Consider the following 71,491-nt stretch of genomic DNA (forward strand, 5'->3'; position numbering starts at 1 on the left):
CATTATCATATCATGACTAGGATGACCTATCCTGTTGTGATAAAGCCAATATGTGTCTAAATCCAAGAGATCTTCTCTCATAGCTTCATTGGATTTAATATCTCAAATAGTGACATAGAGTCCACTAGAGAAACACATAAACTTCTCTAAGATGCGCCTTTATTCGCAATCATTAGAGGTATTGCAAAGGAACTCATTTCCGCTGTCTACATGCGTTTTCACATGGAATTCGTTGGTTATTCATAGTTGCGATTTGCCCTAGGAGCGTAGAGAGTTTCTGTGACAGTTATCAAGGTGCCATTTTGGCAAAGAGAACTTGGGCTATTCCACGTCCTTGAATTAATACTGATGGCCCAGCCATCGTAGTCACAAAGTCATATGCTCAGAATCAAAATGGAGTCATAATGAAAAGAACTCAAAATTTTATTCATAAGCCAACGGAGTTACATCATTGTCTCTTAACCATTAGGACAATCTAACCCAAATGCTAGCTAATGCAAAATGGCATTTATGACAAAGTATATGGCAATTGCCTATTACATCTCTTGGAAAAATAAAGACTTAAACAGAATTGGCGATCTATTGATCCCAGCCAGATTTGTAGTCTTCAACCCTTCACTCTAGATCATCTCCTTGATCTTCTTGTTCCACATAGTGAGCTTCTCTTGCTTCACAATATGCTTTGTAGGCGGTGACAATTTCTTCACGAGCTCTACAAATGTGTGCCCAATGATCAGACACTCCACATCGAGAACATACATCTCTTTGCTCAAACTCCATTGATTGAGGCGCTTTGAAAGCGTCATTTAGATGGCCCTTAGTGTTGGTGGCGCCACCAACATGGCCAGAGGCGTTGCCTCCCTCTCTCTTTCCACGTTGACCTCTTCGGTTCCGTGTTTGCCTATTTTGGCGGTTACCTTCCCAAGTAGAGCGATTATATAGACCAGAACGTCTAGAAGTATCCCTAAGATTAGGGTTTCTCTCTTGGCGCCATCTCGTAGGGGCGTGACTATAATTGGATTCTGGAATATGCTCTATTTCCACAGATCTCGAATTATAGTTCTTCACAAGGATGTTGTCATGCTTTTCAGCGACATTCATAGCTCCAATGAGCTCATGAAACCTTGTGATCCGTCCTGCAGTAATATCAATTCAATAGTTCTTAGCAACCATCAATGCAGAGACGGGGAAGGTAGAGAGAGTCTTCTCAATCAACATCGCATTTGTGATCTCTTTATCACAGAATTCCATTAAGGATTTAATAAGTGCTTCCGAGTTGTAATCAAGAACTGACTTGAAATCACAGAAGCGGAGGCTATGCCATCTCACTTCTAGGTCAGGAAGCAGGGAGTCATGGACGTTGCCAAATCTTTCTTCGAGTGAGACCCACAGCCTTCTGGGGTCTTCTTCATTCATACACTCGTACTGGAGCGAATCATCCATATGATGAGTCATTAGGATGGTGGCTTTCGCCTTATTTGCCTCTAAGGCTACTCTATTTGCTTCCAAAGCTTGAGCTTGCTCAACAGTTAGCACATCCTGGCTAGGCTCGAGAATCATATCCAGGATTCCATCAGCCTTGAGATGTTGGCGGACATCACGAACCCACCTATGATATCTAGAGCCAGTTGTTCCCAATGGAGCAAAGTCCAATTTGTTCAGGTTACTCATCCTGAAAGAGAACAAGAAAAAGGGTTAGTTTCGGAGCGGAAAAAGCTACCACGAAAACATATAAAATTTCTGAGCATAGTCGCTTCTAAGAAATTTGGAATTTCTGAGCGTAATCGCTTCCAAGAAATTCAATTCCAAGAGCTATTGGATTGGATCGAAACAATGACATAAGTGGTCAATCATAAATTCTCTATAAACTCTAAGTTTGGAGATCTCAACAAGTTCCAAGCTTGGAGTGAGCACGAACCCACACAGTTCGGCTTAATTAGGTCTCCCCTACCTTTTAGGATTGCAGACGAGCTTCAGTCCTAGGCGAGCATTCTAGGGAGATGGCGGTCGCGGGGTCGCGGGGTCACAGTAGTCGTGCGGTCGAGGGCGAGTCGCAGGAATGAGGAGTCGCGGGGGTAGCGGGACTGCTGAGTCGCAAGAGTGTGGAGTCGCGGAGGTCGATAGGGACACAGAGTCGCGGGCGTACGATATTGCGGTGTCATGGTCTCGAGGTCGCGGGGTCGCAAGTTCGCGAAGTCACGAGGCCTTGGGTTCCCGGAGTCGAGGTGCTGTGAGGATGCCGCGAGGCCGCGAGGATGGTGTGGATATGCCGCGAGGCTGCGGGGATGCCTGATGCTGCGAGGACGCTGTGGGGATGCAGCGATGCTGTGAGGACACTGCAGGGATGCCGCGATGACTGTTGCGGGGCCGCTGCGAGGTCGCCGCGGGGCAGCAGATGCAAGGCGTGCTTGCGGGGTCTATTTGTCACGGGGTCGCGTGGTCAAAGTGTCACGGGGTCCTGAACGTGTGAGCAGGCGAGACTTCGCGGGCACTGCAGGGGCAGTGAGGCTAACCAGGTAGCGTTAGCGTTGAGTTGCGACACGGGGTTTTGAAAGCTACGATTTTTAAGGTTTCAGGGTTAGGGCTTCGTGCTGATAACGTGTTTTAGGGAAACGGTAATTGAGAGAGAATTGTTGTGTATATCCTTTCATTGATAATAGGGGCCTCTTTATATAGAGGATTACAATGCATAGAATCCGAATCATACAAAGAAAGTACATTGAATAGAAATCTAGCTGCTTCTAATGTAACCCTATTACCACTAGGTTAAGTAACCTAGAGTTTGGGTCAAACACAAATTAGGGTTTACTTGAACAGGTTTCTTGTTTTTTGTTTTTTTTGTTTTCTTGTAACAGAAACACTACATCGTTTTGGTTTTCCATTCTAACCCACTTTCAGTTTCTTCCGGGCTTCAGGCTCTTCTTCCTATTCTCTGTTTCTCTTCCAAAGCTTGAAAATTTGAGGAGCCCCCCCCATCACTGTTGTCTTTCGCAACCACGGTACACTCACTACTTCATTTCATCCTTCCTTTTCACAAAACAAATGCTTGTGCTTCTTGATCTCCTTCGCGCTTTACTGCTTTCTTTCACCCAAATCGATTTCTACGCTTCTTTCATTCTCGTTCAATCTATCGAATTGCTACCTTCTACATTCTTTGTTCTTGATTTCTACGAGTAGAAATATTGGTGTTGCTGCAGGCACAAATGTGTGTATCTTCTATTATGTCAACTTTGAGGTGAACATTTGTTGATGTATTCGATTGCCAATGTACATTTTAGATGAGTCTTGCCGAGTCTCCACTACACTCTTCTAGCAGTGATGACTTCCGGGTTGCTTGAGAGAGAACTAGACTCCGGTTCTTCCGAGCCATCACCAGAGGAAGAAGATGAAGAAGATAAAGAAGCTGATGATGTTGAAAGTGAGAGCAGGTGTGTGGACATTTTCTTTGTTTCATGTTTTTAATGCAGTATGAGTTTTCTATTAGATACTACAGTTTTTGTAGAACTATAAGTCAAAGTTCTATTTGAAGCGATTTAGATACGATTTGTGACTTGCATTGCAGGATAAAAAGGCGTAGGGGAGATGATTTGGAAAGCGTAGAGGAAACTAATGGGTCGACCTTACAAGTACTTTCAGAACAAAACTCAGTAACATTTTGATATCTTTTGGATTCTGTTGGGTTTTGTTTTTATAACCCCAAACAGTGGAAGAGGACTTCTTGATACTGTACAAAGTGTTCTAAACTGTCTTAGATGACGCATACTTGTTTGCTACATACAACCTAACACCAACTTAGTTACTCAGGGAGCTTTTGTTCAAAGGCTTACTACAGTGCTCTTATTCTCTCATTTTTGTTATGTTTATCTACCTATTGGTCTGTTTTCATGTCTATTAAAAATTGGTGAAAGCTAAAAAGTTAAGTGCAGTTGTTGTGGGCTATATATATACCGATGTATAACAGATGTTCTAATATGAATCAAATTTATTGCTTGATGAACTGCTTTGCTGTTGGCCTTGTTTGTTTTGATGAAAAACGTTGTTTGGTGGATTTTTAAATTTACACTTTAGAACTTTTTTTTTTTCACTATGCTTCAGTTATGGTGATGAAAAAGTTTTATGGTATTTCATAACAAAGCCAGAAAAAACAAAGGAAATGCTCATTTTCTTGCAAAACTTTTCTGAAGGAAACGTCTTTCCTGTTTAAGAAGACATAAAAAAGTTTTTTCAATTGGGAAACCTTTCCACTAGTAATTTTTTTTTTTTCTCCCTAAGAGACAAGCAGATTATTTGGGAAAAACATGGCTTGAAACCATCCAACAGTGAATGTACCGTGTATTCAAGTTTTAGTGTGGAATTCAACCCCCACAAAAATGAGTGTGTTTGCTTGTGTGTGTGTGTGTGCGCGCGCTTGAGAAAGCTATATACATATCTAATAACCATCAAGTTTTGATTGCTTTGGACACAGGATAGTATAAGTAATAAACATCCAAATTTTAATTGCTTTGATCACAGGATATTATTTCAAATATGATTTTTTTTCTCTATCTCAAAGAATATAGTTACTCTTGTCCTATTTTTGAACTTTTCTTGCAATTATGTGCAGAAGCATCTGCAACGGAGGATATGTGTGCACATCCTGGGTCATTTGGAGAACTGTGTTTTCTTTGTGGCCAGAGGTTGATTGAGCAGTCTGGTGTGACATTTGGGTACATACTCAAGAGAGGGAAGATTATCAGGCAGAAATTTGTGCACGACTACAAGACTCTGGTGACGTAAGATCCATCATATGATGCTATTATGACATCTGTTGTTTTCCCAATTCAACTGGTTTGGGCTTCAAAGTGGAATGAAAGAGCTTTTATTAGTCGTAAGAAAGCTAAACCAGACCATGAGAACATATGCATGGCTGTAAATTCAAGAAATCATCTGTGCTGATTATGCCTTTGTTATTCACACAAAAAATTCCCTATGTCAGGGAATACTGCAGAAATTTACAGAGAGGTATGATTTGTCTCTGAGTTTGAAATCTCTCCCCCACCACCCCATCAAATGTGATCATCATTCTTTCTCTATAAAATACAGATAGTTAAGGGCTTGGGAGAGACTTTGGTGGGTGCATATCCTGGACGAGCCATGAGCTTCATAACCCAGAAAGCCAATCTAAACTCTCCTATCGTAAGGAAACTTTTAATATATCAAATGACAATATTTGCTTCATTCACAAATCGACATCTCAAGCATGATTATGGCTTTCAGGTTAATTGTTATCCAAGCAAGCCAATATGGCTGTATAGCAAGCAGTCTGTCACATTCAGAGCAGACTCGAATGCTGAGGTTCTGGAAGGATATGCAGGTGCAGGGCTTCATGACAGGTTTGTCCTAAACTTAAATTTTAAATATGAATTAAGTAAAGTGCTAAATCACCTAATTAACCATCTCTGTCCAGATTCATTGTATTTTGTAATTGCTTGATCTTAGCTTCCTCTTCATTATGTAATTGCCTAGATTAAAGATCTAATTAGCTAACTCATTGTAATTGCTTAGACTAAGGATCTAGATAGCTTAGACAGAGGATCTAGATAGCTGTAATTTAGTAATCCTTTGTGTATATAATGCTTTCCTCACAATGAGAAGAATACACAACAAATACTATAAATCCTTTTATGGCATCAGAGCCAAGATCCTCCTCTTCTCCTTTTTTCTTGCAATCATCATACTGCTGATTGTTCAACCTCTTTCTCTTCCTCAATCCCCACAAATTCTTAGTCTTAGCTCAGTGCTTTCTCTTCCCAAAGAATGAAGAACTGTCATCTTTTCACTCCTGGACTGGAGGAGTCAGCTTCAGAAAGTTTATGTACTTTTTAGATACATTTGGACGGTTTGTAAGGCAAGAAAAACCTAGGATATCTCACAATTAATTGGCATGATGCTGCGGCCAAACGTTAAAACCATCCAGTCATTGAAATAGCCAGTCAGTCATTGGTTAACATTTCTTTGCCATCGATCAGAGTTAGTGAAGTTCAAGTAGATTTATTTTGTTTGGCCTCGACAGTCAACTCTCCACAATCACTTGGTATAGGTGCAAAGAGGCAATTGACCATTTCAGTTTCTGCATTCTTAGTAAAAGGGCATTTATTGGAAATGGAAGAATGCATGCGTTCAAAGTATTCTTTTGTCTTGCCTTTTTTAATGGTTGTCATAATTTCGCAGTGTAATTATGGATAAAGAGGAGAAGATTGTGTGGGATTACTCAAGCGATCGGATGATCTTTGATAGGGGCTTCCAAGTCTCACTCTTCTCAAGAATTGCAGACGTGGGGAAGATATTAGAAGGACTTTATGGTTGTCCTCAGGACATTGAAGGTGTGGTAAAAGATGGATTGATATACGTAGTTCAGTCAAGGCCACAAATCTAGCCTTCAGCGACCGCAGGTTACTATTTATGCTGAAACTAATTGATTTTCAAGGTAAGCGTATGAATGTTCAGTTACTTTTGTTTAAGCATATGCCTAATAAATATTTGCATGAATTAATATAGGTACAGCATATTCCTTCAGAACTTTTTTCCTTTATATTCTTATTTTTTTGGAATGGTAAGTTTGAATTTTAAATCTCTTCCAACATTTTGAACAGCATATATTACTCTACTAGCTTGTTTCTTCAACAATTAACATTTAGTAACCAGCTTGTGGTTGCCTGGTGATATATCTGGGTCGCTTACAGTTGCACCATCATATGGGCAAACATTAGTGTTGATAATATGAATTCCATGTTGGAAAATAGAGACCTATTTTAAGGGATTCCAAGGTAAGGATTAACTTCGTCCATTGTCAATTAGTTTTGGTTATGAAGCCAACATCTATTTCGAATTTTCACTACTTTATAATTTGTCTTTTGCATTATTGGTTCCCAAGAATCAACCTTCCTGGAATTGAGTCAACTTGCTCGGTTGTTGGGTCAAGTTGCTTTGAGTCAACCTTCCTGGAATTGTGAACATGACCATAATCAAACTAGGTGAAGATTCATTTTGTTGGCCTCTCGACACAGTAAACACTACAGTCACATGGTATAACTGTATAGGTGCAAAGAGTCAATTTGACCATTTGAGTTTCTGCATTCATAGTGAAAAGGCATTTATTTGAAATGTAAGAATAAATGCAAAGCAGTGTTTTGTCTTGCCCTGTTTCCCAAAGAGAGCAATTTAATGTGTATTTTAACTTTGCAGTGTAATCGTGGATAAAGAGGAGAATATTGTGTTGGACTACTTGAGTGATCGGATGATCATTGATGGAGCCTTCCAAGTCTCACTCTTGTCAAGAATTGCACAAGGCATTTGCGGTTGTTCTAAGGACATTGAATGTGTGGTAAAAGATGAACTGATATATGCAGTTCAGTCGAGGCCACAAATCTAGCCTTAGCAACCACATCCTGTGTTGTATTTGTTATGTGCATGTTCTTGTCAGAATGATAGGTATGAAAAGAAAAATAGAGATTTTTTTTTTTGTCACAGAATCAATTTAGGCTAAAGGTTTGTTGTAACAAAAGAAAAAGGCTGGTTAAAAAAAAAAGGCGGGTCAACTGAAGTCCTACATGAGTTTATTCATGGGAATTACCTGGAAAAGAAAAGATTCCACCTCACTCTCTAGATGATGGAGTGAGCATTGGATTTTATTCATTTCTTATTAGCAATTACTTAAGGTAGAACGGGTTCTTGAGCTTCAGAGGGAGAAGCAAATCAGAAATGGCTTCATCCTCCTCCTTCACAGAAAGGTACGACGTGTTCTTGAGCTTCAGAGGCGAAGACACACAACTACTTCACGAGCCACTTCTGCAGTAAATTAGTTGCGTGTGGAATCCATACCTTCATCGACAACAAACTAAGGAGAGGGAAAGATATATCACTGTCATTGATCAGGGCAATCAAAGGGTCTAGGATCTCTCTCATAGTCTTCTCAGCGAACTATGCAAGTTCAAGATGGTGTCTTGATGAGCTGGTGAAGATCATATATGGAGTGTAGAAAAACATTGGGGCAGGCTGTTTTTCCAATATTCTATCATGTTGATCCAACAGATGTCAGACATCAGACTTGTAGTTTTGCGGAGGCATTTGTAATTTATAAAGCTGCAAATGGATATCAGAGAATGTATCCAGGTGGATGGCTGCAAATTTGTCTGGCTTCCATCTTCGTACTACTGCTAATAGGTAATCACTTGCCCTTTTTTTACAGCTAGCTGTTAAATTTAATTTCCTTTTTCTTTTTGGTCCATTTTGTTAGCATCTGTACAGCTTCACCCTTTATTTAAATTTTATTTCCTCTGGCAATCTGTAGTCACTATCAATAAGATATTAACTCAATTCAGCATTGTCGTTGCGCACTGAGTCTTATAATTAGTTCTATTTCTGGAATTAATCGACTGGAATGAGGGAAAGTTTCTCCATGACATTTTTGACCTGATTAGTAGACAGCTGAGACCCACACATACTTACATGTGGCCAACGACCCAGTTGGAAATAGATTTTGGCATTGAAGAGATTAGTAAATCATTATGTGTTGGAGTAGATGATGATGTTCACATGGTTGGAATTTGGGGTATGGGTTGAATGGGCAAAACATCTGTTGCCAAAGCCATCTGCAACAAATTTTATCGTAGTTTTGAAGGTACAAGTTTTCTTTGCAAGAAAGACTTCTTTCTAATATCTTAAGATCAACCAAAATAGAAGTAGGTGATGCTGCCTGGAGGGATCATTGTGATACAAGAAAGACTTGGAAAGAAAAATGACCAGTTCCTTGTTGATGATGTAGATGATGTGGAGCAATTAAATGAATTAGCCATAAGGCGTGATTCATTTGGTCCATGAAGTAGAATTATAATAACTACAAGAGATCAACATTTGCTGGAGGAATGAATAAAGAAGAAGCTCTTGAGCGCTTTAGTCGGCATGCATTTCAAAATAATTGTCCTGAGGCAGAATTTTTGGAACTCTCAAGAAGTGTGGTTACCTACTTTGGAGGTTTACCACTGGCTCTTGAAATTTTAGGGTCTTTTCCCTTTGGAAGGAAGGACATAAGAGATTTGAAAAACACATGGAAGAAATTGCAAAAAATATTCAGAAAAAGCTCAGAATAAGTTCTGATGCAATTGGTGAGAACCAGAAGAACTTATTCCTCTATGTATCTTGTTTCTTCATTGGAATGGACAAAAACTATGTCATAAAAATACTCGAGGGCTGTGGTCTTTCTGCAATAATAGATATCAGTGTCCTCATTCAGTGTTGCCTTGTAGTTGTTAGTGAAAAAAACAAACTCACAATGCACAATTTGCTTCGCGACATGGGCGTCAGGAAGTATACCCCAAACACCCTGAAAAATGTGGTAAGAGTGTGGCGTCAGGAAGATGTACTAGATGTCAATATATCTGTAAGTACTTCCCACCCAAGACAAGCATATGCATCCCATATCCAATACTAAAGATAAGTTGCAAATTTCATTTATGCAAAAGCATATAGCGCTCCATCGCATTTCAATGCTCCACATCATTATAATTGTACAGAATCCAGTCGGCATTCATGACTCTTCGACATGAGCATAAATCAGTTTTCACATGCAAACAAGATTTTCTTACTTATTGCCTTCTGTTAACAGGGAACTAAAAAGATTAAAGCGCTTGCTCTAAATCTGCAAAGATCTCTGAAAAAGAGTTTCAGAACAAAACCATTTACAAAGATGAAACTGAAATTTCTCCAACTCAACTATGTAGAGCTGATTGGAGACTATGACCATCTTTCTAAACATTTGTGATGGCTCTGCTGGCATGGATTCTCTCTAAAGTTCATAGGAATTGATTTTCTTCCTCAAGGAAACCTGGTTTCTATGGACCTGCAGTACAGCAATCTCGTACAAGTTTGGGAGCATCCCAGGGTAGATTAAGCTGAACCGAACTTTTGAACTGTTTCTTTCTTATCTTTTTGAATTTTGATTTTCGTTTTCTATTGGTCTTGTTTAACAGGTGCTCGAGAAGTTGAAGATTCTTGATCTCAGTCATTCATATTACCCGACACAATCACCAGACTTTTTAAAACTCCCAAATCTTGAGTTTTTGATCATGAAAGGCTGCAAGAGTTTGTCAGATATGCACCAGTATTGCCGATGGTAAAAGACTTGCTTTGGTAAAACCTTAAAGACTGCAAAATGCTCAAGGACCTTCCAAAGGATTTCTATGAGTTGAGAGATATTGAAACTCTCGTTCCTTCCGGCTGTTCAAGATTTGAGAATTTTGTCAAGGACAGAAGGGAGATGACATCACTGAAAACTATTGTTGTAAGTGGCACAGCCAAAAGTCGAGTACCACCCTATATGGGAAGATTGAAAAACCTGAACTACTCATTGGAAAGCAGTAATGTTCATTACCTTCCAGAACCCGGTGGCCTTTCCCACCTTGAACGTCCATGTTTCTGTAATTGCACAAACCTTCCTGCAAGTGGAGATTTACCAACTAGGTCGAAGGACTTGGAATCAGATCACTGCACTGCACTTGCAATAATTCCAAATTCAAACTCTCTCTCTCTCTCTCTCTTCTCTCTGACTTGGAATCAGATCACTGCACTGCACTTGCAATAATTCCAAATTCAAACTCTCTCCCCCCCTCCCCTCTCCCTCCCTCCCTCCTGCAACAGGAGACGGTGGGAAATGATTTTCCAAAGCAGTTCACGTATTGATATTGTATCTGCTTAATATGATATAAGGATTGACTGCAACGGGAGATGGTGGCATTTGTTTGCGGGGAAATTATTTTCCAAAGGAAGTTCACATATGTCAGAGAAAGTGACCAAGTGTTTTTCCAAGTGCCTCAAACTAATTTACAAGCCTTTACAAGCTTTCACTGTCTGCGTAGTTTTTTCTTCTTGTTTTGACGAGGGCCTGTCTCCAAGTGGTATATCCATTTTTGTTACAAGTTATACCAAGCTCATTAGCTTTGTTGTCAAGCCAACTCATCTCACTGAAATAACTTCACATGAAGTTATTTGGCGAGTAAATTTGTTGAATGATGAGTTCAATTTGGAAGGTGATGACTTTGTGGTGGTTGAAGTTGCAATTGGATCTGGTTTCAGAGTGAAGAAAACTGGGTTCAGTCTTGTATGGGATCCCAAACTTATTAGTGAAAATACCATTGAGTGTGAGCCTATCCCATACGAATATTTTCCAAGTGATGCTGGTAATCAGGCAGGACCAAGACATGAGTCATCTGATCAGCACTTTTGAGTAATATCACATACAGCAGCAAGCTTTTCGCCGCATAGTTTGTTCTCATCTTTGTTTGTTGTGTTTATAATTCTTCCCCCAATAGTTTAATTCCAGTATCGAAATGAGTACAGATAAGAGAAAAAGCAGCTGAAAGTTAAGGTAGAAATTCAAGCAATAATTGAGTTAAATCTCAAAATCAGAGAAGCTGCAGGGAAACTGGTGATCAAGTACTGCAAAGTATTTATATTCCAGTCAGATCCGGAAAATATCTATATTCCGGATGGATATAGGTACTGTTTGTTGACTATTTTACTTGTGCAATTTCTGTGTGTTTGCTAGGAAAACGGAATTGAGAAGAGAAGCAAACGCAGAGTTTGGAATTTTGTATTTTGATGTGTATGGTCTGTAGAAAAGTAGAAAACAAAATGGGAATGTATAACTAATTTCAAGGTCAATCCATGGCTTGTCTGCGTTGGAACTTCGATGAATGATCTTTGTTATGTGGATGCAGCTCCTCTAAAGTGAGGAGTCTGTGAATTTACTTCAATTTCATAAAATTTTAACTCTCCACATGATCTAAGTGGGAAAAAATCCTAAGAGGAATTGTAGTTGGAGAGGGGTTCTAACAGGGAAAATTTATTATATGATCCTGGATTAGGGTGGTTTTATTCATACATTCTAAATTAGTATCTATTTTTTAACTTTAATTTTCAATTTCATTTTTGTCCCTTAAAAAAACTGAGAATAAATTATTCTTTGAAAAGAAAAAAGTTCCGGCTTCTCCTCCACCATAGATGGTGATGGTGTAGTCCTTTTATGAACAGTTGGATATCTAAGTTGTTTATCATATATGATTTTTTATTAATCAAACTAGATTGGTGATGCTTCCACGGGATGTATTATATGAATTCTATCTTTGGATCAAATTTCATGATGTTCTGTTTTCATATATGATTTGTTAGGCTGAAGGTTGAAACTTTTTTTTTTTTTTTTGTCAGAACGCAAGGTTGAAGCTTGAAATGACTATTATATTATGTAATTGGCTGAAGCTTGATCCGACTTGCTAAGAATCTACATATATGGGTAAGAGAACGGATGAAGCCTCTTTCTTTCTTTCTTTTTTGTTTTTTTTTTTTGTTTTTTTTTGGGACAATGAGAATAAGCCATATGGATTTGAAAATGCTCCTTCTTTCTTTTTTGTAAAAGGGCAAAATTGGACTTCAAAAAAAACAAAAAACTTTCCAAAAGCCGAGGTTCACATGATAAACGTGGTGGTTCAGGTTGATATCATTGGTTTATATGACATGCACTTAATCTTAATTGGTTCAGTTTTTTTTTTTTTTTTTTTCTTGTATCACCTCTTGCAATGGTTTCCATTAAATTCGAGTAATATTATTGGTCCAGACCACCGTATGACACTGTCACGTTGTCCGGGACTGTTGTATGCTCACTAATTCATTAATAGTGATATGTAATCTAGGAAGATTTGAGGTTTTGAATAACGAACAAAGTCAAGTTAAGCTATCATTAAAACTACTGAAAATAACAAACAAAGTCAAGTTAAGCTACGTAAATGATAAAATTTTGATATTTTGGTATGAAATTGAAAACACCCCATAATTAGGAAACTAAAATGTAATTAATCATTTTTCTACTTTTTCTAGAGCTAAAGGCATCTCCCTTCCTCTTGATAATAGGATACTTGGAATTTAACTGCATAAAAGGCTGGGGTAGCTGTTAAATTTAATCCCTCCTTTCCTACGAGTCACTTCTTGGAAATGACCAAGGAAAATTGCCAAGAATAATAGTCCTTGGTTCCGGTGTCCATCTCTACGCATTACGAGAAAAGAAAAGGTCGGTTCGTGGAAACCAACCTGGGGCCATGAACAAGAACTGGAGAAAAAAGGTCGCTGTCACTGTTGTCTGTTTTTGTTGACTTTCGGTGAAAGAAACGCGTTGATGATGCCTCTGAACAAGAAATCAAACCGTTTACTTGACCTGACCTGAGCTTGCTGTTAGAATTTGTGGTTTCAGAGCCACAAATTCTAACAAGAGCTATCAATTATCAGAAACTCCTCTGTTCTAACTACTCAACCATCTCCTCTGTTTTAACTACTCAACCATCTCCTCTTTCTACCAGACTCTTGCTCCTAAAACTGAAGTCCTAAACCCATTGTCCTAGCCCACTACTTCTAAAGCTTCCACACCAAATTACAAAAGTGGTATCAAAGCGACAAATTCTAACACTTGCTCTTCTTACCGATTGTCCATCTTCATTTCTCAAATCTAAACCACTGCATCCTAATGAACAAGACATTGTATAAAGCTGAATGTAGATATATGTATAACTGGTTTTTGAGTTCAAGCATTAAAATAAGTACAGAGACTATATTAAATCATATTTGGTCCTACTTATAATCTGTTAGAATTATGAAATTCAAATAAATGCAGTTATGAGGTATTATCTGATATTCAGTTTGAAAATACAGTTAACATATGATGACAGTTTCTTGATGGAAGAAACTGACGTGAATGGCATATGATATATATGTCAGATTTGGTCCCTGCTGATACACAATGTTGTTTTCTCATTCTGAAATAGTCCCATCAACTGAAAGAGAAAAATAAAGGTGGAATCAGGAGGAGAAGAACCAAATGGACAACCCGAGTGGTTCAAGTAAGATTGTTATTTACTTTCCTAGAATGTATTACACAGATAGTTTAAATTCATGTATTCAATTTGAGATAGTTTACAATATTCACTGCGGGGAATTCATTGCGATGTTTTGTTTGCGATTAAAATTTGCTGTAGTGACTTGTTCACATTTGTGTTTTCACTGCGATGATTTGTTCATGACTATGATTTAAGATTTCTAACAATTGGTATCAGAGCATGCTATACTCAAATTGATTTACATGTTCTGTGAAATTATATAGAATTCTGGGATCAAGATATTATTGTAATCGGCGCGCATTTAGTTTTATTTTCATTAATCAAGTTAATATTTATATATGTATCTCCATATATATGTCTGCATAATTTACACTTGACATAATGAATGTTTCCCTTGCTAAAATCTGTCATCCATTTTGAAATTCATTATGTTACTTGATCTTCTGTATGATTTTCTGATCTTATATGCTGCCAAAGTGGCTATAAACATGAAATTCCTTAAGAATCAGATAGATCATGATAACACTGTAAACTAGACAAATTAAGTTTCACATACTTCATGCTGTCAAAATGGCTTAGTATACAAGAAACTATCTGTTTTGTCTATTTTACACCAATAACATCATGAAACTTAAAATTAAATTGATATTTATTTCCAAAGAAATCCATAGCAAACATTTGGTTCATGATTGTGCATATGCAGAACACTGAGCATTTAGATATCATTAAAGATCAGTACGCCACAAAGGCTGTCAGAATCTTGAATATGATTGAGTTTCTTTTTTCTGTTCATATGACTTTAGTTTAAATGAATGTTCAAATTATGAATTTTCATTTATTTTGGGACTTGAAAACAATTCTGGTATTCAGATAAACTAGAATGTTTTACTGAATTTACTTCATATGCAGCCATGCACTTTCCTATGAGCATTAGTCAGATTGAATTTTTGAATGGCTCAAACTTCAAGAAGTGGAAAGGTGACATTGAGTTGAATTTGGGAGTTTTGGATTATGATCATGTGTTGAAGGAGGATCCACCTGAGGAATTGACACCAACTGCAAGCAGGGAAAGCAAGGAAAAATATGAAAAGTGGTATAAGCATAATAAGATGGCACTGATCATGATGAAGAAGAGTATAAGTGAGAGTGTGAGAGGAGGCATTCCAGACTCAGAATATGCAAAAGTGTTCTTCAACTCTGTTGCTGAGAAATACAAGGTCTTAGACAAGGCAGAAATAGGGAATCTCATGAAGTCTCTTACCAGAATGCAATACAATGGCAAAGGGAGTGTCAGAGAATATATAATGAGGGCTTCTGATACTGCGGGGAAACTCAGGGCACTGAACATGTCTGTTGAGGATCCATTCCTGGTTTACATGATACTGTATTCACTGCCAGAGGAATATGATCATTTGAAGACACTTTACAAAACTCAGAAAGAAAGGTGGAGTGTGAATGAACTAATCTCATTTTGTGTGGAGGTTGAGGAAGAAATTCTGAAAAAGGGAAAGGATGTATCAGTTAACCTGATTAATAAGCCACAACACAAGAAGAAGTTTGGGAACAAGAATCACAAAGGGAGCACCTCCAAACTTGCTGTTAAGACTGACAACAACAAGGGTAAGTCCTCAAAACCTGTTGGTGTGATAAAATGTTTCTTCTGTAAGAAACCAGGTCACTTTAAGAAAGATTGTGAGGGTTTCAAGGCTTGGTTGACTAAGAAAGGTACTTTTTTGTCAAAATCAGTTTTTAATTTGGAGTCAAATGCTTTTATGCTTGACAATTCATGGTGGTTTGACACTGGCTCACCAATACATATTGTCAATTCACTGCAGGGATTATCAAGTATAACAATCCCACATAAGAATGAGACAAAGGTGTGCACTGCAAGTACTCAAAAGGTGGCTGTAAAAGCTGTAGGAATTGTCAAGCTTGTATTTAGGAATAACTTTGTATTAGAACTAGATAATGTCTATTGTATTCCTAGTATTAGTAGGAACTTGATTTCTGGTTCTCAGTTTGTATCAAACAATGGTTTCAAATTCTCTAGTGATAATAAAGTTATGTTATTCTATTATAATTCAAAGTGTTTTGGAGAAGCAAAAATAATAGATGGTTATTGGTTTGTTAACTGTGTTAGTGCAGAATCTGTGTCTAGTCAAAATAAAGAAATTTTTGTGTTATCTAAGAATCCTACTGCTAAAAGGAAGTTTAATCATGATTGTTCATCCTTCTTGTGGCATAAAAGACTTGGCCACATCTCGAAAGAAAGATTGAAGGATCTGGTTAAGCAAGAAATTCTGCCACCCTTAGATTTTGAAGATTTTGCGAGCTACATTGACTGTTTAAAAGGAAAAATGACTAACTCTAGGAAAATTGGTTCCAAAAGGAGTGATCATTTACTTGACTTAGTGCATACTGACATTTGTGGTCCTTTTCCAGTCAACACAATTTGTGGTAATTGTTACTTTATCACATTTATAGATGATTTTTCACGATACTGTTGTCTTTATTTAATTTCTGAAAAATCACAAGCCTTGGATACCTTCAAGATCTTTAAAAATGAGGTTGAGAGACAAACTGGAAGACTCATTAAGGTTGTCAGGTCTGACAGAGGAGGTGAATATTTTGGAAAATACTCAGAAAAGGGACAGCACAAGGGTCCATTTGCACTGTATCTGCAAGAATGTGGTATTGTGGCACAGTACACAACTCCATACAATCCTCAGCAAAATGGAGTTTCAGAGAGAAGGAATAGAACCTTGATAAATATGGTTAGAAGCATGATTCTGAGGTCTGGTTTACCAAAATTTCTGTGGGGAGAAGCATTGAAGACTGCGAATTACATTTGTAACAGAACTCCAAGCAAAGCAGTTTCAAAGACTCCATTCGAGTTATGGTGTGGCTATAAACCAAGCTTGAACCATTTTCATGTGTGGGGATGCAAAGCAGAAGCTAGAGTGCATAATGTAGAAGCTGGTAAACTTGACTCTAAAACACTGAGTTCCTACTTCATTGGTTATTCTGAAAAATCAAAAGGGTTCAAGTTTTATTGTCCAGGTAGAAGGACTAGAATTGTGGAATGTCATAGGGCCACATTTTTTGATGAAATGCTTGATCAGCAAGAAAGTGTGGATGATGACATGGATGCAAACTCATCAGATAACAGTTTTGAAGACTGGTTTGTTTATCCTGGTTATTGCGATGAAACTGGTTATTGCAGTGAAACTGAAAATAATAGTGTTGTTGCTGAAATGGAATTATTCCCATTGCATGAACAAAATGGACATGAATCACAACATGATCACAATGATCAAGTTATAGATATTGCAGGACAAGAAGCACAAAATGGTGAAGTAAGTGGTGCAGTTCAAGCTGAAAATGCAGAAGTTGTAGAAGCTGCTGCGGTGGTTGTAGAACCTGAAATTGCACAACCTATATATAGCTTTGAGAAAGTCTGGGAGAACAAGAAGGTCAGCAATCCCTGATGATTATCACATATATCAGATAAATGCAAAACCTAATTTAGAAGAAGAAAGTGATCCTATCTCAGTTAAACAAGCAATGCAATCTGTGAATAGTGCCAAATGGAAGCAGGAAGATGAGTTGCAAAGCATGGCAAAGAATGAGGTATGGTTTTTGGTGGATAGAACTGATACTTGCAATCCTATAGGCTGTAAATGGGTTTTCAAGACCAAAAGGGATGCAGATGGGAATGTTGAAAGATATAAGGCAAGGCTAGTTGCAAAAGGTTATAGTCAGAAAGAGGGAGTTGATTATAATGAGACATTTTCACCAGTTTCAACAAAGGATGCCTTCAGGGTACTCATGGCCCTAGTGGCACATTTTGACTTAGAGCTGCATCAGATGGATGTCAAGACAACATTCTTAAATGGGGATTTAAATGAAGAAATCTACATGTTACAGCCTGAAGGGTTTGTGGAAGATGAAAACAAAGTATGCAAACTCAGAAAGTCTATATATGGACTTAAACAAGCCTCTAGACAGTGGTATCTGAAGTTTGACAAGGTAATCACTGATTTTGGTTTCTTGGAGAACAAGTTGGATGAATGCATTTATCTGAAAACAAGTGGAAGTGATTTTATCTTTTTCATACTTTATGTTGATGACATTCTACTAGTTAGCAGTAATATGTGTTTGCTGAAAGAAACAAAGATTTTTCTTTCAAATCAGTTTGATATGAAAGATATGGGAGAGGCTCACTATGTGCTTGGCATAGAAATTACAAGGGACAGAAGAAACTATGTTTTGGGATTGTCTCAGAAAAATTATATTGATAAAGTGCTTTACAGATTTGGTATGCAAGGCTGTAAACAAGGAGAGGCACCTGTGTCTAAGGGAGACAAACTGCATAAAGGTCAATGTCCAAGTAATGCATTGCAAAAGAAGAATATGGAAAATGTGCCCTATGCAAGATTGGTAGGGAGCTTAATGTATGCTCAGGTATGCACAAGACCTGACATATCATTTGCTGTAAATATATTGTCAAGGTATCAAGCAAATCCAGGGCATGAACACTGGGTTGCGGGGAAAAAGTGTTGAGATATTTGAAGAGGACCAGAGATTATATGCTGGTTTACAAGAAGATTGAAGGTCAAGAATTTGAGATAAAAGCATATGCAGATGCATCATATAAATCTGATATGGATGACTTGAAATCCACTTCAGGTTACATTTTTAGTTTAGGTGGAGGAGCAGTCTCATGGAAAACAACAAAGCAAAGTTTGACAGCAACTGCAACATTCCAAGCAGAATATATAGCAATCTTTGAGGCAACTGGACATGCATTATGGTTGAAGAATTTTGTGTCTCAATTGAAATTGGTTGAATCTGTTGAAAGACCTATGACTATTTACTGCGATAATGCATCTGCAGTGTTCTTTTCAAAGAACAACAAAAGGTCATCAGGATCCAAGAATATTGATGTGAAGTATTTTGCTGTTAGAGAAAGTGTCAGAGATGGTGAAATAGAAGTAGTTAAGATTGGTACAAAGGATCAATTGGCAGATCCTTTAACAAAAGCTTTGCCAGTGTCCAACTTTGTTGAACATGTTAAAAATATGGGAGTTTTGAAAAGTCTAGATGCTGAAGTGAACTAACAGCATTTGTACTTAAAAATTAATGTACTGTGATTTTATTCTTTCAGAATGAATAAAGCAGTGTAGTTCATTCATGTTCATATATTTCATTTATTGTTTGCTGCATAATCAAGTTGTACAAACTACAGTGTGCTGTTAATGACACAGCAAATTTGCAGACAGATGATATTGAGTACAAAATAGATTTCAGTCTTCAATATTATATTGAAATTTTGGTAGGACTGTATATATGCCTATATGAAGATGATTACTTAAGTTTAGGCGTATATTACTACTATGTTTTGAGAGAATTCATGTGGTTTGATTTATTGCAATGTGATCTTGGAATGCTGGTGATTTGCTAATTCACCAAGACATCCTTAGGTCCATTGTTATTAAATATAACTGACAGAATTTTGAAACAGATTGTTAATGTGAATTGAACTCAAGGTGCACACTTCAGTAAACTGTGTTATATAGATATCTAGATTCTAAACAATGTCAAGTTCAGTGGGAGATTGTTAGATATCCTAATGAACAAGACATTGTATAAAGCTGAATGTAGATATATGTATAACTGGTTTTTGAGTTCAAGCATTAAAATAAGTATAGAGACTATATTAAATCATATTTGGTCCTACTTATAATCTGTTAGAATTATGAAATTCAAATAAATGCAGTTATGAGGTATTATCTGATATTCAGTTTGAAAATACAGTTAACATATGATGACAGTTTCTTGATGGAAGAAACTGACGTGAATGGCTTATGATATATATGTCAGATTTGGTCCCTGCTGATACACAAAGTTGTTTTCTCATTCTGAAATAGTCCCATCAACTGAAAGAGAAAAATAAAGGTGGAATCAGGAGAAGAACCAAATGGACAACCCGAGTGGTTCAAGTAAGATTGTTATTTACTTTCCTAGAATGTATTACACAGATAGTTTAAATTCATGTATTCAATTTGAGATAGTTTACAATATTCACTGCGGGAAATTTATTGCGATGTTTTGTTTGCGATTAAAATTTGCTGTAGTGACTTGTTCACATTTGTGTTTTCACTGCGATGATTTATTCATGACTATGATTTAAGATTTCTAACATGTCGCGTCAAGAAGATGTAATTGAAGTTTTGAGAACTGAATCTGTAAGTACTCCCAGCCCAATCAAGACAAGCATAGGCATCCTATTCCTATCTCTAATACTAATAGTGAAGAAGTAGTGCTCAATTACGCAAAGCCATCCTATCTCTAATTCTAATAGTACTGCTTCATTAATTTCATATTCTATTGTCCGTAATCCAGTCATATCATTGTGGAAGTAAGGAAGTTAAAATGCACTCATGACTCTTCCGCACGCATGTGGATAAATCATATTCTCACATGCGAATAATCCTTTTTCTTTTTTTTTAATTTAGTGCCTTCTGTTAACAGGGAACTGAAGAGACTGAAGGACTCGCTCTAAATTTGCAAGGATATAACAACCGGAATTTCAGTACAGAAGCATTTAGAAACATGAGGGGACTGAAATTGCTCCAACTCAAGTATGTACGACTCACTGGAGACTGCAACAAGCTTCCCAAAAAGTTAAGATGGCTCTGCTTGCGAGGATCCTCTCTGGGCCCGTGGTACGCCAGTCATGCTTCTCTGTTCACTGATGATGAGTTTCTGGATACAATTGACCTGCTTTCTATGGACCTGCGGTACAGCTGTCCCGTACGAGTTCGGGAGCATTTCAGGGTACATTAAGAAACTTTCAAACATCTTCCCTCTGGTTTAATACGTTACATCACGCTCTGCTTTTCTTCTTTGTGGATTTTTGATTTTTTTTTCTTTTTCTTCTTTTGTTGTTGTCTAACAGCGGCTTGGGAAATTGGAGTTACTTAATCTCAGTCATTCACTCCTCCTAAAACAATCACCAGACTTTTCACAACTCCCAAATCTACAGTATTTGATCCTTAAAGACTGTGTGAATTTGCCAGAGATTGACAGGTCCATTGGACTTCTTTCTCAACTTGCCTTGCTAAATCTTAAAGGCTGCACTAAGCTCAAGGACCTTCCGGAGGATTTTTATATGTTGCGTTCTGTTAGGACTCTTGTTCTTTCTGGCTGTTCGGGATTTGAGAAATTGAGCAAGCATATAGGAAAAATGGATTCTTTGAGAACTCTTGTTATAAGTGGCACAGCCATAAGTGAAGTACCATCCTCGATAGATGAATTGCAATACCTGGACTTTTCATCTCGACGAGGCCTGAGTGGACTAAAACGATTTACCCAGGATGAGACATCAGGACCTAGCCAGGATGAGACATCACAACCTAGGCAGCGTTTGGTAAAGGTTAAAACACTTGCTTTTCTATTAAGCAGAACTGCAGAAGCCAATGAAGAGCAATAATGTTCTAAAAAACGGCCTAGGTGGCCGCCTAACCGCTCGGATTTTGGCCCAGAACGTACGTGCTGGGCTACTAGGCGGCAGCCTAGGCAGGCTAGGCGGTGCTGCTAGGCGGAGACTAAGGCTATGTTTGGGGGGGGCTTTTTAGCTCCCCTGCTTATAAGCACAAGAGGACTATGCGTTTGGTTAGCTGACTTATGCTCAGCTTATTCGAAAAGCCACTGCAGCTTCTCGCGAAAAGGAGAAGCTGCCTGACCCTAGCTTTCAGAAGCTAGAAGCCAGCAGCTTACTGTAGCGGTACTTACTGTAGCTAAATGAATGTTTCAAAATGACAGATTCTATCCTCCCTTGGGAGAGGCAATCACGGATTGCCATCAAGCCTTCGAGATGAGATCAGAGGCCGCACAGCATTTTCATCTCTATCCCATCTCCACTCTCCCTCTGGCGCCGCCTCAGCCTCTCATCACGAAAACCCAAGCACAGAGCAATCGAGCCAAACACCATCACATCATGACCTGAACCCACATCCTTCCCCAATTTCAGATCGGGAAGCCAGCTTTTCTTCATCCTCTCTTCACTACAGAACGCATCCTAGTGAGAAAAAGCTAGTTTGTCTCTCTTGATTTTCGATCTCCCAAGTCAATTTTTCTTTGAGCTTGGTTGAATAAAATTTCAAAAACCTGTTTGGGTTCTAGTATTCATTTCAATTTCAAGATTATGTGTGTGATTTACAAACTTGGGTTTGATTTCTGGGCAACAAAACGTATGATTTGGTTGAATTTGTTTTTCAGACTTCATGTGCTTGTGATTTTGTTTGATGGGTTTAATTCCTCTTCTATGGTTTTGGTATTCAAGCTCTTGTATTTAGTATTCAAGCTTTTGGTATGCAAGTTGATGTGGTTTTCGTGTATGATACATTATAATCTTGCACCTCGGGTTTGATTGCTTCTGATAGGGTTTGCATTTTATTGATGCTTTTGAGTGTAAGAATTTGAAATGAATGTGAACAATTGAAATTGAAATATGTACAAAAAGGAATTGAAATTGAAATATGAACAATTTCTGTTTGAACAAAAAGGTCAAGAAATTGAAATATGAACAATTTGTGTTTGTTATAGTGTAACTGCTAAAAAGTAGTGCAGGGCTAGCTATCCTCATAGCTTAGAAGGATATATATATACACTTTTAAGCTACCCATACTTATAGCTTAGAAGTACATGGAGAGAGAGAGAGAGAGAGAGAGAGAGAGAGAGAGTTTAATGCTTTAGCCAATTAATAGGCATCTCTGGTTACAAGAGGCAGCAGACGTTATGTATCTGCATGATGAAAAAATTGCAACAGTACACTACAGCGTACATTCCACAGTACCATGTATGAAAATTATATATTATCATCTAGCTTCTTTGAATCTTTTGGAATGGTTTCAGTGGAGCAATCATGTTATGTTCATGGTTCACAAAAAAAAAATGAAAAATAAAAATGTTGATCGATCATGGCTAACAGACCCAGCTAGCTCCTATTGATCTTATCAGCTTGTCTAGTTTAATTAGGAGAATGCATGGAATTAAGGCAATACCGTCTATGTCTATATGTTACTTTTGTTAATGAACTCAAGGTTGTTTATGATCTTTCAACTGCATATATTTATTTTATTTTTATTTTTAAATAGCTGGGTCAGCCTAACCGTAAGCATATTTCTCGTAGGTGCTCAAATTGTGATGAAGAAGAAGACAAGGAAGTTGGTTGGAGATACCTTCATGGTGATGTTTTCAGACAACCTTCAAACATACCACTGTTTTGTGCCATCTTGTTCAAGATCCAAAGACACCGATCTGGAAAACCTCAGAAAGGATGTTATTCATCATTCTTGAATTATTGATATGGATTTTGAAATACCAAAGTTTTGTACAGATACTTGATTAGATTCAAGCAGATCCTATTGTTTCATTAGTCCATTTGATCAAAGAGAACTAATTTGCATTTTTTGATATGGTTGTTTGGTTGTTCTCTGGTGACTTCTCTTTGCACTTGATTTGGTTGGATGACAAAATTTTTGAAGTTGGTTTGTTTGCTAATTTGTTTAGGCTCTTTATATTTGTAACATATTTGCTTACTTAATGCGAACCAAAAACTAATTGTTATTAATGTTACTAATATATTTGTATAAGTTATTTTTAAAATTGTCCAATATTAATCATATATGGTCACCATGATTTATAAAAATTGAAAGTTAACAAAAAGTAATAAGGACATAATAAAGATTAAAAATAATAACAAGAGCATTTGAAGAACTTTGTATTACCAAACAATCAAAGCAAAATAATCTCTCATGTCCAATTTGGTCATTCCACAAACAAAAAGCACAAGCCAGTTTGATTTACCAAACACTTTGCCACTGCTGCTGCCACTGACAGCTCTTATAAAAAGCCAGTTTATTAAACACTCAGCAGCTTTGCTTTTCAGCCACTTATTCTCAGAAATAAGCAGAAGCCAGCTTTTCTGAAAAGTCCAGCCATACCAAACATAGCCTAAGGGGGCTAGGCGGTTCTAGGAGGAGCCTAGGCGATACTAGGCGGTCGTAAATCCTAATTTATTCTATATTTTGACTATTTTTATATTTATAATTAATTTTTAGACTTTAAATATTGTTATTTATATTATTATATGTCATAAAAATAATTTAAATTTTTTTTTAAAAAAAACTGCCTAGTCTCTGTCTAGGCCCCTACGCGTTAGTTCTCGGGTCACCGCCCGACTGGCGCTTAGCGTTTTTTAGAAGCTTGATGAGGAGTAACTTATGGGAAGCGGCTTATCCAGTTATCCTACTGTAGCGGAACAAAGTAAATGAAACTCTCAAAATGCCAGCTCAGCGTCTCTTTGAAAAATTACACTCTCATCCATTTCTCTTTGTGATATCTCAAATTTCAGTCTGCTCAAACGGTGACTAATAATCACCACGCCATTCATGGGGGTAGTTCATCAATCATGGTTCTCCTGGTACATTTTGTTTTTGAGATTTCAATTTTAATTTCTTTTTGCCGATTAATTAGGTTTTCATTGTGTGCTTTTGATTTGGGAATATCAACAATAGATTGTTTCATTTGTGGGTTTGATTTTTCATCTTATAAATAGGTGAGTGGCTTCTTCCATGTAACAGAGTTTTTCAATTTCCAGCAAATTTTGTAACTTTTTCTAGTGTTCAAGTGTACATTTGATTCGAATTTTAGATTTGGGAATTCTGTGAATTTATTCAGCGAAATTTGTTGCACCGAGAGGAAATTGATTCCAGGCAGATCCAATACAAGTCATTTTCTTCTTGTTATTCTTCCTGTTTTGTTCGAGCAAGTTATAGGTATGAGGGATTGGGTAGAATGCATGCCAAGTTTTTCCCAAAACCCAATGATCTCCTACTCTTCAGCTCTTTCCTATTAGTAACTTCCATGATCATTTTCAATTAAACTCTTATTTTTTGATCTTATGTGTTGTTTAGCCTAGTAGGAGCATCACGTTTTTCAAGTTTTTGGAAGAGTATTTCTTTTGAAGCCCTGAACTTTAAAATAGCCTTCCTACAATTTGAACCAGTTATTAGTTGAGAATTAGCCTCTGCTTATATCACCTCCCTATCAAAACCATTGTTATACCTATATAAGAACAACCTGTATTGTATACTTATATATAACTATAAGTGTGTTTTTGATGCAGCTTCAATTATGAAATAGAAATTCAGGCATAGATCTGGGGAGTATTAGTTCTGGAATAAGCGTGTCTTATAAAGCATTAGTTTTGTAATAATTAGATAATAACAGGCTGTATGTTGAGACATTAAGATTTGATTTGAGATCTGTACTCTGTTTAAATTTAATTGTGTCCTAAAATAAATGCAACATAAATCATAAAATAAATGCTAGGCTTCTTGATTTCCTTCGCGCTTTACTGCTTTCTTTCACCCAAATCGATTTCTACGCTTCTTTCATTCTCGTAGTATTAATTGAATTGCTAGCTTCTTATCACTTGTTAGGTCTTTGTCTGGTACCAATTGGTTGTTCATGATCTAGTTGCACTTTGAGCATTGTGCAATAATGCATTGATCAGCTGTGAAAGCATATAAGTTGCTACCTTTCTACATTCTTTATTGTTCCTATTTTCTACGAGTAGAAATATTGGTATTTTTGCAGCCGTAAGTGTTGAGAAGTTATGTCCTCCTGTTTTGAGGGGTTAAATATAGTAGAAATCTTGATCCTTTTTCTGTGGGGTGTTTTTTTGAGGTACTTTATGTGTATCTTCTATTTACGTTGACTTTGAGGTGAACATTTGTTAAAGTATTCGATTCCCTGTACAATTTAGATGAGTCTGGCCGAGTCTCCAGTACACTCTTCTAGCATTGATGACTTTGCTGGGTTGCTTGAGAGAGAACTACAGTCCGGTTCTTTGGAGTCATCAACAGGGGATGAAGATGAAGAAGATAAAGAAGCTGATGGTGATGATGATGGCAGTGATGTTGAAACTGAGAGCAGGTGTGGAGATTTTCTTTGTCTCGTGTTTAATGCAGTAGGAGAGTCTATTAGATACTACAATTTGTGTAAAACTAAAAGTCAAAGTTGTATTTGAAGCGGTTTAGATATGATTTGTGACTTGCATTACAGGATAAAAAGGCGCAAAGGAGATAATTTGGAAAGCGTAGAGGAAACTAATGGGTCGATTTCACAAGGACGTCCAGAACAAAAGTCAGGTAACATATTGATATCTTTTGGATTCTGTTGTGTTTTTGTTTTATAACCCCAAACACTGGAAGAGGACTTCTTGATACTGTACAAAGTGTTCTGAACTGTCTCAGATGACGCATACATAAGACCAACTTAGTTGGTGAGGGCGCTTTTGTTCAAAGGCTTACTACAGTGCTCCTATTCTCTCATTTTTGTTATGTTTATCTACCTATTGGTCTATTTTCCTGTATATTAAAAATTGGTGAAAGCTGAAAAGTTGAGTGCAGTTATTGTTGGCTATATATATATAGATGTATAACAGATGTTCAAATATGAATCAAGTTTATTGGTTGTTTGTCTAAAGACTTGATGAACTGCTTTGCTGTTGACCTTGTTTGTTTTGATGAAAAACGTTGTTTGGTAGATTTTTCAAATTTACACTGTAGAACATTTTTATGCTTCAGTTATGATGATGAAAAAGTTTTATGGTATTTCATAACAATGTCAGAAGAAGAAGAAGAAGAAGAAGAAAAACTAAGGAAATGCTTATTTTCTGGCAAAAGTGTTCCGGAGGAAATGTCTTTCCTGTTTAAGAAAACATAAAAGTTTTTTCCATTGGGAAACTTTTCCACTAGTATTTTTTTTCTCTCTAAGAGACAAGCAGATTATTTGGGAAAAGTGAATGTACCATGTATTCAGGTATTACTATGCGATTCAACCCCCACAAAAATGAGTGTGTTTGCTTGTGTGTGTGTAGCTGAGAAGGCTAGAGAGTAGAGAGTACATGTCTAATAACCATCAAGTTTTCATTGCTTTGAACACTGGATATTATAACTAATAAACATCCGAGTGTTAAATTGCTTCAAATATGATTTTTTCTCAACCTCAAAGAATATAGCTACTCTTGTCCTATTTTTGAACTCTTCTTGCAATTATGTGCAGAAGCATCTGCAACGGAGGATATGTGTGCACATCCTGGGTCATTTGGAGATATGTGTTTTCTTTGTGGCTAGAGGTTGATTGAGCAGTCCGGTGTGACATTTGGGTACATACACAGGGTATTGCCTGGATGACCAGTTGAAATTCGAAATGTTTGAGTGGTTTGGTTTACTAGAAGTATACATGCATATGGTTTTCCATAATTTAGTTTGTACGGCACTATTCTTTCACATTAGCTGTCTCCTGTGATTCATGATTTACTGAAGCCCTCATGCAAAAAATAAATTTACTGTTTGGAAACAATCATAACCATTGCATGCATTCATTATTTGTCCTAGTCAGGTCTGACTTGTTAAGTTGTTATTCGTTTACTAATCGCCTGATGCAATTATAAATTTACTATAGAAAATATACCTATCCAGCATGTATCCATTTCCATATATTGTAGCTTTATTTTGCATTATTAGATATTGGAAGTGATACAGTGTGCTACATTTTCTTGTGCAGGGATTGAGACTTAATAATGATGAAATCGACCGGTTATGCAACACAGACATTAAGAAATCGCTAAATAATAAGAAACTTTATTTGGTACTGGATCTTGATCATACACTGCTAAATTCCACCCAGCTGAATCATATGACGGCAGAAGAAGAATATTTGATGAGGCCACCAGATTCGCTGCCAGGTATTTTATGTAGTCTTTTGAAGTTTTTCTTCTTGTGTACCATCTTTAGTGCTTCATTTTTACACATTTCTTGGTTGCTTGGGTGCATGCTTGTAAATTTACCCTAAGGATTATTGACTAGAATCTTTTGATTTTGCTTGCAATATGATACTTTCAGATGAGTTGAAAGGCAGCCTTTTCAGACTGGACTTTATGTATGTGACGACCAAGTTAAGGCCCTTCGTTAGGACATTTTTGAAGGAAGCCAGTGAAATGTTTGAAATGTATGTATACACTATGGGTGATTGAGCCTATGCATTGGAAATGGCCAAGTTGCTTGATCCCAAAAAAGAGTACTTTGGTGATAGGGTGATATCACATGATAATGGTACCCAAAAACATCCAAAGGGTCTAGATATTGTGGTTGGGCAAGAAAGTGCTGTTTTGATACTGGATGATACAGAAAATGCAAGTTTTTACTTGTTAATACTGGAAATTTTAAAGTGCATTCATATCCAGTTAACCTTGTTAAAGGGGAGCCAATTTTTGTGGTTTAAACAGAATTTCCCTTGAAGAACTTTGTTTGAAATTGTCATAATAGCATCTTCCACCCATGGGTTGCCCAGCTAGTTATATTACCTCTCATTGAACTAGCTTAACTGCTTAATGTTATAACAATATATATTTTTTAAAAAGAAAAGTTCAGAAAATGAACTTTTTATTATAGATTTTATGTTTTGATAGAGTCACAAATTAATGATCTCTGCATGTTTTATATTAAACAATTCTTTCTCGAGCAGTATGATAGAATATGTTAAAACAAATTTAATACAAGTAAATTATGTTTTGGATACACTAGCTATCATTTTAATGATGTGTGAATTTGTTAATCTTCTGATAGGTTCTCGATGTTGCTATCTGTTATTGTAGGCATGGATAAGGCACAAGGACAATCTAATTTTGACGGAAAGATATCATTTCTTTAGATCTAGTTGTGCCCAATTTGGGTTCACTGGTGAGTCTCTTTCAGAGTTGAAGAGTGATGAGAGTGAGCCTGAAGGAGCTCTTGCAAATGTTCTTGACCTTCTTAAGCGAATCCACAAGTTTTTCTTCTATGTAAGTACATCTTGCTGTCTCTATTGATTAAAGTATGTGGTGTTGTTGGGTACTAATCCATTGTTGGTGAACTATCTTGTAGGAATTGGGAGGCAATCTTATAGATAGAGACGTAAGGCAGGTGAATATTGCGTTGACTAAAACTTCACCTCTTTCCTTTCTTTCTTATGTTTGATATATATATTATTGGAGAGCTTTGCCTCTACTACTTTCAGTTCTGACAATGATATTAATAGGATATCGGTATTCTTGTATGTTCTGAAAACTGTTAGGAAGGAAGTCTTGAAGGGGTGCAAAGTTGTTTTCAGCCGTATAATTCCTTCAAAAGTCCAGGCTGATACTTATCATCACCTGTGGAAGATGGCGGAGCAGCTGGGAGCCATATGTTCAACCGAAGTGGATTCATCAGTGACCCATGTAGTTGCATTATGTGGCGAAAGCAACCTGAAGACGAAGTTTCCTGTCACTGAAATGAAATCGAACACACCCAAAGCCAGTGATTTGCTATTTTTTGGATATGACTAACCCCTGTCCTTGTTGTGGATAAGTTGAAGTAGAAACTTGGGCGGTAGATCTTTTCTCACAAATGTGAGTTTTGATGCTGATTCAAAACTAGAGCACCAGAGAGCAGCTGCTTTTACTCTGAATTTGTAATATAGATACACAAGACCCGATTTGTCTGACAAGAAGAGCAGATATGTTAAGGCAGTAGGAGGATATGGTGGTATGCACATTTTTAACTACTTTTTTTCTCCGCAGCTGCTGATCTGTCATCATTACAGCTCTTGTAGTTCTAACAGTTCACCGACTCATGTCTATTGATTGTACAAGAATCACTGAATCAGTAGCAACACCTTTTTGCTATCATAATATTGATTAGAATAATATTTTCTTCAATTTAATGGCTGGTTTGTAAACGTGTTTATTGAACAGATAAATCATCAAATATGGCCGATGTGTTTTTTCTTTGAAGGGTTTATATTATGGATGGACTTCTTCATCCTCCATCCAGTTAAAGTTTGTTATTATCAGTCATTCGCATGACCTAAAACAATCACCAGACTTTTCAAAACTCCCAAATCTTCAGTACGTACGTATCTGATCCTGAAAGACTCTTTGTGTGAAATTCACCAGTTCATTGGAGATCTTAAAAACCTTGCCTTGGTAAATCTCAAATACTGCATAAGGCTGAAGGATCTTCCAAGGAGTTTCTATGAGTTGAGAGCTATTGAAAGGCTTGTTCTTTCTGGCTGTTTGAAATTTGAGAGATTGGATACCGGCATTGGGAAGACGGTTGACAACTCTTCTTTTAAATGAAATAGCCATAACAGCATTGCCAGCCTCCATAGGAAGATTGAAGAACCTGAAACTTTTCTCTACTTAGCCTTGAAAATAGTTGCAAATATTCTCCTCTGGCTTCCTTGAGAGCATTACTGTTTCCTGGCTGCAATTTAACTCATGATGCAATTCCTAAGGATCTTGAAAGTCTGTGATCTCAAGTAAAATGTTACATCTCCAACGCTTTTAAGGCCTTTCCAAACCTCACCTGTTGAATAATTGCAAGAATTCATGCAGCCGGAGATTGATTACCAAGTAGTTTGAAGATTGAAGCGGATCACTGCAATATGCATTGGAAAGATTTATGCCAAACTTAACAGAAATGTCTAATATGAGATCATTGCCTGTAATCCGCTAAGAATGATGACCTTTATAATGCACCAAGGTGTTTCTTCTTCGATGCTGATATTTTTGTGTTTCTTCATTTAGTGGGGAAAAAGTACGTCTTCTAGTTTAGGGTGTGCTTCTCTCCCTATATTTCAACTTCTGCAAAAAGCCTTCTACAGGACTTTAGATTTCATTTTGTTTTCAATTTCATTTCGATTGGAGTGTCTCTATCTCTGGCTCTTTGGTATCATGTTGCTTTCATAGTCGACTTGATATTTTATCTTAAGAGGTTAGGGGCTGGGTTAAAGGGTATTCTGTGATTTCTGTCTACACTCCTCAATTGGTTTAATCCAATTTGTTTACAACAATCTAATCCAAAAGCTGTAAAAATCTAACCTCAGCTTAACAAGGGAAGGTTCATAACAGTCTTTGTAATAACAATTTTTTTTTTTTTTAAATCAATGGTAGTTTTTTCATAATCACAATTTCAACCGGCTCAATTATTTCAGAACATTTTTCTCCTTCAAATGTGATTATTTCTGTCCCAAGTTACCTACCCTGTAATTTTTGCCTAAATCATTGACCAAGTAAATCTAAGGTTGCTTGTGGATATATTACGCTTCGAATTTTCAGCAGCTCAAGAATATACCAATACAAAACAAACGAAAAGCTACAAGAGATGGGAAGAAAAAGCACTTCTATCTGGGATGGGCATCAACGAATATTCCAATTGCATTTTATATGTGGCGTCCCCTTCCTGCTGCTGGTCATATCTCTTTTTCTTTTCTTTCTTTTGAACACTGCCTTGTATAATATAATATATAAGTTACCCATTTTCCTCAAATCTTCCGCTTGCTTTTATTTTATTTTATTTAATTAATTTATTTTTTTTTTTGAAAAGATTTTTTTATTTATTAATCAACTCTTTACACATCTATTGCCACGACTTATTTAAACCCTAGGTGTGGTGTCAACGGCAGAAGGTTTAGCATCGTGACAGATTTAAAGCTATGGTTTTTTTTTTTCATATTTCTTTAAATGAAACTAAAAGTGAAACACACCGTATGAATGTGGATAGGGTATGAGAGAAAACTATGTAAGACCTCGGAAATTTGTTATTAATTCCTAAATGTTTCCTGGGATTAATAAAGTGTTCGTTTGTACGATTTTCTGGTTCGAGGGTGGAGTGGAATTATTTTCGGACGAATAATTATTCGAAGTGCACGTTTTAGGGGGTTACGAAGTTTGACTTTTTATACGTTTAGACTCTGTGAGAACTTCCTTCACGAAAGTTGTAGAGCGTGTCGATACGAGTTCGTGGACATGTGGAACGCGGAAATCGGAGTTCGTATGAGGAAGTTATGAGCGATTGAAATTTGGGGAAAATTCTATAAATATAAGAAAATTCTGGATTTTTTCATAAATCCCAAGAGTTCTGAAAATCTCATTTTCTCCCCCAGAATTCTCTCTCCTCCTCGCAACCCGACCCGAGACGAAACCCGGTTCCCGACCCAACTCGTTCTTTCTCCTCCGGCCACCTCCGACGACGGGACAAATCAAGGAACATTCAGACCAGCATCGTGAGCCACATTGTGGTGGTGGTTTGCGCCGTGGTTCGCCTGAAACAGCTGATCGGAGCGCCCAAAGTTTATGCTTTCGGGACCCGACCGGTTTCCGATCTCCAGCTACTTCCCGGCCGATTTCTTCATGGTTCTTAGATCGTCTCTTCCCCCTGATCATCCTCATACCTACCTTGTAGGACGATTTTGCATGAGGAGTGATTGATCAAGGTTTGAAGCTTTTGACGGTTCTGGTTGGATATGGAATCTTGATCAGACGGTAGAGATTAATCCAACTTCCAGGCTTGATCTAGGACGATCTAAGCCGATCCAGACTTAGCTTCAGGTATGAAAGTGGCTCATCTCTTCATTTTGAATATGTTTGTAGTTGACGACTTTTGCATCGGAGGTGGTTGACTCGGCGTTGACCACCGCCGTTGACCGCCTGCTGATCCGTCGCTTGTGGCGGCGCATGGCAGCGCGTCAGACCATATTTTTGTGTTCTGTTTTCAGTTTATGCATCTACGCATCGATACGGTCGTTTGACATATTATAAGGTTATTTTGGAGAAAGTTGATGCATGTTAGGGTTTTAGGGTTTTCGATTCGTTTCGGTTTTCGATCCGTGAGGATTTGGCCGTCCGATCGACATGTAGTTTTGATTTGTTGATCGTAGAAGTATTCCGAAGACGTTGGATGGTCTCGGATGAGGATCCGACTGTTGGATCGTCGTATAATTGTGTTTTGTGAATTGTGTGCTTTGTGTTGTATTGAGTGTGGCCTTGATTTGATTACGTAATTGACGGAATTGTGTGAGCGGAGTATGGATGATTTTGTGCTTGTCTTGGTTTGTGTGAAGACGCAGCAGGATTTGGAGGTGAGTAAATCTCACGTGGTTTATTTACGATAGGATTTATTTATTACTCGGAATTACTTGTTTAATTGTTAAATCATTTTCGAAACAAATTATTTGTTTTAAAATATATGAACTTGATCGACAACGGTTCATGGGTAAGTTAAAACAATGTTTTGATATAAAATGATTTTCGAGAGGAATAATTTATAAAACTATAGTTGGTATTAGTGGTCATTCCTGCGTGAATGATTACGTGTGTGTGTGTATATATATATATATATATTTATGTGGAATATATATATTGGATGGTGTGACATTGGTAAAGTAATGATGGTGATTTGATTGAATTATTATTGCGAGCATTACTCTTTTCGGGATTACAATTCATCATGTGAGTGATTGATGTAATTGTATGAGTGTAGCGGCATACAATTCATCATGTGAGTGATTGGTGTAATTGTATGTGTGTAGCAGCATACAATTCATCATGTGAGTTATTTGTGTAATTGTATGAGTGTAGCGGCATCATGTGAGTGATTGATGTAATTGTATGAGTGTAGCGGCATACAATTCATCATGTGAGTGATTGATGGAATTGTATTAAAAGAGTATTTGGAGTTGATGGGTGATCATCTACTTTAGTCAAAGTCGATTGGTGAACATTGACTATCGACTTTAGTTTGGAGTTGATGGGTGATCATTGACTTTAGTGTGAGTTGTTTGACTTATTCATTTATTTTCCTTTTCCTTCTAATTGTTGAATTTTATGTAATCTCCTGAACTAAGTTATATGCAGGGATTACTGTCTTTTGAATTGTTTGTTTTAATGTAATCTCCTGAACTAAGTTATATACAGGGATTACCGCTTTTTGTATTGTTTGTTTTAATGTAAATTTCTGAACTAAACTTTATGCTGGGATTTATATGATTTGTTTTGTTTGTTTTCATGTGATCTCCTGAACTAAGTTTCTATGCAGGGATTACTGATTTTGCTTAATTCTTATTGTGGGTACAGTTCTGGGTTGTGATCTGTAGTGATTGGGAAATGAGTTGTGAGGTCATCATTTTGACAAATGTTTTATGTTGAAGGGAAGTGAGTGTGATTTGTCGTTGTGATGATATGATATGATATGAACTTGATGTTTGGTTGTGTTGTGGAATTAAATATTGTTGCTTTAATTCATCTCACGAATTGAGAAATTATAAGCATGCGTGACGTGAGTCACTTTAATTGAGTTTACTCATACGGGCTGAAAAGCTTACCGGGTTTGGTTTGTTCAATCCTGATGCACTATTCTATGGTGTAGGGGTTTTTGTGCAGGTTAGAATATCGATTAATGGTCGTCGAAGCTGAGGTGCACGTTGGGTAGCGTGGATGTCGAGTGGTACTCTTAGTTTTAAGTCTTCTGCTGTGTAGTGAGTTGTGGTGGGTGCGTTTACTTATTGAATTATTATTCGGTTTAATTTGTAAACACTTGGTAATGTGATATTTGACTCTAGAGAACAAGTCGGTATTGACATTATGAGCTCAGTTTGTTTAGTTGCTTAATTTAAATGAAAAATTTTCTAAGTGTCTTCTTGTGATTGTTTGTTCTCGCGTTTCGGATTTGAAAATCTTTATTCAAAATTCGGGGCGTGACAAACTACGTGGGCAGCTATTTTGTAGAACGTGGTGGAAAAAATTGTTCCACTTTTTTTTTTTTTTAATGATTTTGTGGGTGACTTTTCAGTGAAGAATTTCCTTAACAATGTATTTTTTTTTTTTTTTAACATGGCCTTGTATAATATGTAGTTACTCTTTTTCCTCTAATCTTCTCCTTTTTTTTAATAGAAATTGAATTCATTAGATCAACAACCAAAAGGCTAGAGTTTGCCATGACTTACATAAGCAAAAGTCGGCAAGAAAATCCGAACTAAACTATCTAAGCCAGAGCAGATCATTAAAATCTCTAGGACGCTCACATTTAAGCAAGCTTATAAAAGAATGAAAAAAGCTCGCCTCCTACGGAAAAAAAAAATCATTCAACTAGCCCCCACTTGCCAATTATGCAATTGTGGTACAAGCAAGCACTAGAAACGTCATAGAATACTCATAGAAGTTAATCTAACCTTCCACAAGCTCATACCCTAATACATTAGGGCCCCGACTGCCTTAACCTGAGCCTAAGCTGATACGCTCGAGCCCAAATCAATGCTTGCTTAGCCGGCCAGTTCCCCTGCCTCATCAGCCCAAGATTGAGCCCAGGCCCAACCCCAAGCAAGAAGGGCAGCAACCCTAACCCGCATTGACCAGCTTGCTTCTGCCGCCATCTGCCGAGTCTGCCCCTCCGGCTGCTGGCCGGTCCACCGCAACATCAAATCCGACTGACAAACTGAGTAGAGATCGCCGACGACAACCCGGTCGAAAGTCTGCCCACCACTGAAACCGGCGAAGCAAGCCTCGTTCAAGTCTGCATAATCAAATTGCTCTGCCTCGACTTGCCTCCATCTTGTTACCCCCGCCGAGCTTTACCACAATCTGGCAAGCCAAGGTTTGCTAGATCCAATCCGGATCACACAAACCCCACGCAAACACCCATCTGCACTCTGCACCTCCCATTCTGACGCTGCCCACCGCTTCAGAAAGAGAACCAAACAAAAGAAACACCACACCTGGCCCAAGACTGACGCTAGACACGGTCAGACACTGCGCCGCCATCTGCTAGAACCCTAGGTCTAGGTTCGCTCTACTTTGTTTTTTAACCTTTTTTTTTTCTTTAATCTTCCCCTTGCTTTTATTATAATTTTTTGGACTAAATTCTGCTTACTATCCTGTACTTTCAAGGGTTCATCAGTTCAGTCCCTGCACTTCTAATTTAATCAGAAAAGTCCTTGCACTCTCCAATTTCATCAAATCGATCCAATCCGTCACCATTTCGTCAATTTTCAGGGAAAATTTTCAAACTACCCATCTGCATTCACAACACTGACGCGTCGGCAGGCTGCCTAACGATGGGTAGTTTGGAAATTTTCCCTGTGAGAAGGTCATGTTTGGCTCTAGTTTTGTTGTAGCTGGTCAACAGTCTCTTTTCTGCGTGGGCATGCCAACACCGTTTGCGTGCGGTCTTCGGGAATGTCCCTTGACTTGACTTCTTTGGAGCGATTGTGGACGAGGAGAGCACCAACCTCGTCACGGGATTCTTTGTGCCTCATGGTGAGGACTTTTGCTGAGCTTCTTCAAATATTGACGAGAATCCTATCTCCTTGTTCCCTGCGAAGCCTCATTGACTTTTTCCTTCAAGGAAGATCTGAGTAAGGAGAAATCTTCTCAAGAGAGATCTGAGTGAGGAGAAATCTTCTCAAGATCACACAATCGATACTCGACGTTGTAGATCGAGCAGAGCAAAAATCACTGGGAAGTGGGGAGAACTTGCTAAAGCGTGACTTTATCTTGGCTGGTTTGCGACGGCGTTACCCTTGCTTGGTTGGTTCCGTAACAGTTGTGGTCGCGGTACTACAGTCGGCTCCCTAGGAGACTAGGACCGAAGCATGTTGACAAAGGGTTTGGTGGCACTGATAGTTGGCTCCTGAGGAGACTGGGACTGGAGTGTGGTCACCGGTAAGAGGATGAGAGGGGTTGCTCCGGAGAGGCTTGGATAATCGTAGAGATTAATTGATGAATTTGTGTCTTGTTACTTCGTCGTAGCCTCTATATATAGGCTACCAGGCCATAGTGGTTGGCCTTAAACAAATCATGATGGGTTTTCCAATTAAGCACTAATGGAATCATGATGGGTTTTCCCTGTTGACCACCATGAAATGTAGTTGAATGATTCCCCACGTGCATGCCATATTCCTTAATTGAATGGAGTATGAATATTCGCATGGGCGTGCTTTTTCTTGCAGCTTGCATAATCTTCCATAATTCTGCAGGTAGGCTTTATTTAGCCTCTAAATAATATATTTCGAACTCGTCGACAATATATAGCTTGAACCACTAACATTGGCTCAATTTCTCCAAAACATGCCTTGTCAGGCCAAAATGCTCATTTTGGGTTCAAACAAGTCTCACGTCAACATTTTAACAGCGAAAATTGACGGAATAGTGACGAATTGGATCAATTTGATGAAATTGGAGAGTGCAAGGACTTTTCTGATTAAATTAGAAGTGCAGGGATTGAACTGATGAACCCTTAAAAGTACAAGTTAGTAAGTACAATTTAATCCTAATTTTTTTATTTATTAATCAACTCCTTGCACGTCTTTAAACATTTATTGCCATTGCATATCCAAATCCTACTATGATGAATGTGGTACACTGAGGTGGCAAATAGAAATAGGTTGTGGTGTCAGAGGCGAAAGGTTTTGCAGTAGCACTATGGCAGATTTACAACTATAGTTTTTTTTTTTTTTTAAGAAATGAGAAAGGGGATAAGGCGCATATGAGAGAAACTCTCTCTCACCTTCTACCCCAGCCACAATGGCTAGATTTCAAGTTCCCAATATTTTCTTCCCAAATCTATCTTCTTCCTTTCCCTCTCATTCTCTCTTATTGTTTCTTCACTCCTCGATTTCCTTTCATCTTCATTTCCAATTTGATTTCTTCCCAACCAGGTTTTCTTAGCTTAGCGGTTTTCTTTCACCTGTCTCTGTTTCCTGTTAATTCAAATTGCAATGGCGGCAATTAATGATATGGAAGCCTGTATAATGGTGGCTTTGGCTATCTTGGGTGATTCGGCTTCAATGTGGAAAAGGACGAGGGGACTGATGTGTTGCTTCTTGCATGGTTGCTCATTGGATCCGATGGTTCTTGACCCAAAACGTTTCATGTTACCCATTTCCAATATCTGGCCCATTTCTCATAAGGTGGCGATAAGGAAATGTCCTAATATAAGGTTTCATTGTCAATTCATTGATTCAATTGATAAGCAGAAGGTTCTAGTCAAGGATCCATGGTTCTACAAGTCGGTGATGGTGGTGTTAGGTGACTATGATGGTATCGACGATATTCAGGTGGTCCCACTCAACCGACTACCGGTTTGGGTAGAGGTTCGGGCCATGTAGTCAGCCATCATGTAGACTCGTTAGGCTCAATGCATCAAAACCTCATTGAGCATTTTTCTTCATGTAGATAGCAGTGGTCAGACTATGAGTAGGTGATGCGAGTACTGGTGGTGATAGACCTTAACTAACCATTGCGACGCCACGATAGGTACCAATTTTTGCCCTCCGACTCTAAGAATATGGATTTTGTATTCTTGCATGGATGTAGTTTGTGTGGGGTATGTGGGCGGCTTGGGTAATGTGTCGCTGGCTGTTAAAGTCTTTCTTCGCCGGCGATAGCGACTGGTTCAATCAGTTGATCCACTAAGCGAGGCAGTAGGTTCCGGCATCATCGGGCCTTCGCCTCACCACTTGTAGTCATATTGTTGGGGTCCCTCCACAGACCCCAATATTGTCTCACATGTACCTATGGATGGAAATCCACCACTACACCTACCAGCACTGGCTATCTTGGCAGCCACTATTAGGCAGTTTCGGCTGGCGAAGCCTATAGCCTTCTCAGTGCCTTTTGCCCAAGTCTTTTGTAATCGTCCAGTCTCACACCTCTTGATTTACCCTCAGAAAAGTCTAGGGATTGCATATTAAGGAATTTAGGTTGTGTAAACAAAGTTTCTCCCAAATTTGGATTCCAATACCAAGTAATTGAACAAATCAAATACAAAATTAGAGATTAATATTCAGTTTGGTCATTGTATCATATCAGAATGAAAGGTTTTCTTATTGAATGGATCAAAACTAATCTGTATCTGATAGGTTAACGAGTTTAGACTCGATTTCAAGAACTACATGATCATCCCTTCAAAACTCCATAACATCAACAATAAGAATAACCAACAAAAGCATTCCATGAATCTAAAGAAGAAAACATCGATTAATTGTGTCTTATGCTTGTCTAAGGTTTTACTAAAATTCTTTGGAGAAAAAGCTGTAAATGGCATGGGCATACTTAGCCTTTTTTTTCTTTCTTATTTTCTTTTTGTAGAAATGGACCTTTTTTCTTATCGAAATGTAATAACTTTATCATAGCTAATGCATGCATATAAGAATGTGTGGGATCTAAGATTAATGATCATCGAGATAATGTACAAATGGTAGCTACTAAAGAAAAATCATTTAGGGCTATATTGATGCTATACCACATTTCATTATGAATGTCGACAAAGTATACTATTGGCCAAATTGGAAAGAGGCAATTCCAATGAAATTGAATATTTGAAACATGATGAAATACTTGGACCTTTAACCTTACATGGTACAAAAGGGTATTTATCAAAAGTGAAGATAAATCACTATGACACAATGTCTATTTATGGAGACATGAGATTATGAATGTATTTCCTTATATGAATGACAATTTTCTATAAGTACAGTGTTACATATAGCTGTTATATTGATGAGAGATTTATGGCACGTTGTCATCGTATATTGTGAAGATCTTAAAGACACATTGCTAAAAGCAAAATCTCAAAAGCAAAGTGTCATTATAAGCGTATTACTTATCAAATCCTCAAGGGATTCAAATACATGAGTGATTCAAATGCAAGTCCATGAAAGGTTGAAAGAGCTTGAAACTCACTCATGGAATCAAATAGTCTAAAGCTAGCTCATATGTACTCATTTCGTTCTAGTCAACGAGATCTAAATTGTTTTAATGAGTACTATGACGAGACTACTATTGAATTGGAATTATGATTATAATGTTGCAACATATTGTAGCTTTAGCAAAGTTATGAATTATTTAGAGCTCTTGAAGAGCTTATATGAGACATATCAATACACAAAGATATTGATGTGTATGGCTAGGTATGCCATGATGATTTTTCAATATTTTAAACTATACAAAGTTAAATGTGTCAATTTCTTATAGATTAATTTCAGTTTACCCCCCTGAGTTTGGGGGTGTCTCGACTCTCAATTTTGAATTTTTACCCCCCAAACTTTTCAATTTCAATCAGTCATGTCCAATTTCTCAGATTTCGTCCAAATTGGACGTTAATTCTGACGATCTCACCCACTTTGAAGCCTTTTAAAGACACATATAATTTTTTTTTTTTTTTTTATATATATACTTTACTTCCTATCTTTTCAGTTTGGTCCTTCTTTTCTCTTTTAAACTTTAGTCAATGTGGTGATTTCTTTATACTTCTTAGTTCTGCTTCTGAATCTAATTGACAGGCATGAAGCAGAGTTTATCAAAATCATTGTTGACGAGATAGGCAGACAGCTGACCAGTGACCACCCCATACTTCAATTTAGCTGTGCACCCAGTTGGAATAGATTCTCGCGTTGAAGATATTAGTGAGTCTATAGGTGTTGGATCAGATGATGATGTTCGCATGGTTGGAATTTGGGGTATGGGTGGAATCGGCAAAACAACAGTTGCCAAAGCCATCTATAACAAATTTTATCGTAGTTTTGAAGGTACAAGTTTTCTTGCAAATGTTAGGGAAACTGCGAAGGACTCAAATGGTAAGATTGCTCTGCAAGAAAGACTTCTTTCTGATGTCTTAAAACCAATCAAGATAGAGGTAGGTGATGTTTCCAGAGGGATCAATGTGATAAAAGAACTACTTGGAAGCAAAAAGGTACTTGTCATCGTTGACGATGTAGATCGTGAGGACCAATTGCATGCATTCGCTATAAGGCCTGATTCCGTTGGTCCGGGAAGTAGAATAATTATAACAACAAGAGATCGACATGTGCTAGAACAATTGAAAGTGGATACAATACGTCTGACTCGAGAAATGAATGAAGAAGAAGCTCTTGAGCTCTTCAGTCGGCATGCCTTTGAAAATATTTCTCCTAATGAAAACTATATCGAACTCTCGAGAAGAGTGGTTTCTTACTGCGGAGGTTTACCACTGGCTCTTGAAGTTTTAGGGTCTTTCCTCTTTGGAAGGAGCATACGAGATTGGAATAGCACGCTGAAGAAATTGGAAAAAATTCCTGATTTCAAAATTCAGTCAAGGCTCAGAATAAGCTTCGATGCAATTGATGAGAGCCAGAGGAACATATTCCTCCATATATGTTGTTACTTCATCGGAATGGACAAGAACCATGTCATAAATATACTTGAGGGCTGTGGTTTTTCTCCAGAAATAGAAATCAGTGTCCTGCTCCAACGTTGCCTTGTAACTGTCAGTGAAAAAAACAAGCTAATGATGCATGATTTGCTTCGAGACATGGGCAGAGAAGTTGTTCGTGAAGAATCCCCTGACCGCCCTGAAAGACGTAGTAGATTGTGGCGTCAGGAAGATGTAATAGAAGTTTTGACAGATAAATCTGTAAGTGCTCCCAGCCCAATCAAAACAAGCATAGTCATTTCATTGTGGTAGTAAGAAAGTTAAAATGCATTCATGACTCTGCCGCACGCCTGTGGATAAATCATCTTCTCACATGCCAATAATCCTTTTTTATTAATTTAGTGCCTTCTGTTAACAGGGAACTGAAGAGACTGAAGGACTCGCTCTAAATTTGCAAAAATCTGACAACCAGAGTGTGAGTACAGAAGCATTTAGAAACATGAGGAGACTGAAATTGCTCCAACTCAACCATGTACAACTCACAGGAGACTGCGACAAGCTTCCCAAAAAGTTAAGATGGCTCTGCTTGCGAGGATTCTGTGTGTTCACTCCAGATAAGTTTCTGGATGCAAGTTACCTGGTTTCTATGGACCTGCGGGACAGCCTTCCCGCACGAGTTTGGGAGCATTTCAGGGTATATTAAGAAACTTTCAAACATCTTCCTCTGGTTTAATACGTTACATCACGCTCTCCTTTTCTTCTTTGTGGATTTTTGATTTTTTCCCTTGTTCTTCTTTTGGTGTTGTCTAACAGCTGCTTGGGAGATTGGAGATACTTAATCTCAGTCATTCACCTTACCTAACACAATCCCCAGACTTTTCACAACTCCCAAGTCTACAGTATTTGATCCTTAAATACTGTGAGAACTTGCTAAAGATTGACAAGTCCATTGGACTTGTTTCTCAACTTGTCTTGCTAAATCTTAAAGGCTGCACTGCGCTCAAGGACCTTCCGGAGGATTTTTATATGTTGCGTTCTGTTAGGACTCTTGTTCTTTCTGGCTGTTCGAGATTTGAGAAATTGAGCAAGCATATAGGAAAAATGAGGAGGTTGACAGCTCTTGTTATAAGTGGCACAGCCATAAGTGAAGTACCATCCTCGATAGATGAATTGCAATACCTGGACTTTTCATCTCGACAAGGCCTGAGTGGACTAAAGCGATCTACCCAGGATGAGACATCAGGACCTAGCGAGGATGAGACAGCACGACCTAGGCAGCGTTTGAGGAGCTTGTAAGCTTCTTAAATTTCAAGGAATGGACAAGCTGGTGTTTGGTAAAGTTGAAAACACGTGCTTTTCTATTAAGTCGAGGCTTTTTGTAGAGCCATAAGCAGAGCTGCGGAAGCCAATGAAGAGTAACTGATGGGAAGCGGCTTATCCAGTTATCCTACTGTAGTGGATGAAACTGTAAAAATGCCAGCTCAGCCTCTCTTTGAAAAATTACACTCTCATCCATTTCTCTTTGTAAATATAGTAGAAATCTTCATCCTTTTTTCTGTGGGGTGTTTTTTTGAGGTACTTTGTGTATCTTCTATTTACATCGACTTTGAGGTGAACATTTGTTAAAGTATTCGATTCCCTGTACAATTTAGATGAGTCTGGCCGAGTCTCCAGTACACTCTTCTAGCAGTGATGACTTTGCCGGGTTGCTTGAGAGAGAACTAAAGTCCAGTTCTTCAGAGTCATCACCAGAGGAAGAAGATGAAGATGATAAAGAAGCTGATGGTGATGGTGATGGCAGTGATGTTGAAAGTGAGAGCAGGTGTGGAGATTTTCTTTGTTTTGTGTTTAATGCAGTAGCAGTTTCTATTAGATACTACAATTTGTGTAAAACTATAAGTCACAGTTCTATTTGAAGCGATATAGATATGATTTGTGACTTGCATTGCAGGATAAAAAGGCGTAAGGGAGATAATTTGGAAAGCGTAGAGGAAACTAATGGGTCAACTTCACAAGGACTTCCAGAACAAAAGTCAGGATATTGATATCTTTTGGATTCTGTTGTGGTTTGTTTTATAACCCCAAACAGTGGAAGAAGACTTCTTGATACTGTACAGAGTGTTCTGAACTGTCTCAGATGACGCATGCATGAGACCAACTTACTTAGTAAGTGAGATTTTGTTCAAAGACTTACTACAGTGCTCCTGTTCTCTCATTTTTGTTATGTTTATCTACCTATTGGTCTATTTTCCTGTCTATTAAAAATCGGTGAAAGCTGAAAAGTTAAGTGCAGTTATTGTGGGCTGTATATATATATATAGATGTATAACAGATGTTCAAATATGAATCAAGTTTATTGGTCGTCTGTCTAAAGACTTGATCAACTGCTTTGCTGTTGGCCTTGTTTGTTTTGATGAAAAACGTTGTTTGGTAGATTTTTGAAATTTGCACTTTAGAACATTTTTTTTCCCACTATGCTTCAGTTATGATGATGAAAAAGTTTTATGGTATTTCATAACAATGCCAGAAAAAAAACTAAGGAAACGCTCATTTTCGGGCAAAAGTGTTCCGGAGGAAACGTCTTTCCTGTTTAAGAAAATATAATAGTTTTTTCAATCGGGAAACTTTTCCACTAGTAATTTTTTTTTCTCTTTAAGAGACAAGCAGATTATTTGGGAATAGTGAATGTACCATGTATTCAGGTATTAGTGAGCGTTTCAACCCCCACAGAAATGAGTGTGTTTGCTTGTGTGTGTGTTCGTGTGTGTGGCTGAGAAAGCTAGAGAGTACATGTCTTAAACCATCAAGTTTTGATTGCTTTGGACACAGGATATTATAACTAATAAACATCCAAGTTTTAAATTGCTTTGAACACAGGATATTATTTCAAATATGATTTTTTCTCCACCTCAAAGAATATAGTTACTCTTTCCTATTTTTGAGCTTTTCTTGCAATTATGTGCAGAAGCATCGGCAACGGAGGATACGTGTGCACATCCTCGGTCATTTGGAGATATGTGTTTTCGTTGTGGCCAGAGGTGATTGAGCAGTCTGGTGTGACATTTGGGTACATACAGAAGGTGCTGCCCTGGATGACTATTTGAAATGTTTGAATGCTTTGGTTTACTGGAAGTATACATGCATATGGTTTTCCATAATCTAGTTTGTACAGCACTATTCTTTCACATTAGCTGTCACCTGTAATTCATGATTTACTGAAGCCCTCATGCAAAAAATAAACTTACTGTTTGGAAACAATCATAACCATTGCATGCATTCATTATTTGTCCCAGTCAGGTCTGAGTTGTTAAGTTGTTATTCATTTACTAATCGCCTGATGCAATTATAAATTTACTATAGAAAGATACCTATCCAGCATGTATCCATTTCCATATATTGTAGCTTTATTTTGCATTATTAGATATTGGATGTGATACAGTGTGAAACATTTTCTTGTGCAGGGATTGAGACTTAATAATGATGAAATCGACCGGTTACGCAACACAGACATTAAGAAATCGCTAAATAATAAGAAACTTTATTTGGTACTGGATCTTGATCATACACTGCTAAATTCCACCCAGCTGAATCATATGACGGCAGAAGAAGAATATTTGATGAGCCCACCAGATTCACTGCCAGGTATTTTATGTTGTCTTTTGAAGTCTTTCTTCTTGTGTAGCATCTTTAGTGCTTCATTTTTAAACATTTCTTGGTTGCTTAGGTGCATGCTTGTATATTTACCCTAAGGATTATTGACTTGAATCTTTTGATTTTGCTTGCAATACGATACTTTCAGATGGGTTGAAAGGCAGCTTTTTCAGACTGGACTTTATGCGTATGATGACCAAGTGAAGGCCCTTCATTAGGACATTTTTGAAGTAAGCCAGTGAAATGTTTGAAATGTACGCGTACACTATGGGTGATCGAGCTTATGCATTGGAAATGGCCAAGTTGCTTGATCCCAAAAAAGAGTACTTTGGTGATAGGGTGATATCACGTGATGATGGTACCCAAAAACATCAAAAGGGTCTAGATATTGTGGTTGGGCAAGAAAGTGCTGTTCTGATACTGGATGATACAGAAAATGTAAATTTTTACTTGTTAGTACTGGAAATTTTAAAGTGCATTCATATCCATTTTAATATTGTCATATGACTTGTATATTGCATTTAAATTGTTGAGGTTCATTCTAAAGCAACCATGAAGTGGAAAATGAATTTAGAGAAATCAACTGCTCGATTGAGAGATTGTAATGTTTTATGGTAATTGTAAAACATTCAGCTAATTTGATTCTCGTTTCGAATTAGATCAATTAGATCAAATTTAGTTACTCTTATAAACTTATATTTATATATCATACACTCCAAACCTATCAATTCAAAGAAAATGGAAAAATAGACCGTTGGATGACATTATTACAATAAATTATGAATGTGGTAAAAAATTTAGCCAATTTCACCATATTTTCGAATCCGATCGAATTGGTCAACCGTCGTCACTTGTATGTTTTCTTGGTTGACCGATGGCATGACGACCGCGAAACGTGCTTATTTTTTCACAGCACGTCTATAAATATTTCATCGATGGATGTGCGTGGACATAAGATAAAAATTTCAATTTTAATTACAAAGATGTTGACCTATATTAATTTGCCTCCTAAAGTTGTATGACTCGTATATTGCAATTAAATTGTTGATGTTCATTCTAAAGCAACCATGAAGTGGAAAATGAATTTAGAGAAATCAACCGCTCAATTGAGAGATTGTAATGTTTTATGGTGATTGTAAAACATTCAGCTAATTTGATTCTCGTTTCGAATTCGATCAACTAGGTCAAATTTAGTTACTCTTATAAACCTATATCTATATATCATACACTCCAAATAGCAACCCCTATCAATTCAAAGAAAATGGAAAAATGGACCGTTTGATGAAATTATTACAATAAATTATGAGTGTGGTAAAAAATTTAGCCAATTTCACCATATTTTCGAATTTCAGTCTGTTCTGCCATGTCTCATACTCTGATGGATGAGAACGCTCAAACGGTGACTAATCACCACGCCATTCAAATCTCAGTAAGTTCATCAATCATGGTTCTTCTGGTACATTTTGTTTTTGAGATTTCTATTTTAATTTCTTTTTGCCGATTAATTAGGTTTTCATTGTGTGCTTTTGATTTGGGAATATCAACAATAGATCGTTTCATTTTGTGGGTTTGATTTTTCATCTTATAAATAGGTGAGTGGCTTCTTTTTTTTTTTTTTTTTTTTGAAACGATGAGTGGCTTCTTTCATGTAACAGAGTTTTTCAATTTCCAGCAAATTTTGTAACTTTTTCTAGTGTTCAAGTGTACATTTGATTAGAATTTTAGATTTGGGAATTCTGTGAATTTATTCTGCGAAATTTGTTGCACCGAGAGGAAATTGATTCCAGGCTGATCCAATACAAATCATTTTCTTCTTGTTATTCTTCGAGTGAGGAGTGAGCGAAAGGGAGCAAGGGTGATAGGAAGTTATAGGTGTGAGGGATTGGGAAGAATGCATACCAAGTTTTTCCCAAAACCCCCCTGTTTAATTAGTTACTTCCATGATTATTTTCAATTGAACTGTTGTTTGTTGATCAGCCTAGTAGGAGGAAGCCCTGAACTTTAAAATAGCCTTCCTACAATTTGAACCAGTTATTAGTTGAGAATTAGCCTCTGCTTATATCACCTCCCTATCAAAACCATTGTTGTACCTATATAAGAACAACCTGTATCGTATGCTTATATATAACTGTAAGTGTGTTTTTGATGCAGCTTCAATTATGAAATAGAAATTCAGGCATAGATCAGGGGAGTATTAGTTCTGGAATAAGTGTCTTATAAAGCATTAGTTTTGTAATAATTAGATAATAACAGGCTGTATGTTGAGACATTAAGCTTTGATTTGGGATCTGTACTCTGTTTAAATTTAATTGTGTCGTAAAATAAATGCAACATAAAACATAAATGCTAGGCTTCTTGATTTCCTTCGCACTTTACTGCTTTCTTTCACCCAAATCGATTTCTACGCTTCTTTCATTCTCGTAGTATTAATCGAATTTCTAGCTTCTTATCACTTGATAGGTCTTTGTTTGGTATCAATTTGGTTGTTCATGACCTAGTTGCTCTTTGAGCATTGTGCAATAATGCTTTGATCAGCTGTGAAAGTATATAAGTTGCTACCTTTCCACATTCTTTATTGTTCTTATTTTCTACGAGTAGAAATATTGGTATTGTTGCGGCCATAAGTGTTGAGTAGTTATGTCCTTCTGTTTTTGGGGGTTAAATATAGTAGAAATCTTAATCCTTTTTTCTGTGGGGTGTTTTTTTTGAGGTACTTTATGTGTCTCTTCTATTTACATCGACTTTGAGGTGAACATTTGTTAAAGTATTCGATTCCCTGTACAATTTAGATGAGTCTGGCCGAGTCTCCAGTACACTCTTCTAGCAGTGATGACTTTGCCGTGTTGCTTGAGAGAGAACTAAAGTCCAGTTCTTCAGAGTCATCACCAGAGGAAGAAGATGAAGATGATAAAGAAGCTGATGGTGATGGTGACGGCAGTGATGTTGAAAGTGAGAGCAGGTGTGGAGATTTTCTTTGTTTCATGTTTAATGCAGTAGGAGTTTCTATTAGATACTACAATTTGTGTAAAACTATAAGTCACAGTTCTATTTGAAGCGATTTAGATATGATTTGTGACTTGCATTGCAGGATAAAAAGGCGTAAGGGAGATAATTTGGAAAGCGTAGAGGAAACTAATGGTTCGACGTCACAAGGACTTCCAGAACAAAAGTCAGGATATTGATATCTTTTGGATTCTGTTGTGTTTTGTTTTATAACCCCAAACAGTGGAAGAAGACTTCTTGATACTGTACAGAGTGTTATGAACTGTCTCAGATGATGCATACATAAGACCAACTTACTTAGTAAGTGAGCTTTTGTTCAAAGACTTACTACAGTGCTCCTGTTCTCTCATTTTTGTTATGTTTATCTACCTATTGGTCTATTTTCCTGTCTATTAAAAATCGGTGAAAGCTGAAAAGTTAAGTGCAGTTATTGTGGGCTGTATATATATAGATGTATAACAGATGTTCAAATATGAATCATGTTTATTGGTCGTCTGTCTAAAGACTTGATGAACTGCTTTGCTGGTGGCCTTGTTTGTTTTGATGAAAAACGTTGTTTGGTAGATTTTTGAAATTTGGACTTTAGAACATTTTTTTTTCCCACTATGCTTCAGTTATGATGATGAAAAAGTTTTACGGTATTTCATAACAATGCCAGAAAGAAAAACTAAGGAAACGCTCATTTTCGGGCAAAAGTGTTCCAGAGGAAACGTCTTTCCTGTTTAAGAAAACATAATAGTTTTTTCAATTGGGAAACTTTTCCACTAGTAATTTTCTTTTCTCTTTAAGGGACAAGCAGATTATTTGGGAATAGTGAATGTACCATGTATTCAGGTATTAGCGTGCGATTCAACCCCCACAGAAATGAGTGTGTTTGCTTGTGTGTGTGTGGCTGAGAAAGCTAGAGAGTACATGTCTTAAACCATCAAGTTTTGATTGCTTTGGATTGCTTTGGACACAGGATATTGTAACTAATAAACATCCAAGTTTTAAATTGCTTTGAACACAGTATATTATTTCAAATATGATTTTTTCTCCACCTCAAAGAATATAGTTACTCTTACCTATTTTTGAGCTTTTCTTGCAATTATGTGCAGAAGCATCGGCAACGGAGGATACGTGTGCACATCCTCGGTCATTTGGAGATATGTGTCTTCGTTGTGGCCAGAGGTGATTGAGCAGTCTGGTGTAACATTTGGGTACATACACAAGGTGCTGCCCTGGATGACTAGTTGAAATTTGAAATGTTTGAATGCTTTGGTTTACTGGAAGTATACATGCATATGGTTTTCCATAATCTAGTTTGTACAGCACTATTCTTTCACATTAGCTGTCGCCTGTAATTCATGATTTACTGAAGCCCTCATGCAAAAAATAAACTTACTGTTTGGAAACGATCATAACCATTGCATGCATTCATTATTTGTCCCAGTCAGGTCTGACTTGTTAAGTTGTTATTCGTTTATTAATTGCCTGATGCAATTATAAATTTACTATAGAAAGATACCTATCCAGCGTGTATCCATTTCCATATGTTGTAGCTTCATTTTGCATTATTAGATATTGGATGTGATACAGTGTGAAACATTTTCTAGTGCAGGGATTGAGACTTAATAATGATGAAATCGGCCGGTTACGCAATAAGAAACTTTATTTGGTACTGGATCTTGATCATACACTGCTAAATTCCACCCAGCTGAATCATATGACGGCAGAAGAAGAATATTTGATGAGTCCACCGGATTCACTCAAAAGCGGAGACCTCATTGTCCTCCTCTTCATCTTCATCCTGGAGAACTTCTTCACCATAGTAGTAAGGATCATATGTTGCTGGTTGATAGCTTAGGGCAGCCATTGTACGATGTTTTCCAGGCACGTAGGTTCCTTTGGATGCATTCTTCCTAGAATCTGTTTCTCTAAGGAGATGCTCGAAGCTGCCCACCTCAGTAATGAGCTCTCCAATGGATTGGATCATACTGCCATGTTGCTTCTTTCGCTGGCGTGGTTCTAGGCCCTTGATTTCCAGCTTGACCAATTCTCGCTCTGGCAGAACCATGTTCAGCTTAGCCTTCTGAATCTGGAACCTTTGAAGGTAAGCAACAGCAGACTCCATGGGCTGCTGGGCCATTTGAGTAAGGGAGGCAAGATCTACCTCAGGCTCTATAGCCCCAAAGGTTTCTCTAAAGAGCTTTTCCATTGCAGGCCAATTTGCCACTGACCCTGGGCGAAGCTTAGAGAACCAAGTGAAAGCGACCCCTGATAGGGAAGTGCCAAAGATCTTGCACTTGAGGCTGTCATTATTCTAGTATTGATCGCATTGGACCTTAAACCTGGCTAAGTGGGTGGCCGCATTCTCGATGTCTTCCCCTGAAAAAGTAGAAAATATGATATTTTTATAACCTCTAGGGAAAGGCACGAGCATGATGTGTGGCGGGAAAGGCCCCTCATAAACCCCATCGAGGTGGGCCCTAGGGTTTGCTAGCTTGATCATCTCCTCCACCTTTTCACGTCTCACATAATCTGGGCCAGGAGGAGGAGGTGCAGCCATCGTCTGGTGGGCAGTTTGCAAAGGTAGTGCTGCGTAACTAACAGTTCGGGGAAAACTGGGTTGTTGAAGAGTAATTGCTGGTGCGGACACATCCTTGGCCAAAGCAGTGATCTTGATCGGAGTGCCCGTCTGATCAATTCCATAGTAATTCCCTAGTAGCTCTTGGTAGACATTCTCTACCCCATCGCCATCATACTGAGCAAACACAACGGGATCGGCCAGGGTACCGTCACCGAATTTCAGAGTTTTGCTCTTTTGTGTAGTCGATGGTGCTCCTTTGTCTTTGCCACCAATCACCAATGCTTTATCTTTGGTTTTTGGTAGACGCAGCGATGGTGATTGCAAAAGGTGTGGCAGTGTTGCTGCTAGCCTTCTCGCGAGCATTCGGTGGCACATACTTGCCGGATCCAGAGGATTGACCAAGAGACCCCAGGATGGCATTGGGATCTTCCAATGCTTTATTCAAGACCTCTTTGGCTTGGTCCAATTCAGCCTTATGCATGGCAATTTGGGTCGCGAGATTGAACCCATCGTTGCGAATAGTCACAATATCAGTAGAGATGTGTTTGCTCTGGGAAGCCTGGGCATTTATCATAGCCACGAGCTCCTTATGGTGGTCTCAGTTTTGCTGGATCATGCCCGTCAGCTGTTCCCTTGTCTGTCGCGACCCCTGTTCGAGAATTCGGACTGACTTCCAAAGCTCATCCATCTTCTTCTACTCGGTCGCCAGGGCTTTTTTTGTCCTCTCGTAGTACAAGGCAGAATTCTACTGAAAGATAGCAAGTTGCTGCTCTACGCTTGCGTTCTCTGGGACAGGGATAGACACATAAACATCTGATATTGCTTCGTCTTCCACCACCTGAGTGATGTCGGACGCATTGCCAGCCTCATTAGGCTGAATGGCCGGAATATTGTTGCCCTCAGTACTAGGCGGGTGACTTCCTCCTTGTTCAGTGGACATGTTGGATGATTGTGGGTTGAGAGAAAATCTTTGAGTCACTTGTTCTTCAGCAAGACCACGACAGTCTGCGTTAGAGTGCGGCCTGTAACTGGAGGTTTTGTGCTTCGGGCAGTTAACGTAAACCTTTTGGTAAGGATTTGCGCTTGACTTCCCAATGGTGGCAGTCGCGAAGAAACGCTATGCAGGTCCCACTGGGCATGCCAAAATGTTTGGCTCCAAAACCAGTCTAGGTGCAAACAGTCTCTTTTGAGCGTGCGCAAGCGTGCCAGCACCGTGGGGTGCAGTCATCGGGGGAGTCCCTTGACCTGACTTCTTCTCGAGCGTTGTGGACGAGGAGAGCGTCACAAGGTTCTTCTCTATGCCTTTCAGAAAAGGACTTCTGCCTTATGGATAAAGACTTTTGTTGTGATCTCTTCGCGTCACCGAATCGATACTTAACGTCGTAGGTTAAGCAGAGCAATCAATGGGAAGTTTGGAGAAAGCACAGTTTTTGCTAAAGCGTATCTTTAGCTTCACTGGGTTGCGAGAGCGTTATCCTTGCTTCACTGGTTTCAACTAGGTCAAAGGTAGGTTTGCTCCGGAAAGGCTTCGGTAATATGTATGATTGATTGGAGAGTTGTGTCTTTGTTGTCCTTGAAACCTGGCATTTATACCCTAGGGTTTCGGCTGTTCCTTGCCATAGAAGGATTATTGATTGAAGTTTCCTATTTAATCTCCACTATTTGATTCCAATAAGGGCTCGTTTTCCTTATGGATCTTGGAATGGGTGAAGCTATAAGCCAAACCCAAGTATACTTAATTTTGGGCAGCAGGTATCGGCCTGCTATGCTAAACCCCTTAAAGGGATCTTGCTAAAATTACTTTTGGGCTCAAATAGGTACAATCGATAAAATAGAGGATAAGTTTAGGTACTATTTGTGATAATAATTCAAACAGTAATACACGAAATTAGGTGCTTGCTTCTGGGAATGTTTAGTTTATATTTTGATTGAAAGTCTTTATTTCGAGAACAAAAAGTTCTGTTTATTGTAGTATATTTGTAGTGTCATGAATCAAACTACGTGTAGTATCTACTATTGCAGATTGCCATGCCTTTCTTAAGATGTCTTGTTAAAACGTTGATGTTTGGGTGGTTTGACCTCTTCCAACAACAGGAAGGGAAACCTATATTCTGGGAGGTAATCAGATTCTGATTACTGCACGCATGACCTTTTGCTGGAGGGAAAATGAGCACTAGTTGAAGATTTTTTAATCAATGGTTTAGAAGACTCACTTTTCAATTACATTACGGCAAATCAAAAGTCATGGAAAACTATCATTTTAGTGGTAAAAACCGTTAAATCTCTATGCTTCTTATATGTCTAAAGAATTGACCAAGAATAATAGTTCCCGGATCGAAACAGAAGGGTTCGTGGAAAACAAAAGGTCTGTTCGCGGAAACTAATATGGGGCCATGATCGAACAAGAACAGGAGAAAAGAAAAGTAGTAGAATATAAGAGTAAAAGAGAAAAGAACAGAAAAGCAAAGAAACGCAAAGAAAATTGTAGCCGCCAACTGTGGATCAAAAATCAAACTCGACTTGACCTTGACCTTGGCTTTCTTACCTGTTTATCTCACTATTGTTTGTCATTTGACTCATTTCTCAGATCTGAACCACTGCATTCCATAGCCCTTCAATCACTCCAATGAAGCCATCGTCATCATCCTCATCGCCGCCTCCGCCGCCGCCACTGCCGCCACTGCCTCCGCTGCCGCCGCTGCCGCCGCTGCCTCCGCTGCCGCCACTGCCGCCACTGCCGCCGCCGCCGCCATCCCCATGGCTGTCCTACGATCTGTTCTTGAGCTTCAGAGGTGAAGACACACGAAGGACCTTCACGGACCACCTCTACGCGGCACTAGTTCGTGCGGGAGTCAGCACGTTTAGGGATGCCGAGGGTCTAAGAAGGGGAGAAGACATAGCAACGGAATTGGTGCGGATAATCCAAGGGTGTAGGATCTCTCTCATCGTCTTCTCAGAAAATTACGCGGATTCGAGTTGGTGTCTCCAGGAGCTGGTACACATCATGGAGTGTAGAAAAACACAAAGGCAACGGGTTTTCCCAATATTCTATCATGTCGATCCTTCACATGTCAGAAACCAGACCGGTATCTTTGCTCATGCGTTTGAGAAACATGAAGCCAGAGTACATCAAGGTAGAGATAAGATAGCTAGGTGGAGAGCTGCTCTTGGAGGAGTGGCGGATTTGGCTGGCTTCGATATTGCTGATAGGTAATACTCTTCTTTTTTCCTTTTTTTTTTTTTAATATATATTCTACTTCCTATCGTTTCAGTTTGGTCCTTCTTTTCTGCTTTAAACTTTAGTCAATGTGGTGATTTCTTTGTGCTTCTTAGTTCTGCTTCTGAATCTAATTGACAGGCATGAAGCAGAGTTTATCAATAGCATTGTTGACGAGATATGCAGACAGCTGACCACCCCATACTTGAATTTAGCTCTCTACCCAGTTGGAATAGAGTCTCGTGTTGAAGATATTAGTAAGTGTTTAGGTGTTGGATTAGATAATGATGTTCGCATGGTTGGAATTTGGGGTATGGGTGGAATTGGGAAAACAACAGTTGCCAAAGCCATCTATAACAAATTTTATCATGACTTTGACAGTAGAAGTTTCCTAGCAGATGTTAGGGAAACAGCAAAGGACTCAAGTGGCAAGATTGCTTTGCAAGAAAGACTTCTTTCTGATCTCTTAAAACCAGCCAAGATAGTGGTAGGTGATGTTTCCAGAGGCATCAATGTGATAAGAGAACGACTTGGAGGCAAAAAGGTACTTGCCATTGCTGATGATGTAGATCATGAGGACCAATTGCATGCATTGGCAATAAGGCGTGATTCCTTTGGTCCGGGAAGTAGAATAATTATAACAACAAGAGATCGACATTTGCTAGAGCTGCTGAAAGTGGATACAATACATCTAACTCAAGAAATGAATGAAGAAGAAGCTCTTGAGCTCTTCAGTTGGCATGCCTTTCAAAATATTTCTCCTAATGAAGACTATATCGAACTCTCAAGAAGAGTGGTTACTTACTGTGGAGGTTTACCACTGGCTCTTGAAATTTTAGGGTCTTTCCTCTTTGGAAGGAGCATAGGAGATTGGAATAGCACACTGAAGAAATTGGAAAAATTTCCTGATGGCAAAATTCAGTCAAAGCTCAGAATAAGCTTTGATGCACTTGAGGAGAGGCAGAGGCACATATTCCTCCACATATGTTGTTTCTTCATTGGAATGGACAAAAACCATGTCATAAAAATACTTGAGGGCTGTGGTTTTTCTCCAGAAATAGAAATCAGTGTCCTCTCTGAACGTTGCCTTGTAACTGTCAATGAAAAAGACAAGGTAATGATGCATGATTTGCTTCGAGACATGGGCAGAGAAATTGTTCGTGAAGAATCCCCGAACTACCCTGAAAGACGTAGTAGATTGTGGCGTCAAGAAGATGTAATGGATGTTTTGAGAACTGAATCTGTAAGTACTCCCAGCCCAATCAAGACAAGCATAGGCATCCTATTCCTATCTCTAATACTAATAGTGAAGAAGTAGTGCTCAATTACGCAAAGCCATCCTATCTCTAATTCTAATAGTACTGCTTCATTAATTTCATATTCTATTGTCCGTAATCCAGTCATACCATTGTGGAAGTAAGGAAGTTAAAATGCACTCATGACTCTTCCGCACGCCTGTTGATAAATCATATTCTCACATGTGAATAATCCTTTTTTTTTTTTTTAATTTAGTGCCTTCTGTTAACAGGGAACTGAAGAGACTGAAGGACTCGCTCTAAATTTGCAAGGATATAACAACAGGAATTTGATCAGTACAGAAGCATTTAGAAACATGAGGGGACTGAAATTGCTCCAACTCAAGTATGTACGACTCGCTGGAGACTCCAACAAGCTTCCCAAAAAGTTAAGATGGCTCTGCTTGCGAGGATCCTCTCTGATCACTCGAGATGAGTTTCGGAATGCAAGTTACCTGGTTTCTATGGACCTGCGGTACAGCTGTCCCGTACGAGTTTGGGAGCATTTCAGGGTATATTAAGAAACTTTCAAACATCTTCCCTCTGGTTTAATACGTTACATCACGCTCTGCGTTTCTTCTTTGTGGATTTTTGATTTTTTTCCTCGTTCTTCTTTTGGTGTTGTCTAACAGCGGCTTTGGAACTTGGAGATACTTAATCTCAGTCATTCACAGTACCTAACAAAATCACCAGACTTTTCACAACTCCCAAATCTACAGTATTTGATCCTTAAAGACTGTGTGAATTTGCAAAAGATTGACAGGTCCCTTGGACGTCTTTCTCAACTTGCCTTGCTAAATCTTAAAGGCTGCACTAAGCTCAAGGACCTTCCGGAGGATTTTTATATGTTGCGTTCCGTTAGGACTCTTGTTCTCTCTGGCTGTTCGAAATTTGAGAAATTGAGCAAGCATATAGGAAAAATGGATTCTTTGAAAACTCTTGTTATAAGTGGCACAGCCATAAGTGAAGTACCATCCTCGATAGATGAATTGCAATACCTGGACTTTTCATCTCGACAAGGCCTGAGTGGACTAAAACGATTTACCCCGGATGAGATATCAGGACCTAGCCAGGACGAGACATCAGGACCTAGCGAGGATGAGACATCACGACCTAGGCAGTCGAGGCTTGCTTTTCTATTCAGTCGAGGCTTTTTTAGAGCGCCATAAGCAGAACTGCAGAAGCCAATGAAGAGTAACTTATGGGAAAAATACCAGCTCAGCGTCTCTTTGAAAAAATTACACTCTTATCCATTTCTCTCTGTGATATCCTACTGCGCGACAGATCTCGCCGACTCATCTTACTCTCAGAGTTCAGTCTGTTCTGCCATGTCTCATGGTTGAGAGCGCTCAAACGGTGACTAATCACCACGCCATTCAAATCTCAGTAAGTTCATCAATCATGGTTCTCCTGGTACATTTTGTTTTTGAGATTTCAATTTTAATTTCTTTTTGCCGATTAATTTGGTTTTCATTGTGTGCTTTTGATTTGGGAATTTCAACAACAGATCGTTTCATTTGTGGGTTTGATTTTTCATCTTATAAATAGGTGAGTGGCTTCTTTCATGTAACAGAGTTTTTCCATTTCCAGCAAATTTTGTAACTTTTTCTAGTGTTCAAGTGTACATTTGATTCGAATTTTAGATTTGGGAATTCTGTGAATTTATTCAGCGAAATTTGTTGCACCGAGAGGAAATTGATTCCAGACAGATCCAATACAAGTCATTTTCTTCGTGTTATTCTTCCTGTTTTGTTTGAGCAAATTATAGGTATGAGGGATTGGGCAGAATGCATGCCAAGTTTTTCCCAAAACCCCATTTCCCAATGATCTCCTACTCTTCAGCTCTTTCCCTTTCATTAGTAACTTCCATGATCATTTTCAATTAAACTCTTATTTGTTGATCTTATGTGTTGTTTAGCCTAGTAGGAGCATCACGTTTTTCAAGTTTTTGGAAGAGTATTTCTTTTGAAGCCCTGAACTTTAAAATAGCCTTCCTACAATTTGAACCAGTTATTAGTTGGGAATTAGCCTCTGCTTATATCACCTCCCTATCAAAACCATTGTTGTACCTATATAAGAACAACCTGTATTGTATACTTATATATAACTATAAGTGTGTTTTTGATGCAGCTTCAATTATGAAATAGAAATTCAGGCATAGATCTGGGGAGTATTAGTTCTGGAATAAGCGTGTCTTATAAAGCATTAGTTTTGTAATAATTAGATAATAACAGGCTGTATGTTGAGATATATATTTGTGTGTTTTATATATATATATATATATATATATATAACACACATATATATAAATATATAGATATAGATATAGATATATATATATATATGTGTGTGTGTGTGTGTGTGTGTTTATATATATATATATATATATATATATATATATATGTAGATATGTGTGTGTGTTTATAAATATATATATATAGATATATATAATATATATACACATATAGATATATATTTGTGTGTGTGTTTATATATATATATGTGTGTGTGTGTGTGTGTGTGTGTGTTTATAAATATAAATATACACACACACACATATAGATATATATTTGTGTGTGTGTTTATATATATATATATATATATGTGTGTGTGTGTGTGTGTGTGTGTGTGTGGAAATTCTTATACTTCTATATAAAATATGTGCTAATGTGCATATATATATATATATTCTACATATCAGTTGACCAATCCGATCGGATTCGAAAATATAGTGAAATTGGCTAAATTTTTTACCACACTCATAATTTATTGTAATAATCTCATCCAACGGTCGGTTTTTCCATTTTCTTTGAATTGATAGGGGTTGCTCTTTGGAGTGTATGATATATAAATATAGGTTTATAAGAGTAACTACGTTTGACCTAGTTGATCGAATTCGAAACAATAACCAAATTGGCTAGATTTTCTACAACCACCATAAAACATTACAATCTCTCCATCGAGCGGTTGGTTTCTCCGAATTCATTTTCCACTTCATGGTTGCTTTAGAATGAACCTAAACAATTTAAATGCAATGTATAAGTCATACAACTTTAGGAATAAAATTGGTATAGACCAATGTATTTGTAATAAAAATTAATTTTGCTTATCTTATGTCCACTCACATCCATTGATGAAATATATACAAACGTGATGTGAAAAAATAAGCACGTTTCGCGGTTGTCATGGCATCGGTCAACCAATAAAACATATAAGTGTCTACGGTTGACCAATCCGATCGGATTCGAAAATATGGTGAAATTGGCTAAATTTTTTACCACACTCATAATTTATTGTAATAAACTCATCCAATGGTCGGTTTTTCCATTTTCTTTGAATTGATAGGGGTTGCTCTTTGGAGTGTATGATATATAAATATAGGTTTATAAGAGTAACTACGTTTGACCTAGTTGATCGAATTCGAAACGAGAACCAAATTGGCTGGATTTTCTACAACCACCATAAAACATTACAATCTCTCCATTGAGCGGTTGGTTTCTCCGAATTCATTTTCCACTTCATGGTTGCTTTAGAATGAACCTAAACAATTTAAATGCAATGTATAAGTCATACAATTTTAGAAATAAAATTGGTATAGACCAATGTGTTTGTAATTAAAATTAATTTTTTTTATCTTATGTCCACGCACATCCATTGATGGAATATATACAAACGTGATGTGAAAAAATAAGCATGTTTCGCGGTTGTCATGGCATCGGTCAACCAATAAAACATATCAATGTCTACGGTTGACCAATCCGATCGGATTCGAAAATATGGTGAAATTGGCTAATTTTTTTACCACTCATAATTTATTGTAATAAACTCATCCAACGGTTGGTTTTTTCATTTTCTTTGAATTGATAGGGGTTGCTCTTTGGAGTGTATGATATATAAATATAGGTTTATAAGAGTAACTACGTTTGACCTAGTTGATCGAATTCGAAACGAGAACCAAATTGGCTAGATCTTCTACAACCACCATAAAACATTACAATCTCTCTATCAAGCGGTTGGTTTCTCCTAATTCATTTTCCACTTCATGGTTGCTTTAGAATGAACCTAAACAATTTAAATGCAATGTATAAGTCATATAACTTTAGGAATAAAATTGGTATAGTCCAATGTGTTTGTAATTAAAATTAATTTTTTTTATCTTATGTCCACGCACATCCATTGATGGAATATATACAAATGTGATGTGAAAAAATAAGCACGTTTCGCGGTTGGCACACCATTGGTCAACCAATAAAACATATAAGTGACTACGGTTGACCAATCCGATCGGATTCGAAAATATGGTAAAATTGGCTAAATTTTTTACCACACTCATAATTTATTGTAATAAACTCATCCAACGGTCGGTTTCTCATTTTCTTTGAATATGTAGCTCTTTGGAGTGTATGATGTATAAATATAGATTTATAAAAAATTAGTGTCTTTAAAAATTTATTTATTAATAAATTAGTATCTATATATAAATATAGATTTTTTTGGGTACAATATAGTTATATAGATATTTTATCTTTGGTTGTATTTGATCATTATCCATTGAATTTCCAAAGCTTGATTAAAAAAAAAAACTTGTGTCTTTAAATATTTATTTATAAATAAAGCCCGCAAGGCCAAGCCCGGTGGGGCCCGAAAAAGCCCGCAAGACCAGCTTTATATGGACGGGCTTGGATCCTTTGATTTTTAATAAAGCCCGGCCCGGCCCCGCCCGCAATTATTTAAAAATATAGCAAGGCCCGGCCCGGCCCGGCTTAAGCCCGCTATGAATGGGCAGGGCCCGGCCCGTTGACGACTCCTAGTTGGCTTAGTTGCTGTATATTTCACTTTCCTATGGCAAGTTCGATCCCCCCACTTGCCCAATTTTTTGTACTCTCTGCCTCTTTTCTGGTTTTTTTTTTCTCACCCATTTTCTTCTCCATTTCTTCTTTGCTTACAATACCTTCTTCTCTTGTTTCTATTGTTCTTTACCCTATTTTTTTTCTCCCTTCCTTCTTCTTGGTTACTATTTTCTTTCATTCTTTTGTAAATTTTCTATAAGTGTTTCTTTATAGAATTTTAGTAAATTCCTTGTTTAATTCTTAGTGTCTTAAAATTTTAGAAACATTATTGACTAAAAAAAAGAAAAAATCTTATAAGCAACCTTAGATTAGCCCACCCCACTTTTGTATCCTGGTTCCGCCACTGCCTAAATCATTGACCAAGTAAATCTAAGGTTGCTTGTGGCAGGGGATATATTACTTTTCGAATTTTCAGCAGCTCAAGAATATACCAATACAAAACAAACGAAAAGCTACGAGAGATAGGAAGAAAAAGCACTTCTAATTGGGATGGGCATCAACGAATATTTCTATTGCATTTTATATGTGGCGTCCCCTTCCTGCTACTGGTCCATGATGTATACCTTGTATTCTCTTTTGGGGTTGTGCCCGTTTGCCCAAAAACTCATGGTATTTTGCCCAATCAATCCAACATCCTTGTATTTTGCCCATTTACACAACTTTTAGGTGAAAAGACTCATAAGGGTAGTCCTTTCTAAATAGTGCCTAGTGTATCCTATGCTGACTTTTGGGTCCAAAACTCATTTTTTCTTAGAAAATCCTGTTCCAACTTCTGAGAAAAACAAAACTAGCCTTCAACATGCCCAAGTTTTTCACCTAACGGCCTCCTGCCTAACGGTTACTTTAACAGGCGGAATCACTGCTGCTTGTTTCTATCCTAAGCTGTGGCAAGTTTTTTCTAAAAACCCAGGAATTCTGAACTTAAAGAAAGTATAAGATACTGGCTGAACATGATTAAAGGTAAGAACATAACAGAAAACTTGACTTGCTAACTTAAAAACTGATGAAGTGGGTGAACACACTGAAATTATTTATATAAACATGATTACAAAGCTAAAATTTCAGAGCCTCATTCTCAGGTAAACTATCCATAAGAATGATTACAGTACTTACTTGAAATGAAAGCACACTTCTTCACACAGGCAGGAAGGAAAATCACTCTGCTACTAGAACTAATCTGAACTGATATCGAAATTTTCGAATGCCTTCTAAGAGAAGCTAAAGCTCCTTATATAGGGAGCGGAACTCAAACTACAATTCAAAAACATAAAATGTACAGAACGACTCCGTGATTTCCTGGTTTCCTTAGTGCTTCTGCTGGTGGAGGTCGGCCGGGGAAAAGCAGTTACTCTTAGGTGAAATGTTTTTCACCTGCTTTTTGAAAAGCAAAAGTCACTTTTGGGAAGAGTCCAAAAGAACTTTCGGTGTTTTATACACCTGTTGCTTCACATGTTCTCGTCGGTTTCTGAATTGTGACCAAGGACAAACGAGTCGTTATCTGCCTGGGCCATCCTTGCTGTTGTTGCATTGTCTTTGACATCTGTATCAACATACATCTTGTAGTGGTTGTCAGTTTCAAGCTTTTCCACCCATTGTAAGCATGCCAGTGTCGAATCTATCTCCTTTCTGGTAAGAGATAGGAATAAGTCACTGCTGACTACGTCAGGATGATCGTAAGCAGTGATGATAATTTTCTACCCTGCTGCCAGGAAGGTATTGTAGGTATCTTCAGAGATGATCTTTTTGATATATTCTAGAGTCGTGGCCTTCATCCATGGGATGCTTGAGTTTGGTTGGCCATTGTACCCTACACAGGCTGGTTGAAGATATTTCCTTTGAATTATTCTTACATAATGATAAGGAGGAATATATTCAACTTCACCGTTTGCCTTCTGGATCCATTCAGGAGGAGTGGATCTGAACTTCAGTCGAAGCATACAGTCATTCTTTCTTACATTTTTGACTGTGTTGACAATGATAGGCGGCAAACCTTTTAGATCATCATTTGTTTTAGTCCACAGATTATGGACAAAACCATTTTCAACAAGCCAAAGCTTGTGTTCTTGAGGATGTTCACTCTAAACATTAACCAGGTATCTTCCAACATAAGGACCTGAAACAATAAAGAGAGTTGGAGGAACCAGGTCTTCTGGATTATGTCTTCCTATCAGACTATGGAATTCATGCCAGTCTGATTCATTAAGTGCCATGACAGGAACCCTAGCACTTTCTGGACTTTCAAGGAAGAAAATTTTTTCTTTTCTTACAGCACTCTGCTGTATATGACTTTCTTCAAATTGTGGTTTGGCATTCTCATATAGTTCTTCAGCTAGTGCAAAGAGTGCCGGGAACATTAGACCACTGCTTCTTTCTTGAAAGGCAAATAAGAGATTATCTAGGATTGCCTTCTGGTGATAAGCAAGTCTCCTGCCAGTTCTGAACACATGAGTGTCAAAAGTTTTTAATTCATAATTAAAAACATTTATGACTCCAGTTGGAGTTGGTCTGCTTTTTGGCAAAGCAGCAGCCATCAACGGTCTTGATGAGCCTTTACCGTCTGCTGTTTGAGACGGGCTAGCCAATCCTTTACCCTGGGATTGATCAGTTGAGGCTAATCCTTTAGGACTTAGCAGAAACCTTTTAAGAACCTTTTCTTTGGTTTCCATAGGATCTTCTTGAGGTTCCTGTTCTTTCCCAGTTCTTCTGCTTCTGGGATTACGACCTTTGTCGTCTTCTCTTTGGCTGAACATTGCCATTTCCCTGGTCAATGCGTCTGGAAGATAATTCTTGTTTCTTGCAATTAATTCAACATTATAATCATATTGGTTAAGAAATAATTGCCAGTTTGCTAGTCTTCCTCTATCAGCAGCTTTATCAAGTTTGAAATTTTTGAAATTCTTTACTCTGGCACAATCGGTGCGGACAGTAAAGGGTTTTCCAAGAAAAGCTGGAGAATTTAAAATCATTTTTTTAACAGCCAAAATTTCTTTTTCCCCTGTGGGATAATTCAGTTCTGCAGGGCTAAACTTGCCACTACAAAATTTACAGATCTTTTCAATGTTAGTTCCAGGCGTTTTTGCCAGAACCACACCGGACCAATAATTATCGCTCGCATCTGTCTGGAGGATAATTTCATCATTCTCTTCTGGTTGTTGCAGAGGAGGGAGGTTCTTGCAGAGATTTTTTATCTGCTTCACGATTTTTTCATCATCTTCTGTGAAGTTCCATTTTCTTTTGGAACTTGTCTTAGGAGATAACATCGCTGTTAACCTTGAGATTTTAGGGATGAAATCTCTCGCATAATTTATGACACCAAGGAATCTCTCTAGACTCTTAGCATCAGGAATTTTGTCTGGGAACTTCCAGATCTTTTCAAGAATATGAGGTTGGAGTTTTATGACCCCATTCTTGATGTTTATTCCTAGGAAATCCACTTCATCGAGGATAAAGAAGATTTTCTTTTCTCCTAGGATAATTCCATGCTGAACTATCAGCTTTACTACCTCGTGGAGGTGTCTCATGTGTTCTTCTCTGGTTTTGGAGAAGACCAGGATGTCATCTATGTAGACGACACAGAACTCCGCCACATGCTTGAAGATGTTGTCCATCTTTCTTTGGAAGATTGAGGGAGCTTGCTTTAGACCAAAAGGCATTACTAACCATTCATAATGGCCTTGTGGTGTTCCAAATGTAGTGAGAGGAATGCTCTCAGGATGCATCTTGACTTGCCAAAAACCCGACTTTGCATCGAATTTCGAAAAGACTTTAGCTCCTCTGAGCTGGTTAATCAATACTCTTACTTGAGCAATTTGATAACCGTCTTTGACAGTCTTTTTATTGACATCTCTGTAGTCAATAACCATTCTAGCTTTTCCTCGTAGGTTTTCTGCATGATTTCTCACGTAGAATGCTGGAGCATGATGAGGGCTAGTGGAAGGTTGAATTAATCTCTTGTTCAGGAGATCTTCAATATCTTTTCTGAATTCTTTTTGATCTTCCTCTTTATATTGAGGAATGGCTTTGACATGGCAGATAGCATTCATGTCATGCAATTTCAATTCACAGACCACTGGGTCTTTTTCCCAAAACTTCTGAGGATTTGTATCCACATTTTGCTCTAGTATTTTCTTGATTTTTTCAAGAGTGGGATTTTGCTGAGACTCAAGCTTGTTCTGAAAGTGCTTGAGGTTATGCTCATGGATGAAACTAGCTTCTTCATCTTCACTAGTTTCTTCTTCTTCAGAAGATTCTTCAACAAGTAATTCTTCTTGTTGCTTGATTTGGAGTATGGGTTCGAATTTTGGTTTGTAGGGAGTAAGATCACCACTATTCTGTTGCGATCTCTGATATTGAGTAGTAAAACCGGGACCAACCACAGTTCTGGCTTGTGTGAGGCGGTCTGCCCAGAACACCCGTTCTCCTTTCCTGAAGCCTATTGCTTCTTCATCCTGAATGAATCGTTGTTGGAGAATAAAATCATTTCCCAACAAGAAATCAGATCCTTGGCCTTCAGATTGCCAAACATTCTGGATGATAAATGTTCCTCCACCAATGGTGATATGAACCTTTTTTGCTACTTTTTTCATGGTGAGATGGCTTCCATCAAATGTAACACCAGTAGCAGATTTTTTCTTATCTTCTCTCTAGAGTTCATCTGGAATTGCAAATCTTTTTGCAACTGTAAAACCTGATCCATTATCTACAAAGGCATGTAGATGATATTTTCTGTAATCAGGGAATTTGAGTCCAATCTCTATGAAGTTGCTGTATCTACTTGTAGAGACTACTTTCGATTGATGAAGCTCATTTTCTTGGGCTTGTTCTTTTGGAATGAATGGTTTGCATTCTTCCGAAACCATTTCATGAGTGGGTGATTGATCAAAACTAGAAGGTTTTGTATCATCCCAGTCTGTAGGAATTATCTCTTTGATGTCTGGGTTACTGAACCATGACGAAGGGTCATATCTGACTTTATAATCAAACTTGCCTGATGGTTGGCCAAGTAGATCCCATGTTTCAGTAGCCTCTTGTCGTTCTAAGAGATGAACAGTTTCTGGTGGTTTCACTAGTTCTACATTTTCTGGTATCTCAACCAGTTCAAAATTTTCTTTTTCATCGATGATTTCTTCCTTTTTCAAGGAAGGGGGAGAAGGTTCCATAATTTTTTGGAACAGAGTTTCTACCTCTTTTTCTTCTTCTTTCTCTTTTTGTTCAGAGAAATATTCTTCATATTCTTGTTCAACCAATTGGCTGACCAGGCCATTCTTGGTTTTTCTTCTTGCTTCAGCTATGAAGCATTCTTTGTGATAAGTCTTCTTAGACTCTTCACAGAACATAGGGAGACCATTCTTTTCGTGACATAAGCAGTAGTCACAAACGAATGTACCAGGATTCACCTGATAAGAAGACATTAATGCTTCTGTCTTGCTTTCTTCCCAATTTTTGATTCTTAAAACATTCATTTGTCTGGATTCGAAGTACTCTACTTCAGAATCGATCTCAGACTCTTCTAATGAAATTTCTTCTTCAGACCAGGCAGAGTAGACTGACCTGTCATCATCTTCATCATCAGAATAGGCTATTTCGTAGCCTTTCATGTTTGCTACCTCTAATATTTGCTCATATTCTTCAAAGAGAGCTTTAGTAGATTTTTTACCCCTTTCAGGGCATTCGTTGGCATAGTGCCCTTCAGCTTTACATAACCAACATCTGCAAGCTTTCTTGCTTGGTTGTTTATGCTGATGAGTATTCTTCTTTTTCTTGAAGAATTTCTTTTTAGGATCTTCATCCTTTTGTTTCTTGTAATTGGAACTTTTCTTGAATTTCCAATCCCTTTTTTGATTACTCTTTTGAATCTTTTAGAGTAATATTTTTCTTTCTTTTTTCTGTGGAATTTGGATTCATGACATCCCCAGTTCGTGGGCATATCTAATATTCCATAACAGAAATTTTCAACTCCTTTGAGTTGTTTCTTGGCCATCTTAGCTCTAAGATTGGCTTTGCATTGCTCTTTCAGTAATTGCCGGATTCTGTCGGCAATTCCTCCAACTGAAAATCTTTCAATTGGTTTTTCAGCTATGCTTTCTCTCACAGCTGTTCTCCATGGTTCAGGGAGTTTTCTGTGCAACAGATTAACTAGATCAGTATTCTCTAGTTCACCAATTGTACAGTAATATTCCTGAAACTCATTCAGGTATTCTTCGAAATATCTCATGTCACAGATTTTGAGAGCATAGATATTCGACTTTGCTGTTTCTTTGGCTTTCTCACTCAGATTTGAAAGATCTCCACAGAACTGATCATACAGTGGTACTGCAAAATCATACGGAGACTTTGAATTTTTGATTTCTTCAAGCCAGTCTCTTGCTCTGGCAGTTTCTTTGAAGGATAGGTAGTACTTTTTTGCTACTCCAGTAAGGGTAGTTTCATAGTACACCTGCAAATCTGGTGCTTCAAATTTACCAAGGGTAAGTGCAGACGCCATCATCAGGCTATCTACCCATTGGTCAATGGTTTTTCTTTTGTCTAGACTCTTGTCTAGATTTAACCAGATGCCATAGTTCATGATAGGAACTCTAGGCAGATTGTCCTCTGGGACAAATCTTTGGGAATTTCTTTCTCCTTTTTTACCCGTGGGGGCTTTTTGTAATGGGAGTTTTACTTTTCCTTTTTCTCTGCTAATGAAAGTTCTGGAGTTTTCTCCTTCTTCCATTTCAATATCTTGATAAGGAAAGACTTTTCTCGTCTTTCTGATTTTGAATTCTTTCATTTCCTCGATTAGTTTTTCTAATCGTTCAGGATTTTCACAATTCTCAGCTTCTTCATAGAGATCATAGAGCCTCTCAGCTCTGAGCATATGGACTGGTCTACAAAGATCATCTTCCAGATCTTCTTCTGATATTGGCTCTTCAATAGTGGGTTTTGTACCACTAACACTAGCTTCTCTGGTGCTGTAGCTTCTTCTCAGAAGACTGCTGCTTATCCTGAGGCTTTCAGGACAGACATCACTTTTCCTGTGATTGTCAAAGTTGAGGCTGATTTCTCCAGTTCTTCTACTCTCGTAGATTTTTGCTTTTGCTCTTTCCGGTTGCTTTTTTGGACCGGATAATTTCCATTCAGGAGGAAATGTTACTTCATTCCAAGTAACCTTGTGGATCTGCTGTGAATGGTTCTTCTGGTTGGTGAGGAATCCAGTAGTGAGACCTGGGATATTTGTTATCCTTGTCTTAGGGGCTACTGTAGTACTCATCAATTTATAGTATATTCTATACACTATTGCAAGTTCTTGCATATCTTCTTTCATGGATATGCCATCTGTCTTGACTCTCAGTCGTAGACAATGAGCTGCATCTTTCAAGCTGGTGGTGAAGTTGGGGAAGCAGTTGAAATACGCCACTTGGTCGCATAAGGACGCTTCGAGTGTTCCCAACAAACTAGCTTGGAAGTCTGTTAACCTGTTGTCCTGTAGAACACATAGGACTGAACAGTTTATTCCTTCACAAGCAAGCAGATTTATGCCTACTTGGACTGCTCCAATATGCATAAATTGATACTTCTTTGCTTGAGCTCTGGCTACTTCTGCTGGAGTGATTAGTAGAAGATCAGTTTCTCCACCTGCTGTAGCGGGGGTTGTAATTTCCAGTAGTTTAAAATAATGGCTATCCATTAAATCAAACTTTCCTCTTTTGTAGATCTGTTTGAAATCTAATTTTGGGATTGAGGAATTTTTTACTTCTTGTTCGATTTCGTTGAATTCGAACTCTTCAGCATTTAGGAGTTGTACTCCTTTCTTCTTTCCAAAGATGCTTAACATCTTCATTTCTCTCTTTTCCGGGTTTTCATACCGGATACTAGTCTGACTAGTAGATGGTTCCAGAAAAATCATGTTTGGAACACGATTTGTGTCTGGTTTTTCTAATGGTTTGAATCCATTAGTTTTCTTTTTTACTGTAGGCACTTTCTTGTCCTTCAGTATATTTTTCATAGAATCCAGCGTTTTTTGCTGTTCATTGATTTTTCTACTGACGACTGTCAGCTTTTCTTCTTCCGTTTTTGGAAGTTCTTTGATATAATCCAGTTTGTTTTCCAATCTTTCCAATTGGTGGATTATAGCAGGTATTTTTTCTAGATGAGTTTGACATCTAGATATTTCTAGAACAACTTCTGATATTTCTCATCAGAAGATTTCAGTAGAGAATTTATTTTCTCTAATAACAATTCTGACATTGTCCCCATTAAGGAGGGGTTCTCCTTGAGCTATTTTACAAGCTCTGATACCAGTGAATGCGGATCTAACCAATGCTCAAATAATCAAGAGGCTTTTGTTCCTCTTCCAGAACATCTAAGAGATTATCTATCTCCTCTTCTATTCTATAGATTCTAGTCTGTAGTCTATAGATAATATCCCAGTAATTGGGAGAATCTCTACTAAGATTATCTCTATAGGTTTTTAATTTTCTCAATTTCTCTCTCTCCTTTTGCAGTTCCTTAGTAGTAATTTTACAGATAGCAATCAACTCAAGTCTATCAACAATCGAAATTATGAATATTAAGATTTAACTGTTTACCGTCGAATAGAGGATGCAATTTAGCTGTACTTATATCTAGACAAATAAATTCAGGATGGGTCCACCACATTTCATCAAAAGAAAATAAAAGGAAGCAAAAGAATAGTAAAAGCAAGAGAAAGGGGTATTAATAGGATAAACATTAAGTGAAAGGAATAGTTGAGAGAAAAAGAGAAAACTTTTGGGTAATTGGGGTTGAAAATAAGTTGGTGGAGTGTATGGGGTTGTATTTGGTATTCTATGGGTAAGTGGTCATTATCCCTTCTCTTTTTATTTTCTTTCTTTTGAACATTGCCTTGTATAATATATAGTTACCCATTTTCCTCTACTTTTCCACTTGCTTTTATTTTATTTTTTAAAATTTAGTAATCAACTCTTTGCACGTCATTACACATATGTTCCCACGACTTATCCAAACCCAGGTGGTGGTGTCAAAGGCAGAAGGTTTGGCGATAGCATCATGGCAAATTTAAAGCTACAATTTTTCCCCCTTTCTTTAAATGAATCTAGACTCCAAACACACCTTCTATGGGTGTGGATAATTACTTGGGTGTTCAAGTAAATCCAGAATATATGTCTAGCCCAAACTCTAGGTTACTTGACCTAGTTGTAATAAGGTTTAGATATCTCTAGAGACATTCATAGATATCCAATTAATTGTACGATTATCTTTCCTTGTACAACTCTTATTCTATGTCTTGTAATCCTCTATATAAAGAAGCCCCTATTATCAATGAAAGGATGACTCAATTCTCTCCCAATTTCAGTTTTCCTTAAACACGTTATCAGCACGAAGCTTTAACCCTGAAACAAATAGCCAAATTCTGATTCAAGAAGCAAAAACCCTAAATTCAAATACAAAACCTTGAATCCTTTTCTGCCTCCACACCACACCTTGAAGCCCTACATAGTAGGAGTCCAGAACTGGCCGGAAACCTACCGAACCGGCCACCAGAATCTCCAAACCACCTGCAGCAAATACTCCACCAGTTCACCACATTTCAGACCTCCAATTGCTACCAAAATTTTTCAGTAGCAGCGATTTGATCCCAGAATTCTGGAACGGGAAGAAAAACAGTGAAAACCGGCCTAAAAGTCAGCGAACAGCCTACTGAACCTTCTGTAAAAAAACCGGTAGAGAGAGAAAAAAAAACAGCCCAAGCCGCTGACAATCTGACATCAACACGCCGTCAGCATCCACGTCAGCAAAAGCACCACGTCAGCACCAGTGCCATGTCAGAACGATCAACGTCGATTGACCGTTTCCTGTCAACTTTCCGGCTAGATTTTCGGCGACTTTTTCCAGTCAAATTTTCCGGCGGCCTATTTCGTGGTATTTTTTTACTAAAAATTCCCTTTTTTAGAGTTTTTTTTAAATTCAATTTCTCTTATTTTTCTCGGGGACTTGCAACCTCCCTTGTTCTACCCCCCTTTTCTTCTTCATAAGGGAGACCAAAATCCGAACTGTGGCGGTTCGTGCGCAGTCCAAGCTTGGAGCTTGTTGAGATCTCCAAACTTAGAGTTTGTAGAGAATTTATAGTCGACCACTTACGTCATTGTTTCGATCTAATCCAATACCTCTTGGAATTGAATTTCTTGGAAGCGATTACGCTCAGAAATTCCTAATTTCTTGGAGGTGACTAGCTCAGAAATTTTATATGTTTTCGTGGTAGCTTTTTCTGCTCCAAAACTAACCCTTTTTCTTGTTCTCTTTAAGGATGAGTAACTTGAACAAATTGGACTTGCTCCATTGGGAACAACTGGCTCTGGATATCACAGGTGGGTTTGTGATGTCCACCAGCATCTCAAGGCCGATGGAATCCTGGATACGATTCTCGAGCCTAGCTAGGACGTGCTAACTATTGAGCAAGCTCAAGCTTTGGAAGCAAATAGAGTAGCCTTAGAGGCAAATAAGGCGAAAGCCATCATCCTAATGACTCGTCATATGGATGATTCGCTCCAGTATGAGTGTATGAATGAAGAAGACCCCAAAAGGTTGTGGGTCTCCCTCGAAGAAAGATTTGGCAACGTCCGTGACTCCTTGCTTCCTGACCTGGAAGTGAGATGTCATAACCTCCGCTTCTGTGATTTCAAGTCAGTTGTTGACTATAACTCGGAATCACTTGGCATTAAATCCTTAATGGAATTCTATGGTAAAGAGATCACAGATGCTATGTTGATTGAGAAGACTCTCTCTACCTTCCCCATCTCTGCATTGATGGTTGCTAAGAACTATCGAATTGATGTTACTGCAAGACGGATCACAAGATTTCATGAGCTCATTGGAGCTATGAATGTCGCTGAAAAGCATGACAACATCTTTGTGAAGAACTATAATTTGAGATCCGTGGAAATAGAGCATATTCCGGAATCCAATTATAGTCGGGCCCCTAAGAGAGGGCGCCAAGAGAAAAACCCTAATCTTAGGGATACTTATGGTCGTTCTGGTCCATATAATCGCTCTACTTGGGAAGTTAACCGCCAAAATAGGCAAACACGAAACCGAAGAGGTTAACGTGGAAAGAGAGAGGGAGGCAATGCCAATGGCCATGTTGGTGGCCAACCAACACTAAGAGCCATCTAAATAACGCTTTCAAAGCGCCTCAATCAATGGAGTCAGAGCAAAGAGATGTATGTTCTCGATGTGAAGTATCCGGTCATTGGGCACACATTTATAGAGCTCGTGAAGAAATTGTCACCGCCTACAAAGCATATTGTGAAGCAAGAGATGCTCACTATGTGGAACAAGAAGATCAAGAAGATGATCTAGAGTGAAGGGTTGAAGACTACAAATCTGGCTGGGATCAATAGATCGCCAATTCTGTCCAAGTCTTTATTTTTCCAAGAGATGTAATAGGCAATTGCCATATACTTTGTAGTAAATGCCATTGGTTTAGTTTTTCTTCACATAGGCTCATCCAAAATGAGTATGATGTCTAGGAAGGTTTTGAGATAAGTGGTACATAAGCGAGCTTTACTCCACCGACATCTCTCTACTCACCTGGTCATATTTATTTTGGAGTTACCGAAAGAAGTTAAACAACTACCTTTGTTTTGCATTAGGTAGCATTTGGATTAGATTCTCCTAATGGTTAAGAGACAATGATGTACTCCGTTGGCATATGAATAAAATTTCGAGCTCTTTTCATTATGACTCAATTTTGATTATGAGCATAATACTTTGTGACTACAATGGTTGGGTCATCAGTATTAATTTAAGGACATGGAATAGCCCAAGTTCCCAAATGGCACATTAATTATTGTCACAAAAACTCTCTACACTCCTAGGGAAAATCGCACCTAAGAATAGCCAACGGATTTCATGCGAAAATGCATGTAGAGAACCGAAATTAGTTCCTTT

At 38.0% G+C, this 71,491-nt stretch overlaps 4 protein-coding genes, 1 long non-coding RNA gene and 2 pseudogenes across 7 annotated transcripts; all 7 read left to right on the top strand.

Moving 5' to 3' along the window:
- The first annotated feature begins 2,855 nt into the window (after positions 1–2,855).
- Positions 2,856–3,654, top strand: LOC121050870. The gene is made up of 3 exons (XR_005804266.1): positions 2,856–2,999; positions 3,279–3,428; positions 3,563–3,654. It is a non-coding gene; the product is annotated as an uncharacterized LOC121050870 (long non-coding RNA).
- A 944-nt stretch (positions 3,655–4,598) lies between these two features.
- On the top strand, positions 4,599–7,556 carry LOC121050868 (alpha-glucan water dikinase 2-like). Its single transcript, XM_040512267.1, has 6 exons — positions 4,599–4,772; positions 4,976–5,001; positions 5,087–5,175; positions 5,257–5,372; positions 6,211–6,466; positions 7,510–7,556. Exons 1-5 carry the CDS (start codon positions 4,624–4,626, stop codon positions 6,413–6,415), a joined length of 585 nt encoding a protein of 194 aa, XP_040368201.1. The 5' UTR covers positions 4,599–4,623; the 3' UTR covers positions 6,416–6,466; positions 7,510–7,556.
- A 1,149-nt stretch (positions 7,557–8,705) lies between these two features.
- On the top strand, positions 8,706–10,784 carry LOC112175881 (TMV resistance protein N-like). Of its 2 annotated transcripts, XR_002926688.2 has the most exons (3): positions 8,706–9,418; positions 9,644–9,919; positions 10,008–10,593. XR_002926688.2 is itself a non-coding variant. In XM_024313627.2 (2 exons), exons 1-2 carry the CDS (start codon positions 9,086–9,088, stop codon positions 9,797–9,799), a joined length of 489 nt encoding a protein of 162 aa, XP_024169395.1. In that variant the 5' UTR covers positions 8,706–9,085; the 3' UTR covers positions 9,800–10,784. The 2 variants fall into 2 exon arrangements, 1 of the variants encoding a protein (XP_024169395.1); XM_024313627.2 differs by having other exon boundaries at positions 9,644–10,784.
- Positions 10,785–24,252: 13,468 nt separating this feature from the next.
- Positions 24,253–29,735, top strand: LOC112175879 (annotated as a pseudogene).
- A 10,556-nt stretch (positions 29,736–40,291) lies between these two features.
- Positions 40,292–42,274, top strand: LOC112178290 (disease resistance protein RUN1-like). Its single transcript, XM_024316451.2, has 3 exons — positions 40,292–41,239; positions 41,397–41,672; positions 41,792–42,274. Exons 1-3 carry the CDS (start codon positions 40,292–40,294, stop codon positions 42,272–42,274), a joined length of 1,707 nt encoding a protein of 568 aa, XP_024172219.2.
- A 356-nt stretch (positions 42,275–42,630) lies between these two features.
- Positions 42,631–45,155, top strand: LOC112178291 (annotated as a pseudogene).
- A 7,481-nt stretch (positions 45,156–52,636) lies between these two features.
- Positions 52,637–56,457, top strand: LOC112179131 (disease resistance protein RUN1-like). Of its 2 annotated transcripts, XR_005804264.1 has the most exons (5): positions 52,637–53,411; positions 53,560–54,661; positions 54,947–55,225; positions 55,346–56,099; positions 56,221–56,456. XR_005804264.1 is itself a non-coding variant. In XM_024317462.2 (4 exons), exons 1-4 carry the CDS (start codon positions 52,828–52,830, stop codon positions 55,880–55,882), a joined length of 2,502 nt encoding a protein of 833 aa, XP_024173230.1. In that variant the 5' UTR covers positions 52,637–52,827; the 3' UTR covers positions 55,883–56,457. The 2 variants fall into 2 exon arrangements, 1 of the variants encoding a protein (XP_024173230.1); XM_024317462.2 differs by having other exon boundaries at positions 55,346–56,457.
- Positions 56,458–71,491: the final 15,034 nt, after the last annotated feature.

This window comes from Rosa chinensis, chromosome 7 (genome assembly GCF_002994745.2).
Source record: "Rosa chinensis cultivar Old Blush chromosome 7, RchiOBHm-V2, whole genome shotgun sequence".
Classification (NCBI taxonomy): Eukaryota; Viridiplantae; Streptophyta; class Magnoliopsida; order Rosales; family Rosaceae; genus Rosa; species Rosa chinensis.

Coding starts and splice junctions, on each gene's coding strand:
- LOC121050868 (XM_040512267.1), top strand. CDS start 4,624: ATGTGTGCACATCCTGGGTCATTTGGAGAACTGTGTTTTCTTTGTGGC. Junction 5,002..5,086: donor CTGCAGAAATTTACAGAGAG/GTATGATTTGTC, acceptor AAATACAGATAG/TTAAGGGCTTGGGAGAGACT. Junction 5,176..5,256: donor CCAATCTAAACTCTCCTATC/GTAAGGAAACTT, acceptor TATGGCTTTCAG/GTTAATTGTTATCCAAGCAA.
- LOC112175881 (XM_024313627.2), top strand. CDS start 9,086: ATGGAAGAAATTGCAAAAAATATTCAGAAAAAGCTCAGAATAAGTTCT. Junction 9,419..9,643: donor TACTAGATGTCAATATATCT/GTAAGTACTTCC, acceptor TTCTGTTAACAG/GGAACTAAAAAGATTAAAGC.
- LOC112178290 (XM_024316451.2), top strand. CDS start 40,292: ATGGTTGGAATTTGGGGTATGGGTGGAATCGGCAAAACAACAGTTGCC. Junction 41,240..41,396: donor AAGTTTTGACAGATAAATCT/GTAAGTGCTCCC, acceptor TTCTGTTAACAG/GGAACTGAAGAGACTGAAGG. Junction 41,673..41,791: donor GAGTTTGGGAGCATTTCAGG/GTATATTAAGAA, acceptor GTTGTCTAACAG/CTGCTTGGGAGATTGGAGAT.
- LOC112179131 (XM_024317462.2), top strand. CDS start 52,828: ATGAAGCCATCGTCATCATCCTCATCGCCGCCTCCGCCGCCGCCACTG. Junction 53,412..53,559: donor GGCTTCGATATTGCTGATAG/GTAATACTCTTC, acceptor TCTAATTGACAG/GCATGAAGCAGAGTTTATCA. Junction 55,226..55,345: donor GAGTTTGGGAGCATTTCAGG/GTATATTAAGAA, acceptor GTTGTCTAACAG/CGGCTTTGGAACTTGGAGAT.